The sequence below is a fragment of the Triticum aestivum genome, chromosome 5D (assembly GCF_018294505.1).
Source record: "Triticum aestivum cultivar Chinese Spring chromosome 5D, IWGSC CS RefSeq v2.1, whole genome shotgun sequence".
Classification (NCBI taxonomy): domain Eukaryota; kingdom Viridiplantae; phylum Streptophyta; class Magnoliopsida; order Poales; family Poaceae; genus Triticum; species Triticum aestivum.
The window spans coordinates 514,765,320-514,837,408 of NC_057808.1; the positions used below are offsets into that span (position 1 = coordinate 514,765,320).

The following is a 72,089-nucleotide window of genomic DNA, read 5'->3' on the forward strand; positions in this document are numbered from 1 at the left end:
GTTGATGAACTACAGTCCACCCGCAGTTTGAAATTCATTCAAATCCAGAATGCTGGTTTGCATGCTAGGGCAAATTGCTTTTGTCGCTGATCCTTAAAAATCAGGAAAACGATTGATAGTTTCAGTTGTCGAAAACATATCTGTGCCTATTGATATCAGTAGATGGAGAGTTTATTGCTTGCATGGATCATGTTATTGAAGCCCCTCGTTTGTGCACAGGAGTTGTAATTCTTGACTAACATGATCTCTCATTCCATAACCCACCTTAAGGAATTTTTTGCTGATTCCGCTATATGAGACCCACCTAACTAGGACGCGGAGACGCCTATAATCAGCATATACCAGTGCCCTCCTGACCGTTCCCTATCAGCGGTTTAGTATTTAGGTAAACTTTTGCTCTTGATTGTTTGATTGAGGCATAAACCAAATCACGACAATGACGCACCCGGCCTGTCTTTGCATGAACAACACAATAACAAAAGTGAATCATAGCTCAGTTAGTGGGGATTAGATATGTCAAATGCTAGTGTTAGTATAATAAGTCAAATGGATCATATGATCTGCAGACCTCATACACCCAAGAAAACCTGAAAAAAATGAAGTTCAACCCCTCACTTTTCCTATATGCATTGGCCTGTACAGTTGGATTTGTTTCTGATTTTAGTGTTTTCAGTCTATTTTTCTATTTCTGCTTTAACATAACGGAATAACTAATGGTGGCTGCCAAATGATGACAGAGTAAGTTTCTGATTTATTTTGTTATAGAATTGTAGATTCATTGGTAGCAATTGTTTTCAGTGTCTCATGTTGCTTGTAGTGTTTTGTGCAAAATGTTGAATGATACTGCTTGGAGATGCATATATTGTTTCACCTCTTCACATGCCAATGTATTTTCCATGTTGTGATGGAGGCCTTTTTTGCCTTGTCCACCCGAGAGGCCCTTGAGTTTACCGAAATGTCGATTAACTTCCGTTCCGGCAAATTTGGGTACTCCATATGTCCTATTTTCAGCAAAGGTCATGCTGAAATTTTTCGTGAATTTTAGCATGACTTTGCTAAAAATAGGACATATGGGGTACTTGTGACTAATGCATGGGCCGGGGTATCTTAGTAGTTAATTAAGTAGGATCAAGTGCCCCGGCGTACTTGTGACTAATGCATGGCTTTTAGGGTGGCTCGGTGTCGATAAAAACCGAAATGATGAAAGCTTAGGCTTTTAGGGTGCCTCGGCGTCGAAAAACCCTCAATGATAAAAGCTTAGCTTTTAGGATGCCTCGGTGTCGACAAACCCTAAATGATGAGACCATGATCTTGGTCCTTGACAATAACCAACTTTTGACCAAACTTTGTTCCTATTTAGAGAGAAACATGGCCAACAACGATGAGGCCGGGGGTTCGGGCGTCAAGGCATTCTGGAAGCTGTCCCAGGAGATGGAGGAACAACCTCACTTGTATGAGGACGCCGCCTTCCCCACCGATCCTGAGACCACTGATGGTACCGCCGAGGATGACCCCACTGATGCCACCACTGATGGTGCCGCCGAGGATGCCACCACTGATGATGGCGGCGCACGCACAGATGGCAGCCAACCAAAGAGGCAACGGAAGGACCGGCGCCCGACCGTGCTCCGCACCCTCAAGGAGGAAGTTACTGAAGTGGACTCCGACGGGAATCCAACGGCGCCCGAACGAATAGTCAAGGGGTACTCGCTTCAGCTCGGGTGCATTCTCCGGAGCACCGTCTCGATCAACACCGAGAACCTGAGGCATCCTGACCGAGGGAATTTGCGCAACCTCCTCTTCACGAAGCTGCACGAACGATACAAGTTCCCCGCTGAATTTGAAAACACAAGCCTCAAAGGGAATAAAGTGAACAATGCTGCCCTCACGAAGATGAACAAGGCCCTGTCTACTTGGAAAAGCAATGTGAAGAGAATGATCGAGAAAGGTGAGAGTTATGAGAAGATCAAGGAGAAAAATCCTTCGATCACCGAAGATGACTACAACGACTTCAAGATCAATTGCTCGAGCACCGCAAACTCCGAATCAAGTAAGTGGGGGAAAGAAATGCGGGAGCTGAACTTAGGGGAACACACACTCGGTCCCGGCGGTTACAGAGTGGCGGAGCCTATATGGGACAAGGAGGAGGCGGACCGTGCCGAGCAAGGCCTACCGCCCCTCTTCGATAAATACGGTGACAAGCAGACCAGGAACTTTGTCAGGGCCCAGTACAAGAAGGACCCGAAAACAAAGGAGCTTACCACGGATCCGAAGACCAGGGCGCTTGAGCTTGTTCTGGTAAGGAATACACCCCCGTGTAATTAGATCCATATGGTTGCATTCTAATTAATGAAGCCAAATTTCTAAATGGTTCACATTCCTTCCGCAGGCGACTGAAAGCAGTAGCGCGGGGTCGACTAAGAGCAACCCTTGGGACACCACTCTAAATAGGGCGTTGAATGTAATGAAGAACAAGGATAAGCTCAGTAAGCCGACGTCAGCTAGTCGTGTGGCCGGCAAAGGCTTGTCGACAAAATGGTCGTCATACTATAACACTGGTGGGCGAAAGGAGAAAAAGACCAGCTCGGAAAGCCAGGCGCGCGAGGTTCAAGAACTCAGGGCACAGGTGGCGCGGATTCCGGAGATTGTCCAAGGGCAAGTGCAACAACAACTCGGAGGGACGATCACCGCCATTGTGCCTACCTTGATCCAGGGGATTAATGCGTGGATTGCGGGCGGCCAACAGGGGCCGCCCCCGATTCCTAGCTTCACGGCCAGCAACTCGCAGAACGCGATGGCGGGGCCATTGGTGTCTCCGGCGGAGGCGGCATTGGTGTCTCCGACGCCGGCGCGGGAGCTTAATACACCCGGGTGTACGCCGGCCGGCACCTCTGCAGCAAGCGGCCCCTCCGTCAACTGCACGCCCGCCGTTGGCGGTGCCTCGACATTAGCCGAGATCGACGCCATCATCACGGTAACTAATTAAGCCTCTCTCGGCCGAGGACTTCATCTCCTTGCCTTTGACTAGGCATCCCTAACGCCCTACATGTTTTCGCAGGGCGCCGCCGACGTTCCGTGCACTCTCCTGCACTTCGTGAACAACGAGTTGGTCGATGTCGCCAAGGGCAAAATCGTTCAACCGGGCAACCCCTTGTTCCACGGTACCCAGATGCCACCCAACTTGTTTAGGGTTCAACTGGTTCGGGTGCTGCCAGGCTGCGACGAGTTGTTACCTCCGATTCGACCCATCGGGGCCGACGATGATGACGTGATGACCCTCAGCGCGTGCCTGAGCTGGCCCCTACTTTGGCCGAAGAGCCAGATTCGTTTTGGGGCGGGGGACACCACCCCAAAGACAACACCGCCAGTCGTGCCGGCGCCAAGTCGGCCCCATGGCAAGACCGCCGCAACGGTGCCGGACATCCCTATGCCACTGGATCCAAACATGCATATGGCACAGGACAGAACGACGACGACGACGATACATTAGCCAACGTCGATCAGTACTTTGCCGATCATGGGTACGGTGGCGACTTCATGGGGCCTCCTTCTCAAGAACCCAACCCAACAAAAGACGTGCGCGATCTAGCTGGTACCGCGGAGAAGCCAAGTTGCAACAGGCGTCGTCTGTAGTTCAGCTCTCAGGAGACGCCTCCAGCTGCCGACTTCACCGAGCCTCAGATAGGCGAGGTGCGAAATATGATCAGCCCCAACACACTCAAGAAGGCGGTCTGTGAGCAGAACTCGGTCCCATTACAGGAGAAGAAGAAGGCACGCAAAAGAAAGACTAACAAGGGTGCGGGCCAGCCGGCACCGAGTACGATCCGTGCTCAAGACGGGCCAAGGATATCTCGAGGAGGGTGCATGTGGCGGGTAGGCCGATGCTACCGAGAAATATGCTCGATGCTGCAACCGGTGCTATGCGGAGTCTGCATGACAGTGTTCTTTCTTTGGAGAAGCGGCGTCTCGGAGAGAAGGATGTGGCATACCCGGTTTTCGCGGCCAAGGTGCCAGAGGGCAAGGGCTTTGTGGATAATTCCATCGGGGGTACGATCGTCCTGCGGTTTGATGACATCCACGCTATGTTGAACCTTCATCCGCTGCACTACACCTTCGTTCGGCTATTTTCGTGGAGTATGGAGATGCGGATCATTCGCGACAAGACCCCGGACATCGTGATAGTCGACCCCTTCTACATGCATGCCAAGATCTTGGGCAGCGCTGGGGACCGGCAAGTCGCGAGTTCTTACCTCGAAGGCGTCATTCTGGCAAACCAAGATAAGGATAACTTCCTCGTGCCTTACTTTCCCGAGTAAGTCCTCCCCTCAACCGCCTCGTAACATATGAATTCTTAGATTTCGATCGTTTTTCTTTTAACATTCCGTGTTTTCTGCAGTGACACACATTGCACGCTCATCCTCCTAAGCCCGAAATATTCCATGGCCACGTATTTCGACCCGGACCGTCAGTCGAACGTAGACTACACAAATGTCAAGAAGGTTCTTGATGATGTTCTCCCCGACTACGTCAAATCTGGAGGCACCTTCACCAGGCCTATTCATAAGTACGGCAAGCATGTGTTCTCCCACAATACGACGTTCTGCTGCGTCAAGCAGCCGCCTGGCGGTCAGAAGGGTGCCTACTACGCCATCCATCACATGCGGGCGATCGTACGGGACCATCATCAACTTCTGCTACCGAGTAGACTCAAAGATTGGGCCGCGAGCGTGTCGGCAATCTAGGACGCGGACATCAGACAAGAATTCTTTCGCATCCAGTCGGAGTTTGCGGAAATCATCCATCAAGATGTCCTTCGTACCTCGGGGCAGTTCTACCTCAGAAATCAACCGTCCAACAGTGACATCGACACAATCCTACAAATGCAGGCTGACAACGCCCGTTGTTTCATGACTCCCACGATAGACGGCGGCTTCATCCACGCTCCGGTCCCTTGAGTCGAGTCGAAAGCAGTGATGCTGTGTCTAGTTCTGAAACATCGATTGGCTCATGTTGTAATTAAACTTTAATGAACTTGTAGTATGTCTCTTCGGTTTTGAGAGTCGTTCAACTTAGATGTAATCGATGCTATTAATGTCTTGCTTTTCTCTTCCGATCGTTCTGTTGCATACTTATATATTGCTTATGTATTGTCTGTGAATTGGTACTAACGTTTCGTTTGGCTACTGCATAGCGATGCCATGGTATGTGGTGTACAAGGGTAAGGTTCCCGGAGTCTACGACGACTGGGAGGAGTGTCGGAGACAGGTTCACCGATTCAGCGGTAACAGTTACAAAGGGTACGCCACTAGGGCGGAGGCCGAATCTAGATACGCCCGCTATCTAGCGGGAGAGGGGAGGGAGCGTTGGAGGAACCGGATGAAGACGAGTTTCATCGTGATGATGCTCATCGTGATGACCGCAGCTCTCTTCTATGTGATGGTAGTTTAGATGATCGATATCGACTTGTAATGTGAAGACAAACTCGCGGTCTCGAGACTTGTAATATAATGTTCTATCTTTGTTCGAGACTTGTAATATGATGAATTGTATTCGGAGACTAAAATGATGAATTGTATTCAGAGACTAATCTTCTATTGTATTTGATGAATCTGTTGTTGATGTGTGCTGTCTATATTTTGTCCAATTATACATTTTGTAACCTGTGCAAAAAACAGAAAATAAAAAAAATAAAAAAAACCTAATATTCATACTAATGGCGCATCACATCATAGTGCGCCATTAGTATGCCAAAGGATACTAATGGCGCATCACTAAACAGTGCGCCATTAGTATGCCGAAGTTACTAATGGCGCATCCTGTTGTTGTGCGACATTAGTATGCCAAAGCACCTGGGTATAGATGGCCCCCTGGGAGGCATACTAATGGCGCACTGTTGTATATACTAATGGCACATCTGGGGTGCGCCATTAGTATACCAGATACTAATGGCGCACCAGTGGTGCGCCATTAGTAAAATATACTAATGGCGTGGCACTAATGGCGCACCACTAATGCGCCATTAATGGCCAAATTAGGTGCGCCATTAGTAGGCCTTTTCCTAGTAGTGAGGGGATTGATTGAATCCTCGACATCGTGGTTCATCCGATGAGATCATTGTGGAACATGTGGGAGCCAACATGGGTATCCAGATCCCGCTGTTGGTTATTGACCGGAGAGTCGTCTCGGTCATGTCTGCATGTCTCCCGAACCCGTAGGGTCTACACACTTAAGGTTCGGTGACGCTAGGGTTGTAGAGATACTAGTATGCGGTAACCCAAAAGTTGTTCGGAGTCCCGGATGAGATCCCGGATGTCACGAGGAGTTCCGGAATGGTTCGGAGGTGAAGAATTATATATAGGAAGTCCAGTTTCGGCCACCGGGAAAGTTTTGGGGGTCACCGGTATTGTACCGGGACCACCGGAAGGGTCCCGGGTGTCCACCGGGTGGGGCCACCTATCCCGGAAGGCCCCATGGGCTGAAGTGGGGAAGGGAACCAGCCCCTGGTGGGCTGGTGCGCCCCCCTTGGGCCTCCCCTGCGCCTAGGGTTGGAAACCCTAGGGGTGGGGGGGCGCCCCACTTGACTTGGGGGGCAAGTCCCCCCCCCCCTTGGCCGCCGTCCCCCTTGGAGATGGGATCTCCTAGGGCCGGCGCCCCCCTGGACCCCTATATAAAGAGGGGGGAGGGAGGGCAGCCACACCCAAGCCCCTGGCGCCTCCCTCTCCCTCCCGTGACACCTCTCCCTCTCGCTGAGCTTGGCGAAGCCCTGCCGAGATCCCCGCTGCTTCCACCACCACGCCGTCGTGCTGCTGGATCTCCATCAACCTCTCCCTCCCCCTTGCTGGATCAAGAAGGAGGAGACGTCTTCCCCAACCGTACGTGTGTTGAACGCGGATGTGCCGTCCGTTCGGCGCTCGGTCATCGGTGATTTGGATCACGGCGAGTACGACTCCATCAACCCCGTTCACTTGAACGCTTCCGCTCGCGATCTACAAGGGTATGTAGATGCACTCTTTTCCCTCTCATTGCTAGAAGACTCCATAGATAGTTCTTGGTGATGCGTAGAATTTTTTTAATTTCTGCAACGATCCCCAACAATTTACTAGTCACCCAAATACGAGACTCATTAAAATATTATGTTATATATTATGGACCTTGGTCCACTATATCTTGTACCTCAGCCCAGTTAAAATTATAACTCTCAAAGGCCCATTTGATTTGGATAGAAAATGTGTGAGTTTAGTATCGTATGCTAGTTGATAAAGTTTAGTATTGTGCAGAATGTTGGAAGAAAACTATTTTTTTTGCATGGTAATGCACTATCTAGCTCTGCGTGTCCGTGTCAATACTCGACCTCGTTCGGGACATGTTATTTATTACTAGAGAGTTCTCCCACCACGTGTTAGTTGAGCCTCTTTAATCTCCAACGCTTCCCCTCTATGTAGAGGAGATACACAAAAGAGACGATACATAGGACAAACTCCTCAGTGCACACACATATGCCAAGTTCCTAGTGTTGAGCTACTTCTCCGATGACCCCGTCCGGATTACTGCCTACAGAGCCATCTGGAAGAGCATGCCTCCGTAACTGTGTCCCTTGAGAACCTGCACTGGGTGAGGGGCTATAAGGTTTTTGGGGAGCATCTTGGTGCGGCTGTTCACTCAAGTTCGACTACATCCTCGATATCCTCTTGTATGCTTCCTCTACTGTAGAAAACTACTTCTTCACCACCCTCCGCAAAGAATCTCTTGCACTGGAGTTTCTGATGCCCTTGTAATTCTTGAAGTTTTCTCTATTGACATGCGCTTTTGGTCCATATGCTTACATGCTATGTTTTCCTAATCCATATTATTCGATTTGCCATGAGACTAATCTTGTGATGATGCTTATCTAGATTAAGTTTAAATGAAACTACCTAATTTCCAAGAAATTAAAAAACCTTATCTCTTAGGAAATTTTCGTTGGCTAGCTATGCTGCTACTATGAGACCGAGCTTGTTTATGGGTGCTAACTTCAAGAGGTAGCAGACAAATACCATCTTGTGGCTCACCGCTGTGAATGTGCACTAGATTTCAGCTGACATGCCAGGTGGAACGCTTACACCTAAATAGGACAGAGCATACTCTGAGGCCACCATAATATTTGTGGGTGCCACCATAAGTGTGATGGGTGATAGGTTAGTTGACGCATATTTACATATGCAGAATGCCAGAGAATTGTTTGTGCACTTGAAACCATATTTCCCACCACTATTATCGGTGCTGACCTATATGTTGTACAACATTTCAATGACTGGAGAATGGTTGAGAACCATTTTGTCGTCGATAAAAGCTCATGACCTATAGTGGATGGCAAAGAAATTCGAGGTCCTTAAATGTCTGTTACCCGACAAGTTTTTGCTGGGAGCATTCTTGATAATCTTCCTCATTTGGGGAGGAACTTTGCCACTTCTCTAAAACAACAAAACAAGTGATCCATGTAGAGATTCTCGTTGGATCGTTGGATGTTAAAGAGAATGCGTCGAAAAAGGATACACAAGCTAAAGGAGCATTAGGACATTCTGTTGCAAATGTAGTGCAGAAAAATGCCCACACGTTCAAGGGAAAGAACAAAGTCTCCAACACTGCCAACTTCAAAAGAAGAAAGCATGAAAGGAGTAAAACAAGGATAAGGAGAACCTGGGTTTGTGGTGCGGAAGATCATTGGCCTACCCAATGGTTGAACTGCAATGGACGGGAAAAATATCATGGACAGAGTTCTAAATCTATGAACATGATCATTACAAATACTCAAAGGGGAACATCCGGGTATCGTAATTTACCTATAATTCTTTTAGTATGTCTGTCTACCGATTAGTGCGTTGCCTATGGTGATAATATTCATGTGTGTGCTAACATATCCTTGTTTAACTGTTATCAAGCACACCAGGATTCTGCCATCCTATTGTGGAATTGGTTACTTTTTTCTATTCTTTCCATTGGTACGGTTAATCTGAAGTTTACTTGGGGAAACATCATGCAGCTGAAAAAAGTGCAGTATGTCCCTAGTATACAGTAGAATCTTGTTAGTTATTGTGTAAGTATGAAACTTTTTTTGGAAAGGACTATGTGTGTGGGGGCTTGTTTCGCTTCCCTTTGGATGACTTCTATACTAAATTTGTGAACAATATATGGACTAGCTACTACTGATGATACTAATGTTTGGCACCAATGAATTTGTCATATACTTTTTTGTTGTATGATGGAGCTAGCTAATGTTAGCTCAGTTCTGAAATTCAGCCTAGTCACTCAGCGCATATCTTGTATCCACAAATCTAGAGGTCATGTATAGTGCATAAGCAGGAATACCACACATAAAAGTTTGACAGGCTGAGTAATGTGGGACTAAAGTTGGCCACTTTAGAAAATTTCTAGTATTTCCATTGGGACACAAAATATTTTTGAATTTTAAACAACAAGTTTGATATCCCAGCCTAGTCATGGAAGTGATGTGTTCCAAACTCCATCAAAAGTCCAGGAAACATCTAGAAGGTGTAGAATGATGAAGGCGTGAGAGGATAGTTGGACTACATGGTTATGATGTCTCTAAACTAGTACTTAATGACAGAATGTGTTAGCATCGACTTTGTACTTTAAGCAAATGAGAAATTAGATATAGACATCATTAAAGTATGATGATAGTGATGCATAAGGAATTGCACACCAATGAAAAATAATGATTATGATTACCTTTCACTTTTGTCTATGTTGTTAGTTCCCAATCTTTAAGATGTGATAATTTTTATTTAAATTATATGCATACAAAATATTTTTCTTATCACTGCAAGCAATAGTAATATATATAGCGTGTATTCAGAATTATTTAAAGGATGTTTCTTTTTATCGAATAACTAATTCTTTTTTCACATGTGTGCACACTTACATTTTGAAACTAATGAAGTATGTTATAGTGCTATTTAGATAACTAGATTTCGACAATTGTATTATTCCGAAAGATTTTTGCGCTATTTGAGCAATCAAATCTTTCAATAAGATGATGATTTTCATTGTTCATATCTTAATGATTCATCTAACTTCACATGTATCATGGAAAACACTCCTAACGTCAACCTAGTAGACGCAAGAGGTGAAACACACGAAAAAAACATTGAAGAGGAAAAGGTCTGACTAACCAAGAAGCAAAATAAAAATCATGGATTATTCTACGCCAAATCTCTTATTGCGGAAAAAGAGTACAATTATGGTCACTTCAGAGTACAAAAGGTCAAAGTGACCTTACTAAAATTAGATTGGATTGTTTGCAATAGGTTTCTAGGCATTCTTTCTTTGTCTCAAAGCATGTTGATGTCTTGAAGGGTGTGTGTCGGTGTCAAAACTGGTCGATCTCATCTCAGGTAGGGGGTCTCGAACTGTGCGTCTAAGGATCCAAGGTGAGAGGAGGCTGGGGACACGATGTTTACCCAGGTTCGGGCCCTCTTAATGGAGGTAATACCCTACTTCCTGCTTGATTGACTTTGATGAGTATAGGGGTTACAAGAGTTGATCTACCTCGGGATCGTAATGGCTAAACCCTAGATGTCTAGCATGTATAATTGTCATTGCCTCTACGGACTAAACCCTCCGGTTTATATAGACACCGGAGGGGCCTAGGGTTGTACAGAGTCGGTTTACAGAGAAAGGAATCTTCATATCCGAACACCAAGCTTGCCATCCACGCAAAGGAGAGTCCCATCCAGACATGTGGGAAAGCCTTCTATCTTGTATCTTCACGGCCCACCAATCCGGCCCACGTCACATAGCCCGGACGCCCGGGGACCCCCTAATCCAGGACTCCCTCAGTAGCCCCTGAACCAGGCTTCAATGACGATGTGTCCGGCACGCAGATTGTCTTCGGCATTGCAAGGCGGGTTCCTCCTCCGAACACTTCAAAGTAGTTGATCAAAAGAACTATATCCGGCTCTGTATAATAGTCACAACCCTGAACCACAAGGGCAAAATACATAAACAAGACAAGTCACGTCTACTGACAGCTTTTCCGGCGAGACGTTATGTTCTGGCCTTATTATTATTTCGAACCGTTTTTCAGCCTCCTGCTGCGCGTTTCGAGGCGCGGTCTTCATTGACACGTCTTGTCAAAGCAAAAACCGTGTCCCCTCATTGCGGGATTCTCATCAATACGGTTTTGGCTAATCCAAGCGTGCCGTTTGCACGACCCCTTGGGAATTGGCGAGTTGTAAGGCTTGTGAGGGGACGCTCGATATTGACTACCTTTATAAGAAGATAAGGATCCATCTTTTTACCCCACGCCTTCTTCCTCCTCAGCCCATCCGTTCTCAAGCTCCAGCGCCCAAGTCCCAAACTTTCCCCTCGCCACCAACCACTCCAGCCATGTCCGGATTTGGCTCGCAAGGCAAGTGGATGGCCTCCTCCGTGACGGAGAAGGACATCAAGGAGCTTCGGGAGGCGAGGTATTTGGCAGCGAAGATCAGACACAGACTCTCTGCCAAAGAGCAGGTTATCCCCACCCCAGAGCCCGGCGAGAGGGTTGTATTCCTCCCTCACTTTCTCCACGGACTAGCGTTTCCCCTACACCCCTTTGTCGGTGGTCTCATGTTAAATTACGGGCTGGATTTCCATGATCTTGCCCCGAATTCCTTCCTCCACATCTCGGCGTTTATCGTCGTGTGTGAGGCACTCCTACGCATCCCTCCACACTTCGGCCTGTGGCTCAAAATTTTCAATCTGAAGCCGAAGGTGGTCGATGGGCAGCACGCGGATCGCGGCGGTGCCATGGTAAGCAAGCTTCCCAAAGTTATCTGGCACAAAGGGTCCTTTGTGGAGACCGTCAAGATATGGCAGCAGGAGTGGTCTTATATCACTGAACCCCGCGGCACCAAGTGCGCGGCTGCCCCTGCATTTAGATCTGGACCCCCGCTGCGGCTTGCGTCATGGACCAACAAGGGTTTGGATTGGGGATCATCCGACGAAGTGCTGATGCTGAAGAAGCATATCAAAAATATCATAGAGAAGAACACCAGCCTCACGGATGTGATACAGGTGATACTCATCCGCCGGTCCCTTCCCTGCCAACGCCGGCCTCTCCACATGTGGGAGTTCAATCCGGAAGGGCCACGGACCCTAAAGCGATTCTTCGGCACGACGCATGAAGCAATCAGCTACTTTTCAAGACCCAAAAGTCGTGGCCAGAGAAGTCCGAAGACATTGGCCTCAACTGCAATCATCCGGCCTCCCCAGTAAGTGCTACTTTTCCGAACATAACATAGTTCATTAATCAAAAGAGGGAGTGCACTGAGAATTCCATCCTGCCAAACAGGGCTGGACGAAGAAGGCGGAACGGATTAGATGTCCAGCTCCACTGCCGGAAGACCCAGCAGATCCTCTTTTAATGAGGATGGTGGTCCCGGCACCCTATCAAGCGCCGGAGAAGAAGGTCCGGAAGAAGAACAAGGAAGCCAAAGATGGCCTCCATCGCAAAGGTACTTCGGACGCGGTGTCCAAAGAGACCGAAACCCACTCCTCCGAGGAGGATGAAGACAAAGAGGAGGAGGAGGCCGACATCAACCCCTCCCCAAAGAGAAAGAAAAATAAGAGCGCGACTTTCGAAGATCCAGAGGCAGAGGCGCCCAAAAGGGGAAGAATATCCCTCCCAGACGGCTCAGATTCAGACTCCGAAGCCACTCCCAAGTGGCGCCATAGGCCAAAGCCCCTTGCCGAATCGTAAGTATCCGAAGATGCCGTACATATGTCCGGTTTTGATGATTATGGTATTTAACAGTTTGAATGGTGTACGCCGGCCCGCGATCTTCCCCAACAATCATAGGAGGGGAAATCTTTGGATCCGAGGATGATGGAGAGCGAGTCACCCTCGCGAGCCTCCCCGCCTATCGCCAGGGACGACACCGAGGTTTTGTCCCGAAGGGCCTCACCGGGGCATAAGGTGGTACAGGAATCCACCAAAACGGCGCCAGAAGGTAACACTTCGGCCGCCGAAAACACGAGGGTGACAACCCCCTTGAGGGCTGACGGCGGGGGTGTAGACAAGTTCGTGCAACAGCCGGACACTACTCTAGAGACCCAAATGGCTCCAGAGTCGAATAAGCAACCCTCCTCGAGGGAGGGGGGAGTGCCAACTCCCATGGCAACCTATGTTGATCCGGAGGCGCCGAATACACTTATGGAGGCACTACAGCGTGCTTCCATCATGGAGGAGCACTGCACTCTAATGGGTGCGGTGGTTGAAAAGGTTCAGTCCGCCAAGAACGGACTGAATGAGGCCTTTACTAGCCTGCTAACAGGCTTCGAGGTATGCAATGTAATATTCCTGACCACTTTTCACATGAAAAAATGCCCGTGTATAAATAGTAGCCCCTAAGACTCTGATCGTCCCTTTTGTTAAAATGGGGGTGGACAGAAGATCAATAATTTCGTAGGAGCTAATATACTTTCATATGTTGAAATGTAGGCTTCACTATTAGCGGCGACCGCCCAGGCCACCGAAGTATCCGAACTTAAGCGTAGCCTGGGACTGGCCTATGATGATCTCGTCCACATCAACAAGGGATTTGATGAGGCGTAGGGTATGTTATTAAAACATTTCGTTCATGCCCGTACATCTGGAGTTAAAGCTCATGCGCTGCTATGTGTACGATTGCAGGCAGTGCGGCTGCGGTTGAGGCCCTTAGAGGTGAACTTACCCAGGCCCAGGAGCAGGCAAGGGTGAACAAGGCGGCCGCTGATAAAGCGGCCGAGGACTTGAAGTCCGAACAGGCGGTCTGCTGCCAATATGTGGAGCGGGTGACTGAATTGGAGAAGGCGCTCAAGGACGCCGCCAACAAGTGCGAGTCCCTAGAGGAGAGGAGCAAAGCCCAGCATACTGATCTTGCTCAGGCCCTTAAAGAGGACGAGGAAGCGCGGGCCGAATCCCGAGTGGCTCGCGAGGAGATCCAGCAAGCCGAGCAGAGAGCGGCTGGTATGCCTTTGCTTTTACGAAGTATATTCGGTAATTAGAAGTATGTTTTAATCACACGGCTGTGGAATGTTCCAGATGTCTTTGCAGATCTTCCGAAGAGTACTGCCGATGTCGCACAGTTCTTCCGGGCTTAGGATGGACACGCGACGAGGGGCTATTCTGGTCATAGTTTGAGGCGCAGGAGCGCCCAGCGATGCTAAATGACCATATGGCGCGGTGGGCCGAGCTGCATAGGATGTCCGGATCGGCCATGAGGGATGTCATAGTCTAGCTGTGGCCAACCGAACCCGTTCCAAGCAGCTATTTTGGCCTAGTGCAGCGACTTGTTGACGCACTGCACCGTATTGACGCGGTCAAGTGGTCGTCATGTATAGAAGGTGCGCAGCTGGCCTTTGCCCGTGTCAAGATGCACTGGGCCAAGATGAAGGCCGCCAGCGTGGCCGTTGAAGGTCCGCCCGGAGATAAGATCCACCGTACGCCGGAGCGCTATTTTGAAGACGTCCTGGAAGGTGCCCGCTTGATAGAGGGCCAGTGCTCAAAGGACATCTTGTTCGAATAAATGTATCCAAGCTACCCAGACATTGTATTATAAACCAAGGCTTTTGTAATATATTTGTGCCTGTTATCTTAAATTGCTTTTCCTCCTGTGCGGCCATTTTTATCTTTGATAGTTTGCCAGTTGTCGGCTTCAGCCCCCACGTAGATACTACGGGGGTGTTCGGAATAGCATATAGCCACACTTGACCCAACGTCTTGGTCCGTAAAGGAGGTGTTAGTGCGGTGAACCAGGCAATCGGACTATGCGGCTTTGTCACTCTCACTTAGCCATGGGAGCTTGACCATGGGACTGTAATATAACCCCTGGTGCGCATGCAGCTATCTGAACTAGGATGCCTTAAGCGTGTGACTGGGAAAAGCCAGTCCTTCGTGTAATACGGAAGAAATCGCTAGAGATTTAATAGGTCCCCGAATTGCTGACCAGCTCTCGTCGCATCACGACAGTCAGTTTTCGGCTTTCTCTACTGAGGTGCTTACCCGGGCCAGCCGGAAACACAATCGCAGTAGTTCTCCCTTTAATACCTTTGCCAAAAACGGAAGGTAAGGTAGCAAGCACAGGAGCCGGTCAACCCAACTATTGACCAAAGACGTGATTCGGAGCCGATGCATATAATGCAGTATTCTAGCTGAATGCGCGTGCGTTGCCACGGATCAACAAAATCAGAAAACGACGACGACCTACTACGACGACATACTACCATCACATGAAATATGTAAATGTGTGTGTGCATCCGGTTTCTTTTCTCCTATCCAAACGTCTCATTCGCAATCTAACAAAAAAAATCTGCTTCCCACGCAAATGGGGCCTTGATTAGTGATGCAACGGGAGCGGACATCAACCTTGAGGAAGTACTTGTCAAGCTCACCGGATGCCGGCTCACCGCAAAAGTAATTCTGCACACATGAAGACTTAAAAGGCAAAAATCAATGTCTTAAAAAATTAAAAGAAGCTACACATATAAAAGTGTAAAAAGGAGTAAGTGGGGGCAAAATTGTGGAATAGCTCTGATGAATGCATAAAAGGCAGTACACTACCAGAATAAATTAGTCTATGTGGCACTTTCATTATCATAGAAGTTTACATGCTCTTAATGTACCCTTCGAGAGTATAATCCCAAGAAAAATAAAATTATTATTAGCATAAGCAACATACAAGATGTCTAGAAAGCAAATAACAATGGTCATTTTGACAGGAATCAAAATATGACACATTATTTAGAAAAAAGAGTTATAAATTCAATGTGCAGGCAACATGATACTAATTTATACACACACTTGTCATGCCCGCAACGGGAACCATTTGAAAAAGAAAGTAATCATTATTGGTATACATATACTCCCTCCGTTCCAAATTACTCGTCGCAGAAATGGATGTATCTAGAACTAAAATACATCTAGATACATCCATACCTGGAACAAGTAATTTGGAACGGAGGGAGTACTTGTCTTGGACACAAACCGAAACCTACATGCAGCTGAAATCACGCAGCAAACCTGCACATACAAAATACATCTATATTTTCTCAAGGTTGATAATTTACAGTTTAGTAGCCATCTGCAACCATGCATCAAATCTCAGAATCATATCATGATTGAAATTTTTTCAATTTGGTAATCTGCAGATCAATATAACAAGCAACAATTTGAGGGTTGGGAGACATTCCTAATATGATTCACTTTTTACAATGTAGTTTCATCATCATCGAAAATTTCCCAATTTGGTAGTCTGCATATCAACATAACAAGCAACAATTTTCCACTTTCTATAACGCAGTTCATCTAGAAGATGACAAAGGGGACGCGGGTTTGACACCTAATGATCATCTGCACATTTTAAATGATACCTTCTAGACCTTGTGATGAAAAAAGATGTTGAACTATGGGCAAAGATTCAAAATCAGTCAAGAGATTATTTAATTAGCACCATGATTCTACAACAAAGTGATCAAATTTGAGTACCTCTGCCTTGAGTCGAGCACCTCCATTGTCATCTGATTATTCAATGACGGACTGAATCAGACACAAGACACACAGTCATATGCCTAAATTCAGAATAACACAACAATCACACCAACACCCATCAGGAATACACACTCACTGCCCTGGCATGCAGCGGTTCATGCCCCTTTTGAAATGCCTCTCCTGATGTGACTATCCTGTTTTATCCATGTGCCCGACAATCAAATCAAGTCAGATAGTTACCCGAAAAAAAAATCAAGTCAGATAGTGACTCCAACTTCTTATTAAGTGTGTGTTCCGTTCAACCTTTTTAGCGGTGAAATTACTTGTGCGCATACCATTCCGATGGGCATGCCGCAGTCGATGTTGGAGGAGCCATCCAGGGGATCAAAGCAGACACAGTACCTGATGGGAAATGAAGAGCCACACGTACACTTCATCAGAAACAGCAGAAGTAAAATTGCTCGACCATATCAAGTTTGTGAGCAGAGCATATGGAGTGGAGGATTTTTACACAGTTCCCACGGAGCTTTCGGTCCAAGTATGAAGCCTCCTCGGACACAAGAACACACTGCATATATGACGTCGTTCGCAGAGCAGTGTCACAAAACAGAATAGAAGCAACGAGCTTGTTCAAAAATTAAAAGAACCGAGATGAGAGAAGAGTCATACGGTGCGGCCACTGGTGACAAGGGCATTGACCAACACCTCGTTGGGAGAGCAGAGCACGTCCAACTTCTTTCTGCTCCTCCACCTGAAGAACCCACGGCAAAGAAAACAGGCAATCATCATCGTAGCACCATTCTCACGGAAGAACAACTTTGATGAAGAGAGGAAACAAGCGCTTGCCTGGACGTTGCTCTGAACTGAGAGGCCGATGAGCTTGGCTTCGCCGACCTTGTTGAGTGGCGACGAACTTGCAGCCGAGGACGATGTGGGAGAGGAGGATGGTGAAGTCGTCGCGCGACTCCGGGTGCCTGCTCTGCTCGTTCAGCAGGTATGGCGTGATGGTCATCAGGTCCGTCCGGAAAGCGTCCGCCGCATGATCCATCTCGTTACTTCGGCCGTGGTCCACGGACGGTCCTCTCTCTCGCTGTTTACTTAGCCCGGATAGAGAGTTTTGTTGCCTGCGCCCCTGTTCCCATCCCGCCGCCTCCGCCTCCCACGGCGGCTCAAGAGGGAGATCTCGCCTCCGACGCCACTGCTCCCCCAAGGACCCGCGTGCGTTCCCGCCTCGTGTACGTCTCCACCGCGTTCACACCGCGCTGGAACCGGAGAGCCACCTATCTGACACCTATTCCATTCGCCTCTCCTTTGTCTCCGGCCACGCGCTGCATGACTACTCCGGTGCTGCAGATTCAACCCACCCAGCTGTTCGAGGAGAGTGATTGGAGGAGTCGAGGCAACAGGACGATTGCGATGGCAACAGACGAGGAGAATGGATCGGGAACGAGGGGAAAGCACGAGATCGGACAGAAGCCCAGAACCGCCGTTGCGCTCCTGCCTGTGTGGGTTCCGCGGAGGCGAGCACAAGGGGTGGCGACGAGATCGGGGGCGACGGGTTGGAACGTGCGACGTGTATGACGACAATTTTCGTTCTTGTTTCGAGCTAGGATTGATTAACCGGTCGGTTCCCTCGTTTACTTACCGCTGGTTAACTCGAAAAAAAAAACAATTAGATGGGGCGACGTGGGTGAGAGGATATAGTGTTATTATTCATCACCCAAGGTGCACAATAAGTTATTCTCCACCCGAGGTAATCTTACGATCATTTCATAAATAAATTACATTTGAAATACAAATAGTTACATTCATATTGATTTACTGCATAAAGTTTGACATAACAAAAAAAATATAGGTCAAAAATTGTATTTTATATACATTTTACACTATGTTTTTACATTTGTAATTTTACGTAACATAATATATTTTTTACAACGATTATAGGTTTTTTATGTTCTCTTTTTATGTCTAAAATAAGACAAAATTTATGAAACGTAAAATTACGGTGCATAGATGTTAAAATAGAGGTGGGTGAAGAATAACTATTCTTCACCCAGGGTGACGAATAGCGTGACGCGCTATTCGTCACCTAGGGTGAAGAATTCTTATTCTTCACCCCAGCCCTTTCAGCGTCCAAACCATCCTTGCCGTAAGAAAATTGGACCTGGGTGGTATGGTTTGCCTTCGTGAGCCAACGACCAGCACACTAGACGAGGTAAGATTATGGTTTGCCTTCATGATCCAACCACCAGCAAACTAGACGAGGTAAGATTATGGTCTTCGTGATCCAACCACCAGCAAACTAGCCAAGGTAACGTAATATTACGACACACCGACATGACACCAGATTACGTACAGATTTCTTTTTTTTCTTTTTGCCTCCTTGAGCCAATGACCATGAAACTGAAGTAACAAGTATACCGAGAGGTGACATTTCCCACCTAAAATTCCTGATACATATGCCATGTGGGACCTGGCCCCACATGTCATCCACACTACAACACCATATGATACTGCAGAGGATCTGAACCCGTTGTTGTAGAGATGAATGTAAGCAAAATGTCGTTTATTTATTTATAAAACCTGTATTTCACACGTCAGGACAAGAAAACAATGAAATATGCATCACTATAGCTTATTGTAAAATCACACGAAATAAGAATAATCAGCAAGACCAAAATCAGACGGCATAAGAACTTCTCACATGGCCTCGTGTGCCCATAAAAGTTTGCAATATAAAACTGTTTTCTACAGATTCGTGCAACGTAATGACTATCAACTAGTATATCTCCCATGCATTGGTACTATATAACTAAAACTGGCACATGTTGAGTGTCTCAAGATACTTGGTCTCCAAGTCGCTTACAAACAGCTTCTTCCTTCCTTGATTATAGCAGATTCCCTATTTGCCATTTCCTTGATAAAATCACAAAACGTGGATCAAGTGAGATAAGGTCAGCTAAAAAAATACACGCGTATTTGCATATGGTGCAACCGATGAACCAGAATTGCTCATCATGTACATTCTACCAAAAAAACTTTCTTCCATACCTTACAAAAAAATGCAAGGCAAATTCAAGCAGTGACTTTCATAAGGCAATTACACAATAGCCCTAAAGTCGATACACACTAGGGGAATTCTGCAAAGAGGAGAAAACATTATGTTTCCATGGAGTTCATCATGATTGATGACAATAACTAGAGCTTAGTTATATGGTGCGGCCTCACGTGGATCACTCCAAAAACAAAAACTGAACTAGAGAATGAACCGCGCTTCAATTGATATAAACCACACCAAGAAACAACGCTAGTTGGAAACAAATACCTTCCTTTTGACATTGGATATTTGTTCCTCCATGAGAATGACGAAACAGTAGAAGAACATGCCAACAAAATTAACACCTAGCATGCACCCAAACTACAAGCTGGAGAAAAATTGCAAGAACCCAAACTACAAGCTTAAGAAAATTTGCAAGAGGCTAGATACCAAGGTCGCAGCTATGCTTGCGTTGTGGTAGATGCCGCAGGACGCCTATGCAATTTCTGTTGACCAGCTCAATACCAACATAGAACTGCTACCTAACTAGAGGTCAATGAGGCAACACAGGACATGTAAAATTTAATATTGCTATGCAATTTTATTCCACTAGTTCCAAACAATCGAACACATTATAAAATATGCAACCCAAAAATCCTGGTTCTGAAATTGATAAATGGGTTCTTCCCCATTACAGTTTCCAGAAACCAGTGGCTCTAACATGATGATTTTGGCAGAAACTTTAGGAAAAACTTACAACAACTACTATTGTTCTATAGTGAAAGATCGCACTAAATATACATGGACATATTGTGCGAAGGTAGAGTAAACGGTAATGCCATCATCAAGATCACGTTTTACAAGACATCTTTTTTGGATCAATAAACCTGTACACAGTTCTATGAGGTAACTAAAGCCCATGTATCGTCATATGATGTGTTGATCCCAGAATGATTAGTTTTGTAAGCATACCTAATGTTGCCATTAGAGTGTCCAAAACTGAAATGCATAGTGCTAATGGAAATAGTACAGTACAGATTAAACTCAAACTCAGAAGAGAATGAGTGCGTTTCCTTGAGAGGAAAAACCTAGACATGCCCATGCAAATGTGATGGTGTTGAGCTATTTTTCTTTAAAACAAACATCAATTGGTGAGATTTGCCATGTTCCTTCAATGGATCTTCCAAGAATGCAAGTGTGGCAACTTTATTATGTTTGTTATTGATCCTACTAATCAGTGGAGTTACTTTTCAGAAAGAAGATTAAAAGAAAGAGGAGCTACAAATCTGTAACAAAAACACTTAAGTGTCAACTGAACCAAAACTTGCAAAATCATCTTGCGCTTCTCGGTTGTTGTATCCATGAACAAGGTCAGTAGGAGCTAAAACAAGATGAACCAAAATAGAAACAGGATTGGGACCCTCAACAGTTAAACTAATACACTGAGAGGTCCTAATCCTGTTTGTAAGAATTCTGAGAGACAAAGATAAGAGATATAGGGCCAACAAAAAATAGGAGCATGTCCAACTAATACATTTTCCAAACTTGCATGCAACATACTCCCTCCGTTCCTAAATGTAAGTCTTTTTAGACATTTCAAATAGACTATAAGATACGGATGTATGTAGACATATTTTAGAGTGCATATTCGCTCATTTTGCTGCGTATATAGTCACTTGTTGGAGTATCTTAAAAGACTTACATTTGGGAACGGAGGGAGTAGATTGCATCGCTTGTTTACATCAACGTAAAATTGGAGCATGTACAGTTTTATTCTTGTGCTGAGTGTGCATCAACAGATCAAAACTAGAAATAAATAGGTGCTTAACCATTCATCATTCTCCTTAAGCACATTGTAAAAATGTGAGAAGCAAACCTGAGAAAGGTTAGTGTACTGAACTCGTATGCAGTGCTTTCACAGAGGTGACAAAAGAGCTACAAAATGTACGATGAATTGTAAAACGAAAACAAAATTCTGCACTTGTCATTTTCGCTAGTTGCTACTATGTCTCACTAGTCTTCAGGACTGCACCTACAGAAAGTTCTGAAGCGTCACTAGTGTTCAGTTCTGAAGCAGATTCAGAATGATGGGATACCATCCTAAATACAGTAGCAGCATCCCAAATCCATTCCAAGTGAAAATGGCCGGAACTGGTTCTATTTTTTTTAGCAGTGGAGCTCTAAAGAAGAGATAAGGAATAACAGTTCATCTAAAACAGAGAAGATAGACAAGAAATAGGGCTATCACGTTTGGCTGGATCTAAGAAGATACTCTGGTGTTGTTCCTCCTCCGCAGCTTCTCCTCCTGCGTGATCCCCACCTCCTTGATTTGATCCCACTAACGAGCTAAGGTTTTCTCCATCACCCCCTTCAGTATGCAAGCTCATCTCTTCTCTTTCATCTCCTTAATTTCTTGGTCTTTTTACCCTTTCTTTACCCTGCTCCTCAAAAATCTAGAACTCTAACCCTAAAAATTAAGAAATTCATGGAGAAAAGGGAATGGAAGAGGAAGAGGGTGGTGTTACCAACGAGAAGACCGCTGACGATGGAGAGGGACGCCGGAAAAGGTCGTTGCCGCCGCCGAGCTCGCACCAAATCGATGCACAGCCCAGTTCGCCTCCTGGTCGCTACCGCATGAAGAGGGAAAGGGGGGATAATCCACGCAGGAGAGAGAGGGGTAGCCCTTGCTTCAAGATTGTCCCTCCGGCGCCATCGACATGGCTGCCGCCGCCTCCGCAAACCACAATCGCCAGCGAGGAGGGGCTGAGGAGAGAGGAACGTGAACCACTCGCACCTGATTAGAAAAGACATGGGTACGGGTGGAGACGTAGTGTGGGCTAGCTCCAAAGGACCATTCAACCGTCGCATCAACGTAAGCAAGGTAAATTTACGGTGGTAGACGTGGAATAATATTTTTATCGGTTGAGGATTCGTTGGATGACTGGGGTGAAGAATTACTTATTCTTCACCCTGGGTCCTTAATAGACTTGAATAGAGCCCCTAGCGATTTAAGTCGTACCAAGGTGTATATGCCAATTTCGACATGAAATTGGAAAACTGATTAAAAATAAGCCAAGACTAATAGGGTTGGGCAAAACTGCTTTCATTATAGGTCTGATTGGTACGTCAAAACTTATTTTTACAGAAGATGCGATAAGCATCATGGCTATTTTACATGCCGAAGACAAGGGAAAGTTGTATATAGGTCCTAAAATTAAAAAGATGATCTTGAAGATTCTTTGGACACTCTGCCACACGTCTTCGCCGCTTGCCACCTTGATGTATGATCCTTTGAGAGGATCAATAATCGAGTATGCATAAGGGGCCTAGAAGGGGGCCCTTGCTACCACCGGAAATAGATGTCGGTTGTAAAGAACCTGAAAAGTAAAAAACAAGAAGAAAAAGGTGGAACAGTATGGATGACTGGATAGGGTCGAGTCATACCGTGGACCTTATGTTTAGCCAGCATCCGTCCTTGCCCATGGTATTTTTAACGCGTAGTTGTGTCCGCGAGGTACGTATGCCGCTATCAGGCTGGGGCATTGACGGAGGCCGAATTGCTAATCTAGCTCTGGATGATTCGGACTGTCGTTATGCAGGGTAAACCGGACTCGTTTAACGGTGTCCGGAGGCTTAACAGCCAGTGTAGTATTCGGCCTAGCGAGGCTGCCCTGCACTTCGGCTGCGAGGGCCGCGGTATGCTCCTCTGTATGAAGGGAGCGCTCCATGTTTCCATTGACTATTATAATGCCATGTGGTCCAGGCATCTTGAGCTTTAGGTAAGCATAATGTGGGACCGCATTGAAGCGGGCGAAGGCGGCTCGTCCGAGTATTGCGTGATAGCCACTGCGGAACGGGACGATGTTGAAGATCAGGTCTTCGTTCCGGAAGTTATCCGGTGAGCCGAAGACGACTTCTAGCGTTATGGATCCTGTGCAACAGGCCTCTACGCCGGGTATTACCCATTTAAAGGTGGTTTTAGTGGGCTTGATTCTTGAAGGATCGATGCCCATTTTACGGACGGTGTCCTGATAGAGCAGATTAAGACTGCTGCTGCCGTCCATAAGGCCTCGCGCGAGGTGGAATCCATCGATAATTGGATCGAGGACCAATGCAGCCGAACCTCCATGACGGATACTGGTCGGATGGTCTCTGCAATCAAAGTTGATTGGACAAGCTGACCACGGATTAAATTTTGGGGCGACTGGCTCTATGGCGTAGACGTCCCTTAACGCGCGCTTGCGCTCCCGCTTAGGGATATGAGTAACGTACATCATGTTCACCGTTTTGACCTTGGGGGGGGGGGGGATTTCTTCTGACCCCCTGTGTTCGGTGGGCGAGGCTCTTCATCGTCGTTCTCGCTGGGCGGCCCTTTCCCCTTGTGTTCGGCGTTGAGCTTGCCGGCCTGTTTAAAGACCCAACAGTTTCTGTTTGTATGATTGGCAGGCTTATCGGGGGTGCCATGAATCTGGCAAGGCCGATCGAGTATTCTATCCAAACTAGATGGACCATCCCTGTTTCCCTTGAATGGCTTCTTCCGTTGACTGGGTTTAGAGCCACTGAATCCGGCGTTGACCGCCGTATCTTCGGTACCGTCACTATTGCCTCGACGCTTGTGCTTGTTGCGCCGTGGCCTGCCATTACCATCCCTGGCTTCTGAGGTGCCAGGGTCGCTAGTGTTATTGCTTCTCCGAGCTTGCCAGCTATCTTCTCCCGCGCAAAAGCGGGTCATAAGTGCGGTAAGGGCTGCCATGGACTTCGTATTTTCTTGGCCGAGGTGTCGGGCGAGCCACTCGTCTCAGACGCTGTGTTTAAAGGCCGCGAGGGCTTCAGCGTCCGGACAATCCACAATTTGGTTCTTTTTAATCAAGAACCTGGTCCAGAGTTTCCGGGCTAATTTTCCGGGTTACTGGACTATGTGACTGAGGTCATCGACGTGTGGAGGCCGAACATAGGTGCCTTGGAAGTTGTCTCTAAAGGCATCCTCCAAGTCTTCCCAGCTACCAATGGAGTTTTCTGGGAGGCTGTTTAGCCAGTGCCGAGCTGGTCCCTTTAGCTTTAATGGGAGGTATTTGATGGCGTGAAGATCATCGCCGCGGGCCATGTGTATATGGAGAAGAAAGTCTTCAATCCATACTGCGGGATCTGTTGTTCATATGATTAAATATTTACGGGTTTAAACCCTTCTGGGAACTCGTGATCCATTACTTTGTTGGTGAATCATAGGGGGTGTGTGGTGCCTCTGTATCGAGCGACGTCACGACGGAGTTCGGCTGACGTCCGTATGTGAATTTCGGACCGGACGGGGTTGTGTTTGTCGCGCCAGGCTTGATGGCCGTCTTCTCGTGTTGGGGCATGCCCCCTTGATCCATAGATTGATCTGGCTTGGCCTGCTCTATTGTCCAGGTCCTTCCGTAGGTCATAGGTATAACTTGGGGCCGTTTTCCCCCTGCCTCTATGGCGGGGTGGTGCGGCCTGGTGTTCGGCTTGAGTTGCCGCTCTATCTCGGCCATGTGGTGGTCGGTCAGGTTCGTCGGCAGGGTTATGCTTTGGCGGTATTGGCTCAAGGGTAGCTTGCGCTTCGGGTAGCTCTTTGTTGGGCACTCGAGGTCGTATTCTTCGGCTGCCAGGACTTTTGACCATCTGTCATTGAGTGTATCCTGTTCGGCTTGAAGTTGTTCCTGCTTCCATTTTAGGCTTCTCGCAATAACGATTAGCTAGCACTTAAAGCGCTCCTACTCAAGTGGTTCCTCTGGCACGATGAAGTCTTCGTCGCCGAAGCTCACTTCATCTTCGGAGGGTGGTAGATAGTTACTGTCCTCCGAGTCCTCGTTTCCCACCGGATCGTCAGGGTTGACTTGCCCCTCCTCCCAATCATCTTGTTCGGATGTTGGCTCAACGGGTGCTTCGTTGTCTTCGGCAATTTCCGGAGTGTTGTTATCTCCGGTGCCTGTAGTACTTTCTTTTTCACAGCGCGATTTTGAACGACGTCGCTGACATCGATGCTTTGGCGGCGCCTCGACGGGTTCGTCCTCGACCAGATCCTTCCTGCCATCACCGTCATCTTCTTTGGATGTGTCAACCATATATACGTCATATGTAGAGGTGGCCGTCCAACGTCCGGTAAACGGAGGGTCTTGGCCTTGTTTGTCTCCGGCATCGTCGTCCATGCCGTTGATGTCTTCGGAGGTGTAGTCCAACATGTCGGTTAGATCTTTGACAGTGGCTATGAAGTGGCTGGTGGGCGGGACGTAAAATTGCCCGCTCTTAGCCCCTAGTCCGGGCTGGGCATAGTTTGGAAGCGATTCCTCTGTAATGGCGAGGGACCGCATTAAGTCCAGAGCCTCGTTTAGGAGAGAGGTTTGGACAGAGAGGCGACGGTCCACAAAGCTGACTGGGGCGAGAGCCTCCTGGCCGCGCGCGCTCGACGCATACCTCGAGAGTTCCGATTTAGAGTCCGAGGGAGAGTCTGGCACTTTAGCGGCAATGGGAGCTCGGTTCGTCTTAGGGTTTGCCGATGACGTCGTCCCCTCCAGATCTCCGGTAGCTGTAGGAGATATGCCCTAGAGGCAATAATAAATGATATTATTTATCTCCGAGTTCATAATTATGTTTATGTTCCATGCTGTAACTGCAATGATTCTCGAGTCTGCAATATCCACGAGGCTCGGAGGAAGACTCAAATGCACGTGTGGAATAATAAACGGTAAGAAGTATTCCTAGTCTGGCCTCTAAGACTAGCTCAAGTGTTGCATGATGATTCTGTTTACCTGGTCATGGGCATGTCTATGCCAGCAACTTTGAGGGCACAATGTTAAGAGAACATTTGTGTTGAATCGACCCGGATTGATGTTATGCTATGAGATTCATTCGTCACAAGTTTATTGGTACATAACACAGAGATGGTTAACGTTTGCATGATTCCTTAGACCATGAGAGTATCGAGTTTCTTCATGCTTGCTTCATGAACTTTGGGGTTTGTTAAACGTCATCCGTAAATGGGTGGCTATTACGGCGGCTTACGGGTTCATGGAAAAGTGTGTCAAGTAACTTGATAGCTCAAGATTGGGATTTGCTCCTCCGACGATGGAGAGATATCTCTGGGCCCTCTCGGTGTTACGGTATCCATCATCGTCTGGCCAGACACTTTGTGATTTGATCACGGGGATGCCGGAACACGATAACGAGAAAAGAGAACAATACCGGTAACGAGGTAACTAGCATAGTGGACAAGTTGTTGATCCACGGGAATGCCAACATGTCTCCCCTCGGGTATTTGTAACATATCGCGAAGCAACAGGAATAGCACACGGCAACTGGAGGTTCACTCGAATATTTATTCGTGTGGGTATAGGGGTCAATATGGGTGTCCACGGCTCCGATGTTGATCATTGATCGGAAGGGGTTCCGGGTCATGTCTATACTTCACCGAACCTATAGGGTCACACGCTTAAGGGTCATCTATCTGCTGAATACTAGACAGGGAGTCTGAGAGAAAATCACCGAAAAAGTTTCGGACACCGAAAAGTTTCGGACAGCGGAATCGTACCGCAGAGAGAGGTCATCGGATAAGTTTCGATGATACCGAAAAGTTGTTTCGGGATACACCATTAAGTCAAATTGGTTTCGGCACATGCCTGATAATTCTTGGAGGATGCCAAAATCATTCTGGAAGCTTTTTGGAATTTTCTGAGATAAAAACCGGAAAAGTTCCGGAGCTGCCGGAGCCACTTCAGATGCGTTTCGCAGATGAAAATCACTAAAACCGGAATTGTTTCGGAACGCGTTGAAAATCATTTTAGTGGGTACTGGAAATGTTCTTAGCCCACATAAATATTTTCAGTTCGATCACACGTTGAAAAATGTCGTCGTGAATAGTGAAAATCAGCTTTATGGTTACTTTATGGAAAGCCACCTTTTGGGGCTTTGCTCCAAAAGATCTTGGGGATGACATGGATGGATAGGAGCCATTTTTTGGGCCCCTCATGGGGGTGTGGCCGGCCACATGGGGTATCCCCCCTTGGGGACCCTCTTGTTCCTTTGTTTCACTCCTAGGTCCTTGTGGAAGGACTTCATTCATGTGCATTTTGGGTCTTTTTATGAAACTACCCTACCCCCTTGGGATTTCCTATAAATAGAGGTGGAGGGGCAGCCCTCCACACTCATCCCTTGCTCTCATACACATGCCATGCATTATCTGGCTTCTTCTCTCCCTCCCACGAAAAGAGTTTCGTAGAGCCGTAAGGCTGTCTGGGTTCCGGCAGGAACTAGTTCTGGACGGCGAAGCCCTGCCGGATAGATGACACCGTATGTGTGCAACTCTGTAGAGAGATCGTAGTTTCGGTCTTAGTTTGTGAGTGCCTCCCGAAGGGCTGTCCGTGTGACCGTCCGAGTTTCGAAGGTCCTCCCGAAGGGCTGTCCGAGTGACCGTTCGAGTTTCGAAGGTCCTCCCGAAGGGCTGTCCGCGACACCGTCCGGGGGGCTGTTCGATCGCCTCCCGGAGGGCTGTCTGAGAAGTAGATGAGGGTATACATCCTCGCGGCTGGGAGGTTGTAAATCCTAGCTGCGGGGATCTGCACCGCCGATCGTCATCGACTCTACTTCCCGCTGCGCTACGAGTCGGTAACGAAAAAGATCAAACCATGTATGCAGTCTCCATAGTGGTCCTGGGCTGGTGCGTAGGTCGGAAATTTTTTGTTTTCTGCTGCGTTCCCCTTCAGTGGTATCAGAGCCGTGCTATGCGTAGATGCAGGTTTCGATCTAGAATACATGGAGATGTATGGGTATTGCATAATATAATTAGGTGGTAGATGAGATCTATTGCTGAAAATTATTTATGCGGGTGACAGATGAAATCTGTTACCCGACGTTCTTGTTGCTTCCCTAGAATTTGCGTTTGCTCAATCTCGAGACAGCATGGTGGAATTTGACAAAGTTCTGGCAATCCGTGATCCTGATTGATCATGGAAGTGCTATCAGTTCTTTGGGTTCTGCCGTAGTCAAAAGAAAGATGAAATTCGCAGATGAAAGGGCATTGCAGATATTATCTGCACGGGGGTCATGCGTATGACGAAGTTTAGTATGGGGCTCGAGATTTAATTATCTCGTGTTTCATACACCCCGAGATGTTAATGTAGCAACTTGAATAATCATACTTGATGATAAAATGTTGGTAGCTGCGGTTTAAGTCAAAACCTTACAAGCCACGTAAAATAAAATTTTGCATAAACCTATTAGAGGCGTCTAACTTGGTTTTGCAGGATGTGCATGTGATGTGGTATAGCAGTGCTCATACTAATTCGATTATGTATGAGATGACTATATGATGTAATTTGATTAACATGACCTGCGTGTCATGATTCGGCATGATGGCTGGAGCCATATGATTGCACTTTAATGACCTGCGTGTCAACCTTGTTGTAATGCATTATTTTGTTAGCTATAGAGATAGCAATATTATCTGGTGCATCAACAAGGTGGTGGCAATCTTCGCGAAGGTGAACACCGACGCGAATGCTGAAGACGAAGAAATGAAATACTTCTCCGTCAGAAAGGGCTATACCATATCATGCTATTATGAATTGCCTGAGATGTTTATCCCTTATGATGCACCCTTCTTGATTGCGCGGTAGTCGCTTTTATTAGGGTGATCTCTCACTTAAAATATCAAGTAGCTAGTGTTCTCCCAAGTGTAGCACCGTCACGGCACCTATCTTTTCGGGGTGCGCCATGGATGCATGGGTACGAACGATTAGAGAAGTGTGAGGCGGGTGAGGTCAGACCTCGCAGCAAGATCACTTGGTTGTCTTGACGTTCATGGCAGGATCGTCCTGAGCTCGGAACACATGCATCGAAAGATGAGCAAGAGTCACATAGAGATGTGATCGGCAAGTTGGCCTACCGATTAAAATTCACGTTATGAGATGATGATTCTATGGCGATGAATTGAAGTCTGGATCTTGTATCACTCAAAATTAATTGTGAGAGATATTGATTTGAGTGGGAGCGCACTGTTGAATTAACATGTTTAATTCTCAGTGCAATTAATTATGAACACTGACTAAGTGTTTCTTGCATAATAGTTGTAGAATAATGGCTCGCATTTCCACCTTCCCTATTAAAATTGAATAGCTGTTAAATATCTGGTTAAAACTTTACGATTGGTAACGTAATATGAGGATTGTCCTAAAAAGTGCCGAGAAGGACTTTGTCCTATCGCATGCTTTCCGTATCCTCCCGCTAATGCTATGGATCATGTGACTCTCGTCCTTCGATCCAAAAGCTAGATTTCTGTTATGGTCAAGTGGAATATGTTTGCTTCCATGAAACCCAAACTTCGAAAGTTGGGATAGTTATATGATATTCATGGAACTGAAAATTATTTTCAGATACAAACAAAGCAATGTTTGTTTGCAAGCATTAGTAAAAGTGTTTACTATGCATTTGACTGTTGGGAAAGGGATCCAGAAGAACGCCTGTCATATAATGAAAGGTGAATAAAACAACAACTTAAAGAGAAAGGAAGTGTCCAAAGGGTGTTAGTATGACTTACACACCTAGGAAGTCCGGGGCTAATGCCACTCTTAAGTTGGGTGCTTCTTCTGAGAGTAGGAGAAATACTAAAAGTTAAACTGCTAGAAGTATAAAGGCAAAAGGAAAGAAGACTGGAATATCCAGCTCATGTATGAATGTCATACAAGTTTTTGATGTATAGAAGGCTGGTCAAAGATATAGTTCTTGCGAATTATGGTTAAACACGTTAATCACTAATTCTTGGGTATTGTGAGTTCATCACAAAAATGCCCGCTCGATTGCATTCTGTTGCAACTCGATGTAAGAACTACTATGGCCTGAAAGACTAGCTAGAAATGAGGTTAAGGTATACACAGGGAACATAGTAAATGTTACTATACCTTCCATCGGTGTATTGCCGTCTGTATTTATTTTCATAATTCATTTAGAGTTTTACAAACTCTATCCCATTGCATAAGGCATCTTGCAAGAAGGTTGTTCATAAGAGAACTTTTTATGTTCGATGTTATGAATAACACAAGGGCCATACTTTCATTATGAATGAGATGTATGTTATGAATATTGATAATAATACAATACCTCTGGGTTTACTTTCATAATTCATTTTAGAGTTTCATACACTCTAGCCCATTGCACAATGTTTGTTGCAAAAGAGTTGTTCATAAAAACAACAATTGTTGTTAAGTATTATGAATAACATAAGGGCCATACTTCCATCATCGATGGGACGTATGTTATGAATATTGAGGGTAATATGATACATCCATAACACTGACGCTAAATGTCGCAAGACTAAAAGAATACCACACAAGTGTGGCACTACATTTGGTCACATTGGAGAAACCCGCATGGAAAATTCCATTATGATGGATTTTGAAGTCTTTTTGATTTTGAATCATCTGACACTTGCAACTTTCCTCCGAAAAGTGAAGTGACTAAAATACCGTTCACAGGCCATAAGGAACGAACAACAAACTTATTAGTGATCATACATTTGATGTGTGTAGTCCGATAAGTGTTGTTAGTGGTGGATTTATTTATCTTCAGAAATGACTCAAGTAGATATATGGATATTTACTTGATGAGACGTAAGTCTGGATCTTTTGAAATCATTTGAAAGGTTCTCAAAAATGAAGTAGAAGTTATTGTAACAAGAAAATTATGTTTCTGCAATTTGATTGCACAAAGGAATATTTGAGTTACATGTTTAGCGAATGTCTGATGAGTTGTGAAAGGGGTTTCATAAACTTGCACCTCCCGGAACACCACTGCAAGTGGAAAGTCCGTGGAGATGTAATCAAACCATTTATGACATGGTAAGGTCAAAGATGACATAAATAAATTTGCCATTATCCCTTTTAAAGTGATGCTTTAGAGACTGCGGCTTTTACACTGAAAAGAGCTACATCGGGTCTGTTGAAATGAAGCCATGGTATGGTACGCCCAACCATGTTATATCTTTTCTTAACATTTGGAATATGGGGCTTGTGTAAAAGGTTACAAACCTATTCCAAATCAGACAAGTGCTACTTTGTAGGTTATACCAAAATGTTGGGTATTCCTCCCTCACTATACCGAGGCAAATAGTTTTGCCGCGAAACGGTGTGCTTTTAAAGAGAATGGTTCTTTCTAAAAGGTGAGTGGGAGAATAGTGCAACTCGACGAGATAAACAGTATCTTCATCAGATCAAAGGAAAGAGACCTTGGAAGAAATTTCAGAGTTTCCTACTGTGACTGATACAGAAGTCTCTACAATAAAATGTATGAACTTCGGTCGAACTTGCAGCTGAACCACGTAGGCAAGGCTCGTGCAAACCTCTCAGGTGCGCAAACGAGATATTGTTGTTAGACAACATTATACCTACGATACACAAGGAAGCATTGATGGGCCCTGACTCCGGAATTGGCTAAATACCAATACAACCCGAGTTAGTTTCCATATAAGTGATTCAAGATTAAAACCTTGATACACCTTTCGGAAGACTTAGAGTCTAACGAATATTTATGGAACTTAAAACTGATACGGATAAAATGTTTTATCCATAAAGCTCGACTTGTTGAAATAATACGATGAGGTTGTTTTCATCGTAGCGATGCTTAAAGTCGGTTCGGGTTGAACTAGCAATTATTACATATTTCAATCATGAGATATGAAACATGGATGATAAAAGCATTTCCATCTGATGGAAATGAAAGCTAGGACAGGTATATGATACAGTCCAAAGTAATTTGTCGATCCAGAGGATGCTAGTAGGTATGCAAACTTCAGAGTTCCAGCAATGGACAGAAGAGAGCAAAATGGAGTTGGAATCTTCGTGTTTTGATGAAATGGTCAAAGGGGATTTGACTTCATCAATGGGTAACGAAGATGCTTGTAATTCAAGAAAGTAAGTGGGAGCGTAATAATATTTCTAAAAACCTTATGTGCTTGGCACATTGGTAATTGGAAATAAATTTCTTGACACAAATTAGGACTTCATTTGAAAATAGTTTTTCGATGAAGTGCTTAGGCTAAATAGCCTCAATATTAGGCATGATGATCTATGGAGATAGATTTACCTAATGGGGCTAAGCAATGAATACATATTTACAAGATGCTAAAACCTTTTAGCATTTAAAACGCCAAGGAGTGATTCTTGCCAAAGTCACATGGAAAGAGTTTTTGCAAGACTCGGTGTCCCAAAACACTGATGAGTAAAATACATGATGCAGATTCCACACACTTTTGTGTTTGGATTAATCATGTATTCCATGGTATGTAAAACAACCAGATATGTCCGATACTCCCAAGGTGTTGCGAGTATGGATACCAAAGTGATCAAATTAGTGATCATGGGACAACTGTGAAAGATGTCACAGAGTACTAGAGTAAGTACTGATGACATGGTTTTCTCGCAAGCAGAGATCATGAAGAGTTCGTTGTAAAATGTTACATCGATAGAGTCTTCATCTTTTCTCCTTGCGATTTTTGATTTAAATTAAGGGTTTTGTGTAACACACAATGTGGTGGCACAGTTAGTTGGAATTTGTTCAAACTAGTTATTGTGGCGAATTCTATAACAAGGGCTAAGTATGTTGACGCTTTAGAAGCGACAAAGAAGATGTTGAATCATATAGTTCATTCATGAACTTAGTATAGTTCCAAGATGGCTTTTGACAATGGGACACTACTGCAGGTAGTTGCTCCATAACTCAGTCTGAGGAATCCAGGTTTGACCTGTGATTCACATACATACAAAGCCAAGTCCACACAAAATATGAATTTTGTGAAAACGTGAAAACGCGAGGACATGCAAAGATACACACGGAACTGAAGTCGTCAGATCCGTTGGACATCAGGCTATACCACAAGCGAAGCATATTTACACCGGTGTGCCACAGGTGTGAAGTGCATTAGCATAAGCTAGATTATTGACCCTAGTGCAAGTGGGAGTCTGTAGGAGATATGCCCTAGAGGCAATAATAAATGATATTATTTATCTCCGAGTTCATAATTATGTTTATGTTCCATGCTGTAACTGCAATGATTCTCGAGTCTGCAATATCCACGAGGCTCGGAGGAAGACTCAAATGCACGTGTGGAATAATAAACGGTAAGAAGTATTCCTAGTCTGGCCTCTAAGACTAGCTCAAGTGTTGCATGATGATTCTGTTTACCTGGTCATGGGCATGTCTATGACAGCAACTTTGAGGGCACAATGTTAAGAGAACATTTGTGTTGAATCGACCCGGATTGATGTTATGCTATGAGATTCATTCGTCACAAGTTTATTGGTACATAACACAGAGATGGTTAACGTTTGCATGATTCCTTAGACCATGAGAGTATCGAGTTTCTTCATGCTTGCTTCATGAACTTTGGGGTTTGTTAAACGTCATCCGTAAATGGGTGGCTATTACGGCGGCTTACGGGTTCATGGAAAAGTGTGTCAAGTAACTTGATAGCTCAAGATTGGGATTTGCTCCTCCGACGATGGAGAGATATCTCTGGGCCCTCTCGGTGTTACGGTATCCATCATCGTCTGGCCAGACACTTTGTGATTTGATCACGGGGATGCCGGAACACGATAACGAGAAAAGAGAACAATACCGGTAACGAGGTAACTAGCATAGTGGACAAGTTGTTGATCCACGGGAATGCCAACATGTCTCCCCTCGGGTATTTGTAACATATCGCGAAGCAACAGGAATAGCACAAGGCAACTGGAGGTTCACTCGAATATTTATTCGTGTGGGTATAGGGGTCAATATGGGTGTCCACGGCTCCGATGTTGATCATTGATCGGAAGGGGTTCCGGGTCATGTCTATACTTCACCGAACCTATAGGGTCACACGCTTAAGGGTCATCTATCTGCTGAATACTAGACAGGGAGTCTGAGAGAAAATCACCGAAAAAGTTTCGGACACCGAAAAGTTTCGGACAGCGGAATCGTACCGCAGAGAGAGGTCATCGGATAAGTTTCGATGATACCGAAAAGTTGTTTCGGGATACACCATTAAGTCAAATTGGTTTCGGCACATGTCTCATAATTCTTGGAGGATGCCAGAATCATTCTGGAAGCTTTTTGGAATTTTCTGAGATAAAAACCAGAAATGTTCCGGAGCTGCCGGAGCCACTTCAGATGCGTTTCGCAGATGAAAATCACTAAAACCGGAATTGTTTCGGAACGCGTTGAAAATCATTTTAGTGGGTACTGGAAATGTTCTTAGCCCACATAAATATTTTCAGTTCGATCACACGCTGAAAAATGTCGTCGTGAATAGTGAAAATCAGCTTTATGGTTACTTTATGGAAAGCCACCTTTTGGGGCTTTGCTCCAAAAGATCTTGGGGATGACATGGATGGATAGGAGCCATTTTTTGGGCCCCTCATGGGGGTGTGGCCGGCCACATGGGGTATCCCCCCTTGGGGACCCTCTTGTTCCTTGGTTTCACTCCTAGGTCCTTGTGGAAGGACTTCATTCATGTGCATTTTGGGTCTTTTTGTGAAACTACCCTACCCCCTTGGGATTTCCTATAAATAGAGGTGGAGGGGCAGCCCTCCACACTCATCCCTTGCTCTCATACACATGCCATGCATTATCTGGCTTCTTCTCTCCCTCCCACGAAAAGAGTTTCGTAGAGCCGTAAGGCTGTCTGGGTTCCGGCAGGAACTAGTTCTGGACGGCGAAGCCCTGCCGGATAGATGACACCGTATGTGTGCAACTCTGTAGAGAGATCGTAGTTTCGGCCTTAGTTTGTGAGTGCCTCCCGAAGGGCTGTCCGTGTGACCGTCCGAGTTTCGAAGGTCCTCCCGAAGGGCTGTCCGAGTGACCGTTCGAGTTTCGAAGGTCCTCCCGAAGGGCTGTCCGCGACACCGTCCGGGGGGCTGTTCGATCGCCTCCCGGAGGGCTGTCTGAGAAGTAGATGAGGGTATACATCCTCGCGGTTGGGAGGTTGTAAATCCTAGCTGCGGGGATCTGCACCGCCGATCGTCATCGACTCTACTTCCCGCTGCGCTACGAGTCGGTAACGAAAAAGATCAAACCATGTATGCAGTCTCCATAGTGGTCCTGGGCTGGTGCGTAGGTCGGAAATTTTTTGTTTTCTGCTGCGTTCCCCTTCAGTAGCAAGTTCCATAATTGCCAAGAGTCTGGCGGGCTCTAGACTCCCGTCGCCGGACCTGGTAGTCTCCTCTAGATCTAAGGCCAGAGCGGCGGTAGGGGCCGTGAACCCTTCGAAGATCAAGTCTCCTCGGGTATCAGCGACATAATTTAGGTTCCCGAAACTGATCTGATGACCAGGGGCGTAGCTATCGATCTGCTCAAGGTGGCCAATCGAGTTGGCACGAGTGCGAAGCCGCCGAATACGAAAATTTGGCCGAGGGGGGGGGGGGGGAGTTTCCCCCGAAACAACATCATTGTTGATGATCGAACGAGCCATCGAACCTTCCGTCGACTGCACAGAGGAACTCTCAATGAAAGCACCAATGTCGGTGTCAAAACCGGCCGATCTCGGGTAGGGGCTCCCAAACTGTGCGTCTGAGGATCGAAGGTAACAGGAGGCAGGGGACACAATGTTTACCCAGGTTCGGGCCCTCTTGATGGAGGTAATACCCTACTTCCTGCTTGATTGACTTTGATGAGTATAGGGGTTACTAGAGTTGATCTACCTCGGGATCGTAATGGCTAAACCCTAGATGTCTAGCATGTATAATTGTCATTGCCTCTACGGACTAAACCCTCCGTTTTATATAGACACCGGAGGGGCCTAGGGTTGTACAAAGTCGGTTTACAGAGAAAGGAATCTTCATATCCGAACGCCAAGCTTGCCATCCACGCAAAGGAGAGTCCCATCCGGACACGGGGGGAAGCCTTCTATCTTGTATCTTCACGGCCCACCAGTCCGGCCCACGTCATATAGCCCGGACGCCCGGGGACCCCCTAATCCAGGACTCCCTCAGTGTGCAACATACGAACAAGGGTTTGAGGCTTGGTTGTGCTGTCAGGAATCTGCAGCATGGCATAGTAATCAAAATACTATGCATGTCGTTGATGCTTCGTGTTGCATGGAGTAACACAAACTTCTTTTAAGTTTTAATTGTTTGTTTAGTGACCTCACCCTTATTATTTAGTGCTATGCAGCTGACATTATTAGTTCAAAATTTGAAGAACTATGCGTGCAAACTTAACAAATTATAGAAACCTTAAACTAATTAATAGGAGGAAGCATAACATATATATTATTCTACCATCCGTGCTATTTAGTAAATTATCTTGTTATTAAATATGTAGGAGGCGAAGTATTTGGCTAAGGTGGTGGACAATCAAAAAATTGCACCAAACAACAATATGACAATTTATTTTTCATGGATCATATATCATGTTTGATTACTCCTTTCTTCTTTTTGCTAGCATGTCTATCTATACTAAGCATGGAATACATTTTTTATAAATAAAACACTTGAAAAGCAAATATTGTTTGCAAATTTATTTTACATGGTCACACACCAGTGGGTGTTTGGCTAGCTACTACTCAAGAGAACTATCCTTAGGCAGTACTTGTTGGCCCCCGAATCTAGAGATTTGCAACAAGTGGTAAAATTCCCCTCACTTAAGAAACCATGCTATTGGTTTTATTTGAAAAAAAATATAATTTTGCTCTAAAAAATAGGAAATTTGTCATAAGACCATTACAAAGTTTCAGAAAAATTTACTAAACTTGAACAATACATTTATCTTCAATCGATGAATATTCGAGGACAACACACCATTCGAGGCAAACTATAAAGAGTTTACTCCATGAAACATTTTCTTTATCAAGTTCATTTAATATTTAAACTACAACTTCATTTTAAATTAGTATTCATGTTCCATCATGATTTGTCCTAATAACAATAATATGTTTAATATTCCAAACAATTTCATATAATTTGAACTTTGTAGTCCACGAAATATTTTCATCGTTATTAGGAATTAAATATTAGACTGCAACTTCCTTTTATAGGAGTATGCTCAAATAAACCTTCAAATTCCATCTTGTTATGTAATAATTTGTATTTTTCTATTTTTTGAAATGACATGTTAAAGTGCAGTGTGTGTTACCTTCCAAATTTTTTTCTTATGTGCTCCAAAACAAATTCTACATGAGACATGCGGAGAAGGATAAGACATGAAAGGAGTAAAACAAGGATAAGGAAAAGGATCCTTCCTAGGTTGGTGGTGAGGAGGATCATTGGCCTACCCAATGTTTGAACTGCAATGGATGGAAACAATATCCTGGATAGAGTTCTAAATCTATTAACATGATCATTGCCAATACTAAAAGGGGAACATTCGGGTATGGTAATTTACCTATTATTCTTTTAGCATGTCGATCTACCAGTTAGTGGGTTGCCTATGGTGATAATATCCATGTGTGTGCTAACAATTCCTTGTTTAAATATTATTAGGAACACCCGGATTCGACCATCCTATTGTAGAATTGGTCACTTGCTTCTGTTCTTGCCATTGGTACAGTCAATCTGAAGTTTACTTGGGGAAACATCATGCAGCTGAAAAACGTGTAGTATGTCCCTAGTATAGAGCAGAATCTTGTTACTGGATCTTGTCTTCTCAAAGATGGGTTTAAGTTAGTGCTTGAGTCCAATAAAGTGGTATTGTGTAAGCATGGAACTTCCGTTGGAAATGACTATGTGTGTGGGGGCTTGTTTCGCATCCCTTTGGAGGACTTCTATAATAAATTTGTGAACAATGTATGGATGAGTGCTGATGATACTAATGTTTGGCACCCATGAATTTTTCATATAATTTTTTGTTGTATGATGGAGCTAGCTAGTATGAGCCCAGTTTTGTTGTATGAAAGAGGTGGGTCGTTAAGTTTTGTCCAAACGGGCGGGGGGTGGGGGCCACCTCTCTCTTTGCCGTCTGCCAGCGGACGGCAAAGATTCTTTGCCGTCTGCTGGCAGACGGCAAAGAGCTCGCGGATGGCAAAGAGCTTCTTTGCCGTCAGCCATTTCTTTGCCGTCTGCTTTTGGGTAGCTGATGGCAAACAGCTTCTTTGCCGTCAGCTAGCAGACGGCAAAGAGCTGCAGATGGAAAATTAGCTGATTCCAGTAATGAGTCACTCATCACATATCTTGTATCCACAAATCTAGAGGTCATGTAATGTGCATAAGCAGGAACGCCACACGTAAAAGTTTGACAGCTGAGTAATGTGGGACTAAAGTTTGCTACACTTTAGAAATTTTCTAGTATTTCCATTGAGACATAAAATATTCTTGAATTTTAAAAAACAAGTTCGATATCCTAGCCTAGTCATGGAAGTGATGTGTTCTAAACTCCATTGAAAGTCTAGGAAATGTATTGAAGGTGTAGAATGATGAAGGTGTGAGAGGATAGTTGGACTACATGGTTAAGATGTCTCTAAACTAGTATTTAATGATAGAAAATGTTAGCATCGACTTTGGACTTTACGCAAATGAGAAATTAGATATAGACATCATTAAAGTATGATGATAGTGATGCATAAGGAATTGCACAACGATGACTAATAATTATTATGATTATATTTCACTTTTGGCTTTGTTGTTAGTTCCCAATCTTTAAAATGTGATAATTCTTATTTAATTTATATGCATACAAAATATTTTTCATATCATTGCGAACAATGGTAATATAGCATGTGTCATGTGAATGGATTTGTTTTTAGAATTCTTCAAATGATGTTTCTTTTTTATCGAATAACTAATTCTTTCTTCAGATGTGTGCACACTTACATTTTGAAACTAATGAAGTATGTCTGAGTGGTATTTAGAGAATTGAATTTTGACAACTTAATTATACCAAAATGGTTTTGCTTGATTTAATCAATCAAATCATTGAATAAGATGATGATTTTCATTGTTCATATCTCAATGATTCATCTCACGGAACACATTTATCATGGAAAACACTCTAACACCAACGTAGTAACTACGAGAGGTGAAACACACAAAGAAACATTAAGGAGGAAAAGGCCTGACTAACCAAAAAGAAAAAAATCATGGATTATTCTACCCCAAATCTCTAATTGCGGAATAAGACTACAATTATGGTCACTTCAGAGTAGAAAAGGTCCAACTGACCTCACTAAAATTAGTTTGGACTGTTTCCAGTAGGTTTCTAGAAAATCTTTCTTAGTCCTAAAGCATGTTGATATCATGAAGGGCGTGCAACATACCAACAAGGGTTTTGAGCTTGGTTGTGCTGTCGGGAATCTGCAGCACTGCATAGTAATCGAAATACTATGCATGTCGTTGATGCTTCGTGCTGCATGGAGTAACACAAACGTTTTTAAGTTTCATCCTTTGTTCAATGACATCACCCTTATTATTTAGTGCTATGCAGCTCACATTATTAGTTCTAAACTTGAGAAGTATGCTGCAAACTTAACAAATCATAGAAACCTTAAACTAATAGGTGGAAGCATAACATATATATTATTCTAGCATCCATGCTATTTAATAACCTATCTTTTTATTAAATAAGCAGCAGGCGAAGTATTTGGCTAAGGTGGTAGACAATCAAAAAAATTGCACCAAACAACAATATGACAATTTATTTTTCATGGATCATATATCAAGTTTGATTATTCCTTCTTTTTGCTAGACTGTCTATCTATATTAAGCATGTATAGTTTTTTTGTAGATAAAACACCTGAAAACTAATATTGTTTGCAAATTTATTTCACATAGTCACACACCAGTGAGTGTTTGGCTAGCTACTACTCAAAAGAACTACCATTAGGCAGTAGTTGTTGGCCTCCGAATCTAGAGATTTGCAACAAGTGGTTAAATTCCCCTCACTTATCAAACCAACATATTCATTTGGAGAGATAAAACCATAGTGTAAGTCAAGTCGCACTACAATACAAATAAGAACCCAGTTGCGCCCCGAACGGTTCTAGTCATGTTGCCAGTTTTACTATCTTGCTAGTTGCAATGAGTTACGAGAGAATAATGTGTAGTAAAGATTTTGTGTTTTCATACTAGTTAATATATGAAATAAAATAGTATGTAAAATAGACTTGGAGAGTTCTATTATGGGGGAAATTTAACACGGTTCATAGGATCACTAGTAACATCTCTCATCATGGTGACATATAAATAAAAGCATAGGTATGTATAATGAGTTAACAATCATTCATGGGAAATAATAGCATAGGTCTGGATGATGTCATATATGTCGTACATCCACTAACATACTAGACCAACACACACCAAATCTAATAGCTAAAACTCAGGCCAAAGTACCTGAAACTCTTGTAAATTCATTGAAAGTAGTGAATGATAAAACATAGATGTGCATAGAGCACTAGTGACATACATTTCAAAACATAACCACTTCGGAGTTATGCAACATTTTACCATTAGGATGCAGACTTCTCTAAGCTTTTTTCTCTTGATGTAATTGAAAATACATCACAAATAGGGATCTACTCCATCTAATTCACACCACTCAGTCTATCAAGCTTTCATATAAACGGTCCAATGAATGGGCCAATGAATTGGATAGCAATAACCATCTATAAATTATCAATTCAACTATGATAGTTTGAGCATAAAGTAATTATTCACCACATAACAATGATTCACCGAAAGAATTAGGGATAATTGGTTTTATGCCCATAGCTGGGCCACACTCGGTATGTTTACCCCTAATTTCCAAAAACACTAATTCATGCTGTAAGCACTTTGCTCGTCTTGTTCTTTTGCCCTTCGACCATTTGACTGTCACTTTGAAAACTTCATAACAAATTCATACTGACTCGGAAAAATGCAAATAAGATATCAAAATTTCTAGAAAAACATCACCTATATGTGCATGTCATTTGCATACATGACAGAAGTTTTGGAAAGTCCCCATCTTAGTTTGAGCTCATACGATCTCAGCATGAACAATAAAATCTGAAAAAATGGGCAACAATTTAAGAAAATTGATGACAAACATTGACAATTATTTTGCGAGCTACCAAGTTTCATCAGGGACTGCCCTTCGTGGAAGTCGTTTGGAGCATCGATTTTTTTAGGCCAAAACTTCCACGAGTGTCATCCCTTATGAAACTTGGCAAGAATTCAAAAACATCTATCAATGTTTTCCACCAAATGTTTTTAGAATTTTTATAATTTGGTTTCAATTTTTCCAGATTTTAATGTTCATGCTGAGATCATATGAGCTCAAACTGAGATGTGGACTTTCCAATACATTTTTCATGAATGCAAATGACATGCACATGTAGGTGATGTTTTGTGAACATTTTGGTATCTTATTCACATTTTTCTAAGTTAGTATGAATTCGTTATGAATTTTTTAAAGTGACGGTCAAACGGTCAAAGGGCAAAAGCATAAGACGAGCAAAGTGGTTTGGGAAGGAACGAGTGTTTTCGAAAACTAGGGGTAAACTTGCCGACTGTGACCCAACTAGGGGCATAAAACCAATTATCCCGAAGAATTATGTCATGTTGATCACACAATCATGTAGGGTAGTTCACGTGATCGTTGTGTCGAAATACAAGAGATAGAGAGTGATGCTATATAGCAACTAATACGAACTCCTAGTCCAAGAAGCAGTGTAGGATGAATTGTTGGTTAATATGGTAGTGAATTGCCTATTCGATAGAGTACCTGTACAATGTTCTAGAGGAGTTTCGTCCCAGTACACGAAGTGGGAGTGACAAAAAGTACTACAAGATAATTAGGGTGTCCTCTCAAACATAAAGTAATTATTTATCACTGGGTCAATACAAATCAGGTGGCACCCCTTTTGGTAGGAGTCCTTCTCCGGTAAAATACCGACGCTTGATTTGTCTCAGATTTTCTGTAGTTCGACCAGGTTCTTTCACCCACAGATATAAAAACATGCAAACTGCCTTTACTCTCATAATTAGTAGGTTAGTCCAACAAAATATAAATGTCGCATAATATAATAAGAAATTAGCATGATAACTTCGAAAGTTATAGATACATTTATGATGTATCACATGGTTCCTGACTATCATTGCCGTGCCTGCGTGCAAGGAGGAGTTTGGGTACTCTCCTTGGGGTGCTGCTTCCTACCACCATGCAAGGGCTCAGGTTTGGGTCTGCCATAAGTGAGGGGACTCAGAGAGTTCTGAGATGTTTTATAGCTTGACGAGTGTCGTGGCAACAGGGCTAAGTCCTTGATTAATATGAGTTACTCAAGGAAAATACCGTTTTGACATGTCCTAGCGTGCACTTGGCAACTTGAGTGGGCATATCAATCATGGCAAGGCCGTCCACGCGCTAGAGGGCTACAGTGGGGCAGCGTAATTGGTCTAGCGCTGACTAATCAGCCTTCCTAGGATTCAACTTTGAATTCTCTTTCGAATATAAGTGAAACGGTATACTTTGTGTAGCAGGTAGATCATATATTATTAGTTATATAGATGGTCGAAGTTTGACCCAAAATACGAGCAGGCGCAATAAATCTGGACGGAAGGAGCACATTGAAAAATTTGGTGGCCTTTTTTTCCTTTTCTAACAATACACTTATACAATAGATAGATAGATAGATGTAGTGAGTTCAAGTAATGTTTCAAAACATAATTCATCTATTTTACAATGTTTTTAACGAAAAATGATCACTAATTAATAAATGATGTAAAGTTGAATAATTAATCACATAAATTACAAAAAGAATTAGTGGATACACTTCGATTGAGAATGCACCAAATTTAATATTGTTTCAACCCGGGTGTAATAATGAATAGTATAGATACATCTGAAAATTTTATCCATCCAATTGTGTATTCATAAAATGTTTAGCCAGATTTGCATTCATACTATGTCTTTTATATTGAAATATTTTTTTTGAGAAAGGATAATATATTAGATTCCAGTACACCCGGCCTCTGGAACAACTCAATGCCACAAGCAACTCGAGGCATCGAGGATGCACACAACCAGAAAATGAAAAGAAAGAACAAAAGAAACAACCAAGATCTAAGCCGCGCAGTAACCAACAACGGCATCAAGCATTACCATGACAACACACGGGCTGCGAGAAAGGTTCTCCAAAGCAACACCTTCAGGAATATAAGGACATACAAGTGTCACCGTCGCTAGATTCAGTCAAAGACTAAATCCCGAGTTTTCACCCTGAGAGAATAACCGAGAAAGATCATGCAATGCCTTGAACAAGGTAAGAATGTCGAAACACCGTCATTGCCAAGTATGACCAACAAATGCCACACCATGGGTTTTCACCCTGAAACTCTAGTCTTGGTATTGAAGTAGCACCACCGAAAAGTATCGACAATGTGTTGTTCAACTGCTTGCCCACCCTCTTCATTCCTTTAATTAATCCTCGACAAAGCCGGACACAGACAAACGCCCACATGCGTCGTGCCCGACACCACTCAGCAACGAATATGCATAATCCTCGTGCACGAGGACCATGGAACATCACATCTCAGAACGTCTTCAGCCCAAATGTTTGGCTTTCCATCCACTGTCCAGAGCTCACACTCACAGTTATGATGTGAAAAATTGTGCTTGTATGAGCTTGTTGACGGGCGACGCGACTACCAGGCACCACCGAAACCCACGTTTAGGGCACCTTCGGCAGACCCGTGCCGTCCTCGCCACCAGCTGATACCAACTTGGGAAAAGGATCCCTTCAGTTGTCCAGCTGCAACCGTGGCCACCCACGTCCCTAATCTGCAGACTGGATGTTACCAGCGCAAGCCAGCTCAATGAAGGCAGGTTCCACCCATTTCCAACGTGTGCATTTCCTCCCAAGATCGACTTGCCTTTTCCATTTGCATGCATGAAAAACAAATTCAATCTTCGAACCATTTTAAGTAAGTAATAAACAAGACAAACCATCTACTAAAAGAAATAATTATGACTGAACAGCCAACATCGTTTATGTTCTCTTATTTCCTCTGAGAAGTACGCGAATACAGCAAGTTCAGTGTAAGAAATAACAGATTAAACAAACAATAGATTGCTACTAAATTTTAAACATGATATTCATCTTATGAGCACATAGTTGTGGTTCCCTTGATCGATCTATCCAAACAGCTAAGATAACAGCATGAAAGCATGGATCTTCTTTTTTATGGAGGCAAAACGAGCTCTCGCGAGGCTTCCAAAGACAGATCGGTGGCTCAAGCCAAGGTGAGGTCCAAGGTGCTCCCTGAGCCATCAGCCTCCTCCTCGGTGCAGTCCACCGGCTGCGCGCTGCTGCTGGACGACTCCCACTGCCCCAGAAAGTCTATCTCGGCCGGCGGGGTCCCCTCCACTGCGGTACTCCTTCCAAAACTCAAAGTTGGCTGCAAGCCTGCAACCATGCTACGGGTGCCGCCATACCCAGCTCGAACTGGCATAAGTGCTGGCGCCACAGTTGGGGGCACCGCCATGGCAAGCGGCGGAGCAGGGGGTGGCTGCACTGCAGGCGGGACTGCTGCGAGAGGTCTTGGTGCTGCAGCTGGGAGCGGCACCAGAGGCAGCATCCTTCGAGGGGTGATGTGCCACTGTATGTGGACAGCAAGGACGCTGTCCGATACACACTGCACGTTGCAAAGCGGGCACGGAGGTGGCAGTGGCGGCAGCCCTCCATTTGGTCTACAGCCGTTTGGGTTCCAAGCCATCGGGTGGATTTGAGTGAAGAGGGGGTTGTGGGCTGAGGGGTTGGAAGAGCCGGCTTGCTTGGGGAAAATGGGCTGGGATGGTTACACTTATATATGATGCGGCAGAATCACCCAACGGTCAAAATCCACCCGTCATCTCCATGCGGAAACTTATCATTCGTGCTTTTTTTTAGTAAGAAACGCGTGCCACAACGGATGTACTTATCACTTGTGCTATTTTAGTAAGAAACAACGGATGTACACACTAGCTTCCCGTTTTACATCACGAACACCGTCAAAGGAATAATTATTTGAGCCAGAGACGCCACTTTTAAATTTTAATAATTTCTACAATATTTCAAGCGCCCATAATTTTTGTTTTCACTTCAGTTCGGGCCAGTTCAAATGATTCTCCGTAATTTATTCATAAATCAAACCCAAGAATTTTTTAAAAATTATTGATTTATTGCACAAATACATGTATGGCTCATCGAGGTATTATGTTAGCTAAATACCTCCGTAATTTTTAAAATATTGCACAAATACATGTATTGCACCGGCCCACTAAATCTTGTACACCAGCCCAGTTAAAATTTTGAATGTCAAAGGCCTATTTGAGTTGGGTGGCAAGTGTGTGAGTCAAGTATAATTTGCTAGTTGACAAAGTTTAGTACATGTCACATCGTCGCAATGGGTGAATCGAGTTTCGGCAATATTCCGAACAACCCAGGATCCCGTAGATCGATCAAGGATGAAGTAAGAAGCGAGGATGCGTAGAACAATATTCTGAACACCACTGACAGAAATAATTAGTACGGTAGCGGAGAGCAATTCCTAAGGGATAAATGAGGTATAGTCATTAAAAGTCCAATACTATGTCTCCATTAATTACTTCTAAAAAGGATGTTGGAGTACCCGCCACCTAGGAGCCTCCAAGGGCCAGAGTTCCATCCGCTCCATCAGTTTCATAGTGGCGTGCCGTGGGCGCTTCCCTAGGGCTCTTCACGCTGTAGGATCATCCCGGACAGCGGGCACCTGAGCGACTTGCTTCAATGGTCCATGATAGGTGGACCGCGGGGGCGCATGGGTTCACCATCATCTGGTGGCCTTCGTCATGCCCGCTCGCCCATGAGTGATGGGCATGGCTGACCTGCCAGTGAACATCTTCGCCCCTGACGGGCTCGTTCGATCGTGCCAGGCGGGGCGTGCATCGCGGCCGCAACGACGGCTCGCTCGTGGGGCCAGGACATCAGGACCGTTCACCCTATGCCAAGTTGTTTCGGTCTGTTTTGTTGGAACCAACTAGGTGCGCAGGGGCGGCGTGCGCGGGCTTGGTCGTGCGCGCCAACCAGGTCCTCTGTTGCATGCGAATTGTAGGTGTGTGTGTGGGGCCAGCCTATCAAGTTCTTACACCTCATGTCCAAATGATTCAGGTTGTTTCGTTTGCGCCACTCGGGTATGCATAGTTGACCCTGCTTGGTTCGAGCCCAATGACATATGTTGTCTGGCTAACGGACTCAAAGTCGGAAACACAACGCGCATGGATGGACCCGGCTGGCGCGACCGAACATACCCTGGTAGGGTTGTGTTACCAGTCAGCAATGCAAGGTGGTCGTATGCTTCATGTGTCCCGTTGCGCACGTGTCCGCGTGCCCATCCTATGTGGTGATTATGTCGGCTCGTTTGTCCCTGTGCTGCCGTAATCTTTAGCCCATCTCCTTCATTTGCTTTCCTTTCACCCTTTTTTCGGGGTGCCCATCCCTTGCTTGCCTCCACTAGAAGTTCTCTTTGGCTTCCTCACTTTAGTCCCGTGATGCCTCCCATCGCTCGCGTCACTCCACCAGCGGCTCTCTTCGAGTTCCTCCCTTGCCATTCAAGGTTCGGCGTGGCCTTTGCCTTGCCACTATCTCAAGCTCGATGATTGTGGCTCAGCCCTTACGAGTTTCTTCTTCTCATTGCTTGGCTCTTAAGTTGCTGCTTCATGTGAGTTGCTTGTTTGCTTTTTTGTTGCTTTGTTCATGTTGTTTTTTCCTTACGTTGTAGGAACAATGCTTATGTTTGACAGTTGCATGGGGCGTGCGGAGGGTAGAGCAGCAGGCGCCCTGCGTGGCAACTGGAGAGCGTTACTCTTCATATATATATTAACAAGGTCCAAAAATTCTCCCTTTTTGCATGTCTAGGTGGGTTCTCTCTTGCCTCGTCTACCTCCTTCACTTTGGACTAACTGCGTCCGACCCTGGCGTACTATCATATATGGTCAAGTTCCCATAGCTTTTTTCAAAAAATTACAAAGAAAATGCACAACATGATTTGTTGCCCCGTTCCGCCTGCCTGCTCCGACTGTGATGCCAACTATTATCTTGCCACGAGCTATGGTAATGCTCCCAGTTGTGTAACCAACACCTATTTCTAGCCGTAATGCCGCTCCTAGATCCTTCAGCGCCAGACTTGTCACGGTTCCAATTGGGGATGGCGGTGCCAGTAAAATGATGGCCTGCACCTAACCATGTGTTTTGGGTGGACTACCTCAGGCGAGGGCATCGCCCGTCTCCGTCCATCCAAACTGAAGTGTGTCTGAGCGTTTGGCAGCACAACGCATCTGGTGGACGACACCGAAGAGGAGGCCGATGATACAATGAGCACCTTGGACATGACATTAACTTGAGCTACCAATATGTACTTGGAGGACTCCAACAGCTAATCGCTAATAAGACTAGCTTTTCCCTCGATAGACAAATATCATGCATGCATTTCTTACTGTTATCTTATATGCTTGGATTGATCACAGGGAAAACAAAACTCTTTGACGTGAGTTGAATATCATGTTTAAAATTTAGTAGCAATCTCTAGTTTGTTTAATCTGGTATTTCTTACACTGATAATAGGGGCGGATCCACCGTTGTAGCGTTGGCTTCAAGTGAACCCAACGAATTTTTGCTGCCTCGTACGTGTGTATAGGTAATGGCGTGTATGAACCCACTCAAAAATCTAGGTTGCACCCATCCGAATTGGATTGCCTGAGCTAAAAGCCTATTAGCCCACAAATCTTCACATGACTAGCCCAGCTAAAGCCCATAAGTAAATTTCTATGGTCTCCATGTGTGTGTCGGATTCCATGTCTCGTATGAGATTGTACACATCAGATAGCATCTCTCGCTCGGCCTCACCATGGTCTTCCATCTTGTCGCCTCTCCCCATCTCCAGCAGCAAGCCCGCAAGGAAGCAACAACAGGTCGGCGTGCAGTTCAAATTCAAGATAATGGGAGATCACATCACCACATGTTATTTTTTGCATCTTCTATTTATCCTAGCGTGGTAATCGCCTTTGCGTTATTTTTATAATTAACTTTTCCAGAACTGATCACCAGATTTAGATTGTGATGTAGGCGCTTCAAGGCCACCTATTAGATATTGGTAAAGTGCATCAAATGTTGTTTATGCAAGTAGTGTTATGAAGCCCACTATCCCGAGAAATAATATTAAGATGGTCCATCTATTATTTGTTTTGTTGCCTTTTCACATATCACAACGGGGAAAGTTGGGAGTTGCTGGAATGGTTGAAAGGGGACATGCTGAAATGTGAGTGATTATACATGCTTTTATGATTGATGGTATTATACACTGGTCAAACTAACTTGACATTTTTGACGGTGTTTTCGAGGAGAAGCCACACGTGAAGCTATGAAGTTATTTTGGTGCTACTCTACTCACAATATGTAAACTACAGGAATTTATAATTTCATCGAACTGATATGCCTTTCAATTTTTTATTTTACAAATGTTGTAGTATTTTGTGTGCAATGTATAAAATATGAGTGCTACTGTATTTCTATTTGCTACGTTGTCTTTGGGTCCTATAGTCTTGTTACATGATAGTGTGAAATTGGACATTATACTTAATTAAGCCATACTAATTTTTCACAATAAATTAATGAAAAAACCCATTAACTCGATTTTCTGCCTCCGCCGCTGACTGATCATGATGTGTGCGCATAGACCTCGGAGGGAAAAGTAACATATGAGATAATTTGTGGTGTTCACAGTTTATTTTGTATTAAAGACAGTGGTGTTCACATACATAATATCTTCTTTTAGTACATGGTTTGTGTTATCTCTCAACGTTTCAATTCAGATTCACTTATTTTTAATCTCATTTTCATGGGCAGCGTTCCATGCGAAAAACCACTTCTGTGCATGTACTCAAGTGATCACTATTTTGAATAGTGTCAAAATGGTATTTAAAGTTTCAGAAAATCCTATAAAATTTATATATGTTCATATGCTACACATGTGTCAAATTTATGTGAGGCCATAAGTAACTATATGAGCTACACAAAAATGATAAAATAAGATTTTGGGAAAATGAATAGTGTATGTACTGGTCACTATTTAGAAATCACGATTTTGCCTTTTTTTTGCAAAAATAACGATTATGATGTATTGTCAAAAGCTAAGAGTGGCAAAAGTAAAATGTCAAAATTTTAAATAACAAAATTTGGCAAAAGCTAACATGGCGAAAACAAAATTCTGCCAGGAAAATCTAGCAAGAGTGATCAACCACCTTGTAGAGTCTGAGTTAGTCATACGAACCAACATGTGATTGGATGATTATGAGGACAGTAGTATATATCTCCGGCCCACCAGGGTTCAAGTCTTGGTGCTTGTATTTTTCTAAATTTATTTCAGGTTTCTCTGATGCGTGTTCAGTTGGAGAAAACGTTCTCATCGACTACAAGACACTTATGGTGACTTTGTCAATCTCCAAATGATATCCCAGTTCAGTCTCTAGGAGATTCTTATAGACATAGGGTGTACATGTATGCGTTCAAAGTGTATGCACGTGTTTACGAATGTCTCTGCCTGGTGTTAAAAAAACAAGTCACGAGAACAGACAGCAAGGGAGGTGGTGATGTTGCACGTAGACGTCATGGAGTTCCGTCCGGCTCGCTTTGAATGCACAAAGTAAGTCACCAGCGTCACATGATCATTAATGGCGTCCCTCGAATGCTACTAGTAGTAAGAGTATCTATCCCCACAGCAATCCCAGGCTCCCAGCTGCCTCCATCCGTCCCCTTTTCTTCCTCCTCCTCCGACGCCACTCCTGCAGGGTTCGAGCCAGCGAGCGTGCACGCAAGACGACTGATGTCGGCGGGAGCCGTAGCGGAGCCGGACGGCTACGAGGCCGTCTTCAACGTGAAGGTCTTCTCCTATAGGTAGCTACGGGTAGAGGTCGTCTGCCATGACAACGACGCGCCTGGGTCCGGCACCAGCCGCAAGCGCCACCTAGGGGAAGACAAACGTGCGTGCAATAGCCAGCCTCGGTCGGTACCGTTGACTATTTTAGTTTTCTATTTTTCGTTCCTTTTCTCTAGGGTGTTAGTTTGGTACAACCTCCATCCCAAATTGTTAAGATCCGTACCTAGACAAATCTAAAACAACTAATTTGGCATGGAGGGTTCTGATTCTTCATTAGCTAGTAAATTCGTCTGTACTAGTTTTAAGGTAATTAATTTAGGTTTATGTTCTTCATATTTGTGGGTAATTCATTTTCCACAAATCCATATGCATATCTGATGAATGGATATCAGATTTATCCAGATGAAGCAATCAACAGATTTGTATATGTTCTTCAATCCACTGGACTGCACATACTTCAATGCAGCAGAACTTTATGTAGCTGGTGAGAAAAACTAGAACAATTTAGCATAATTTGTATTACCTCCGTCCTGAAAAGGTTTCCTTAGTTTTGTCTAGATACAAATAAAGATGTATCTAGTCATGTTAAAGAAATTGGCCGACTAACTAGTTAACTGGCTGATTAATTCCTTCTTGTAGGGTCACCAAGTAACCGATAAATTGATTAATCGGCAGATTAATGGATTAACTGTCTGATTAGCCTATTAATCCTCTACTTGCCAGCCAACCGAGTAGCTATCAATTAATGATTTCCTGAACATTGATCTAGCACTAACGTCCTTTTCAGGATGAAAGTAGTATGTGACTAGAAGTACACATTCACTTTGCCTTGCCGTTTTCTTTGTAGGTTTACTTGTTTTTTTGGGTTGTTTTTCGCGTGTGGCTTATTTTGTATTGCTTTTCGTAATTTGTTGGGGGTGGCCATGGTGTGAGATCCATTTAGGACATATAAATTGTTGAAGAGCCCATGATCTGATGCATCGGAAGAATCAGTTCACTGTTTTTTCTTCTTCAGAAAGTTCTATTTAGCATAGTTTTTCCAGAAAGGTTGTAGAGAAAGCAACTGAGGCAGCACAAGAGCAGGGTGCCTGGGCTAGAACTCATGGGAAAAATAAATACTGGCTTGGCGGATACTTTTACCTGCAAATAACTTGTCTACTAATTCTGCTCACACTGAGAACATGATGTTCCAGATATTTTTACCAGCAAAAAGCTTATCTAGTAATTCTGTTATGTGCCTTCTTGTCCTAGTGTTGCATGTTGCATTATATTTATCCAAACATGGTATTTTGCAGGTGATGATTTAGAAGATATTGACTCATCTTGTACTGTGTCGAGTACACCGATTTTACGAGTTGAGACGATTTATGTCAGCTCGGCGATTCTTGCTACAAAAAGTAGTTTCGTTTCCAAGGTAATTCTGACGATCTACTGAAATGCATTTGTTCTATAATCTGTTGCTCATCTTTCTGATGAGATTCATGCTTGTTAGCTTTTCTCAAATCGCATGAAAGAATCTGGCCAGGGGGAGGCAACAGTCAGAACTGCTGATTCTGGTAACAGTGTACTGTACTATTCTTTGCCATTGTTGTGATTTTATTATTGATGTATTCACCTTTTGAATAAAACATGTTAAAATTATAGAGGCGCCTGTTTAGAGTTACTTTGATGATTAATTGGCCATTGTCATTTCATCTACAGAATTTGCCAACCAAATGGATATTTTCTCATGCATTACAGGTTTCACAATTGATCGTTACACTTCGGTAATCATCTTTGCGTAAAACAATAGTTATGCATTTTCTTTTCTACTTCTTTATTTAATTGTTATTACTGCTTGAGATTTATTGAACTGTTACATCAATCCTTATGCCTCCTTGCTTTCATTTTCGACAGAGGAGATAGCCTTAATGGAGCTGTTACGCTTTATGCATAGTGGAAAGTTGACAGCAACAACTGAGCCCACTCCTCTGGTTGATTTATTGATGGCTGCTGACAAATTTGAGGTCGTTTCCTGCATGAAGCTTTGCGTTCAGCTTCTCATGGTCCTGCCTATGACTCCAGGATCTGCAGTGATGTGCCTAGATCTCCCATGTTCCATTTCAATGGCAGCAGACCTGATAGAGGCAGCTAAGAAATTCCTTGGTGAAAGGTACCCGGAATTCCTGTCAACAGAGTATGTGATCCCATATTCTTTGGATTGAGACACCTCTCCGTTTTCCCTTTACTAGGAAGCATGTGGACATTGTTGTCACAAAATGACATGGTTTTGCTACACTGCATGTTCCAAGATGAACTTATGAGGATCCCTGCTGCTGGGATTGAGGACATGTTATCAGGGAATGACTTCGGGGTTGCTTCTGAAGTAATTGTCTGTGACTTCGTGCTCAGATGGGCCTGTTCACCATGCCCAAATTCGGAAGAAAGGAGGAATATCTCGAGTTCTCGTTTACTTCCAGTAATGCGTCTTCTTATGACCAATGCTGTCGATTATTCTTGCCGTACAGTTGACTGGGCTGTAAAGCGTGACCAGTGCCGCTCTCTACAAATGCTGAGAGCAATACTCAGTCAGCCATTCAGTTGGGAAGAGTATGTATTCTCCCTCTCGGTACACTGGGTTGGTCATCTTGGTCTCTATATAGAGAGGGAACAAAACAAAAGGCCAACAAGGGCAGTGGTTGTTCACATGGAACCCATCCTATAAAACTGAGATTAAATATAATTGAATCCGAATTTTAGTATCGAACCATATTAAATGAAGTTATTGTATATGTGAACACCACAATCTTTAAAACAAAATAAAATGTGAACACCACAAACTATCTCATATGTTATTTTTCCCTCTGAGATCGATCTATGCGAGCACATCAAGATCAGAGTAAGAAATACAAGATTAAGCAAACTAGAGATTGCTACTTAACCATGATATTCCACTTATCGTCTCATGGTTTTGTTTTCCCTGAGATCTATCCAAACATATATGATAATAGTATGAAATGCATGAATCGTATTTGTTTATGGAGGGAAAAGCTAGTCTTAAAGGTGACTAGCTTTTGCGAGGCCTCTAAGTACATATTTTTAGCTCAAACCATTTTAAATAAGTAATAGATGAGACAAACCATGTATATTAAAAGAAGCAATTATATGTCTGTGAACCTCAATCATCGTTCATGTTGTCTTATTCCTCTGAGATATATCCAGAAACAGCAACATCAGACTAAGAAATACCAGAGTAAACAAACTAGAAATTGGTACCAAATCTTAAACATGAAATTCATTTTATCGGCACATCGTTTATTTTCCCTGATCGATCTATCTAACAGCCAAACAGCTAAGATAACAGTATGAATGCATGGATCTTGATTTTTATTGAGGCAAGACGAGCCCTTGGGAGGCTTCCAAGACAGATCGGTGGCTGAAGCCAAGGCGAGGTCCAAGGTGCTCCCCGAGCCATCAGCCTCCTCCTCGGCGCTGTCCGCCGGCTGCACACTGCTGCTGGACGAATCCCACTGCCCCAGAAAGTCTATCTCGGCTGGGGGGTCCCCTTCACTGCGGTACTCCTTCCAAAACTCAGAGTTGGCTGCAACCATGCTACCGGTGCCGCCATTCCCACCTCGAACTGGCACAAGTGCTGGCGCCACATTCGGGGCTCGGGGGCACCACCATGACAAGCGGTGCAGCAGGGGCTGGCTGCACTGCAGCCGGGACTTTGCGAGAGGTCTGGGTGCCGCAGCTGGGAGCGGCACCATGGGCAGATGCGCAATAAGGTTTGCCGTCCCAGCAAGGGTCTGCGGCCCTACAGGTAGCATCCTCCGAGGGGTGATGTGCCACTGTATGTGGACAGCAAGGACGTTGTGCGATACACACTGCACGTTGCAAAACGGGCACGGAGGTGGCAGTGGCCGTTTGGGTTCCAAGCCATCTCGGGTGGATTTTGGGTGAAGAGGGGTTTGATGGCAAGGTGTTGGAAGAGCTGGCTTGCTTGGGGAAATGGCCTGGGATGGTTACATTTATATAGGATGCGGCTGAATCACCCAACGGTCAAAATGGAGTAACAACGCGTCATCTCCATGCGGAAACTTATGATTCGTGCTTTTTTTCAATAAGAAACGTGTGCCACAATGGATGTACTTACAACTTTTGTGCTATTTTAGTAAGAGACAACGGACGTACACACTAGCTTCCCGGTTTATATCGCAAACACCGTCAAAGCAATAATTATATGAGTCAGGGACACCACTTTTAAATTTTTGTAATTTCTAAAATATTTCAGGCGCCCATAATTTTTGTTTTCACTTCTGTTCGGCCAAGTGACCAAGTGATTCTGCGTACTTTACTCGTAAATCAATCCCAAGAAATTTTTACAACTTATTGATTTATCGCACAAATACATGCATGGCTCATCGAGGTATTGTCTTAGATTTTGGACATCAATAACTGCCACACGTCTCTTTAGTAAAACAGATTGCCATGTCACCGCATGCATGCATGTGCGAATCTCACTACTGCAGGAATGTCTAGTAGTGGCCGGCGCAAAAAGAACAGTTATGGCGGGCCAGACTCCTAGGCTCGCCCGCCACTGCTAGTACCCCATCAGTGGCGGGCATGTCCACCCGCCCGCCACACCTAGATGCTATAGTTATGACGGTCAAATTCCGCCTCCCGCCGAACGTACATCCACCATGACTAAAAGTACAACCAGCAGCAAGAATTTACATATTCGATCATATGCATTACGATGTATCATAATTTGTAGCACATTTTATCATAGTCAATAAACAAGCTAACAATAGGTTGCCCAAGTACATATAGCAAAGTCTACAGGAACTATGGAGACCACATTATGGAAACCATATTACCGCGTTCGTAGACGCAGAGAAAGTACGTTCAAGCATCGATCATGGGGACCACATTATGGCAGTGCACAAATAGTTAGCAAATAAAAGTTCAGCTCCATCAATGCAACTTGCAATTAAGCTCAGCTCTGTGAAGAGATGTCCTCGTCTCCAATCATCTTCTCAACCTCGGCTAGGACGGACTTGGCAGTTTCAAAAACTTTCTCGGCACACTCAACGGCTCCTAACACCCTATAGCAGCTTTGCAGCTTCTAGCGGCTGCACACGCAAGATCGGGAGATAATTCATCGCTCTTGGCATATTGTAGAGCCTTCTGGGTGTCTACTAGGGTCCTCTCGGCATAGGGTTGTAGGAGTCGTAAATAGGCCTGTCGGCTCCTCCATCTAAATCGCAAAAGTTGACAGTTAGATAAACTACATTTATACGAAAGCAGGTATATAATAAGATAACTTAAACTGTAGGTGAAGGTGGTCCTTCACCTTGTCCTCCTGCTTTACCAAGTTCTTAGAGGAGGAGAAGAGAAAGGACAACCCCTACGACAACAGTTGGTATCCTCCTCCGAAAACAACCCTTATCTCAGTATGTGGATTTAAAGTGAGAATTGCGTCGCCGAACAAAAAATGTAGCTAACAATATCAGTAGACTAATTAAATATTACATGTAGAAAAATATTAAATAGCTACGAACAAAGAATGAAAATAACAATATCAAACCACTACATTAACTATTATTATGAACGCCTGCAAAGAAAGTTCATACCATCTACGGTCTATGATATACGAATATGAATAAGAAAGTTCCTATAATCTACAAACAAATAATGTAACTAACAATACCAACACCACTACATTTAAATTTGGGCATGAACTGTGCTTTAAAATGGACACATTAATTGCTAGAAATTTGAAAAAACGGAAATAAATCGTTTCGCCAAAACATTTGCTCTTATTATGAATCCCTGCAAAGAAAGTTCATATAGTCTACAGTCTACGATATACGAATATGAATAAGAATGTTCCTATAATCTATGAACAAACAATGTAACTAATAATACCAACACAACTATATTAAAATTTGGGCATGAACTCTGCTTTAAAATGGACATATTAAATGCTAGAAATTTGGCGAAACGGAAATAAATCAACGGTTTGCCGAAAACATTAGCTCTTATTATGAATCCCCGAATCAACATTTCGCCAAAACATTAGTTTCTATAATCTACGATCTAAGATCTATGAATATAAATAAGAAACTTCGTATAATCAACGAACAAAGAATGTAACTACAATCTACAGTCTAGAAACCCTAGCCGTAACCCCATAACTCACGTACTCCTAACTCTAACCCTAGTTGCCCTACCAATGTGGGGGCGGCCACAGGCCATTGGTGTTGGTGGCGGCCACGGCTGCGTTTGTATTGGTGTTGGTGGCGGCCAAGGCCGCGTTGGCCCCATCGGCCGAGTTGGTGTTGGTGTTGGTGTTGGTGGAAGCCACACGGCCACTTTGGTGTTGGTGTTGGTGGCCCCGACCGTTGGTGCGGGTGACGGCGGGGACGACGAGACCGTACCGGATCCCATGGCGACGGCGACGGTAGGGCCGACGGGGGCGACGAGGAGGACGGCTGGAACGACGGGGGCAATGAAGAGGATGGTGTGGCCGACGGGGCCGGTGGCTAGGAGGACGGCGGGCCTGACGGGGCCGGCGAAGAGGACGGCGAGGCAGAGGCGATGGGGGTGCGCGTGGGTTGATAAACTGTGTTCTTGCTACGGCGGGCGGCAACGAGCGACCGCCACAGCTACTTTCTGACAGAAGTGAACATGTGGCATGTATAACTAGTGGCGGTTGCATGGAGCTACCCGCCAGTGCTTACTCACATACCTGTGGCAGGCACTTGGACGCGCCCATCACTGCTGAGTTACGCAGACAAGGGATCCCACTAGTAGAAAACAGGGCTTTGGTTCAGCCCTGGCCAGCCCATTAGTCCCGGTTCAGTCACAAACCGGGACCAATGGAGGCATACGTCCCGCTTCGTGAGCCCGGGGGGCCGGCCGGGCCTCGTGGGGCATTCATCCCGGTTCGTATGGACCCATTTGTCCCGGTTCTAGGCACGAACCGGGACCAATGGGCCTCTCTCCTGGCCCACATCCATTGGTCCCGGTTCGTGCCTGGAACCGGGACACAAGGGGGGCCTTTAGTCCCGGTTCCAGCCACGAACCGGGACCAATGAGGTGCCTATAATACCCGTGAGCAGAGCACTCCACTACTCTGTTTTTCTGGCCGGCGAGGGGAGGGCATTTTGGTGCTCTAGCTCACCTCCTATGTACATGAGGTGTTGGATGAAATGCCCAAGCCACACTAGTTAAGCTTTCTCCTCTCCAAACTCGACCTCCAAGCTCCATTTTCTTCAAGATTTGTCTAGGTTTAGCGGTCCGTCACGTCTCGTCCCCGTCTGCACCGCCGTTGATCGCCCGCGCCGATCTCGTTGTCGGCACCACCGTGGTGAGCCTCTTGTTCTTATCTTCTTTCTCAAAGGAAAAAAAATTCTTACTTGTATGATTAGATAGATACTTGTCTAATTTTCTTACTTTTATTATTGCTTGTTATTATATAGTGCGAAGGTTTTGGTATCCACCCCCGTCGGCCCTTGTCCTGTCTATGTTTCGGATGTGGTATATATTATCTTTTGTAACTATTAGGTTCATTTCTTGTTTATGACAATTATGCCGACCAACGTGACATAGATTTTATTTATCTAGGATGTATGTGAACCGGAAATTCCAACCGACCCTATTGTCGAGAGGTTAAATTTAGTTGAAGAAGAAAACAATTACTTGAAAGAAAAAATAAAAAAATTGAGGAGGAGAAGATGATATTGGAGTTGCATGTTGCGGATGTCGTCGATGATCACAAGATCAAGATGGACGCAATGCCTTTGAAGATTAGAAAGATTAGAAAATATGGCATTCATACCGAGGCTTGGTATCATTATGCCGTTGGATCAATTGTTACCTTGGTTGCGATTATGATCGCATTTGTTGTTGCATTGAAATGTTTTACATAGTTTCAATGTATGGTTTAATTAGATGCTCTGGAGAGCTATATGTTGTTCAATGAGAACTATGTATGTACTTTGGTTTTAATGTGATGATGAACTTCTATTAATTTGGTCACTTATCTATCCATGATGTGCTGTAATGGTTTTTGACACACTTAATTATATATAATGCATGCAGATGAACCGGCAATGGATGTACGGTGACAGACAAACCTCCGAGTATGTTAAGGGCGTGCATAATTTTCTCGAAGTGGCTGAGGCAAACAAGCAGAATGGTTTTATGTGTTGTCCATGCCCTATATGTGGGAATATGAAGTCTTACTCTGACTGGAAAATCCTTCACAGCCACCTGCTTTATAAGGGTTTCATGCCACACTATAATTTTTGGACCAGGCACGGAGAAATAGGGGTTATGATGGAAGACAGCGAAGAAGAAGAGGACGATGACAACTATGTGCCCCCGGAATACGGTGATGCTGCAAGGGGGAAGCTGCTGAAGATCAAGAGGAAGCAGACGATATTGTGCCCGATGATGATCTCCGTCGGGTCATTGTTGATGCAAGGAGACAGTGCGAAAGTCAAAAGGAGAAGCTGAAGTTCGATCGCATGTTAGAGGATCACAAAAAAGGGTTGTACCCCAATTGCGAAGATGCCAACACAAAGCTCGGTACCGTACTGGAACTGCTGCAATGGAAGGCAGAGAATGATGTGCCTGACAAAGGATTTGAGAAGCTACTGAAAATATTGAAGAAGAAGCTTCCAAATGATAACGAATTGCCCGACAGTATGTACGCAACAAAGAAGGTCGTATGCCCTCTAGGATTGGAGGTGCAGAAGATACATGCATGCCCTAATGACTGCATCCTCTACTGCGGTGCGTACGAGGATTTGAACGCATGCCCGGTATGCGGTGCATTGCGGTATAAGATTAGACGAGATGACCCTGGTGATGTTGACGGCGAGCCATCCAGGAAGAGGGTTCCTGCGAAGGTGATGTGGTATGCTCCTATAATACCACGGTTGAAACGACTGTTCAGAAACAAAGAGAATGCCAAGTTGATGCGATGGCACAGTGAGGACCGCAAGAAAGACGGGAAGTTGAGAGCACCCGCTGACGGGTCGCAGTGGAGAAAATCGAGAGGAAGTACCAGGCTGAGTTTACAGGTGACCCAAGGAACGTATGGTTTAGTTTAAGCGCGGATGGCATTAATCCTTTTGGGGAGCAGAGCAGCAATCACAGCACCTGGCCCGTGACTCTATGTATGTACAACCTTCCTCCTTGGATGTGCATGAAGCGGAAGTTCATTATGATGCCAGTGCTCATCCAATTCCTTAAGCAAGCCGGCAACGACATTGATGTGTACTTAAGGACATTAGTTGAAGAACTTTTACAGTTGTGGATTGGAATAGGTGTACGTGTGTGGGATGAGCACAAACAGGAGGAATTTGACCTGCATGAGTTGCTGTTTTTAACCATCAACGATTGGCCTGCTCTCAGTAACCTTTCAGGACAGAGAAACAAGGGATACCATGCATGCACACACTGTTTAGCTGACACCGAAAGTATATACCTGGACAAATGTAGGAAGAATGTGTACCTGGGCCATCGTCGATTTCTTCCGACCAACCATCAATGTCGAAAGAAAGGCAAGCATTTCAAAGGCGAGACAGATCACGGGAAGAAGCCCGCCATGCGTACCGGTGATCACGTACTTGCTATGGTCACTGATTTACACGTAATCTTTGGAAAGGGTCCCAGCGGACTATCTGTTCCGAATGACGCTGAGGGACGCGCACCCATGTGGTAGAAGAAATCTATATTTTGGGACCTACCCTACTGGAAAGACCTAGAGGTCCGCTCTTCAATCGACGTGATGCACGTGATGAAGAACCTTTGCGTGAACCTGCTAGGCTTCTTGGGCGTGTATGGGAAGATGAAAGATACACCGGAGGCACGGGAGGACCTGCAATGTTTGCACGAAAAAGACGGCATGCCTCCAAAGAAGTATGAAGGACCTGCCAGCTACGCTCTTACCAAAGAAGAGAAGGAAATTTTCTTTGAATGCCTGCTCAGTATGAATGTCCCGTCTGGCTTCTCGTCGAATATAAAGGGAATAATAAATATGCCACAAAAAAAGTTCCAGAACCTAAAGTCTCATGACTGGCACGTGATTATGACGCAACTGCTTCCGGTTGCATTGAGGGGGCTTCTACCGGAAAACGTCCGATTAGCCATTGTGAAGCTATGTGCTTTCCTCAATGCAATCTCTCAGAAGGTGATCGATCCAGAAATCATACCAAGGCTAAGGAGTGATGTGGTGCAATGTCTTGTCAGTTTTGAGCTGGTGTTCCCACCATCGTTCTTCAATATCATGACGCACATCCTAGTTCATCTAGTCAACGACATTGTCATTCTGGGCCCCGTATTTCTAGACAATAAGTTCCCCTTTGAGAGGTTCATGGGAGTCCTAAAAAATATGTCTGTAACCGTGCTAGGACAGAACGAAGCATCTCCATGGGCCATCAAATAGAGGATGTCATTGGATTTTGTGTTGACTTCATTCCTGGCCTTAATAAGATTAGTCTCCCTAAAATCGCGGTATGAGGGGAGACTGACTGGAAAAGGCACGCTTCGAGGGGACTCTATAATATGCAGGGACGGACATTCTTGGTCTCAAGTGTTGGAAATATGCCCTAGAGGCAATAATAAATTGGTTATTATTATATTTCCTTGTTCATGATAATCGTTTATTATCCATGCTAGAATTGTATTGATAGGAATCTCAGATACATGTGTGGATACATAGACAACACCATGTCCCTAGTAAGCCTCTAGTTGACTAGCTCATTGATCAATAGATGGTTACTGTTTCCTAACCATGGACATTGGATGTCGTTGATAACGGGATCACATCATTAGGAGAATGATGTGATGGACAAGACCCAATCCTAAGCCTAGCACAAGATCGTGTAGTTCGTTTGCTAAGAGCTTTTCTAATGTCAAGTATCATTTCCTTAGACCATGAGATTGTGCAACTCCCGGATACCGTAGGAATGCTTTGGGTGTACCAAACGTCACAACGTAACTGGGTGGCTATAAAGGTGCACTACAAGTATCTCCGAAAGTGTCTGTTGGGTTGGCACGAATCGAGACTGGGATTTGTCACTCCGTGTAAACGGAGAGGTATCTTTGGGCCCACTCGGTAGGACATCATCATAATGTGCACAATGTGACCAAGGAGTTGATCACGGGATGATGTGTTACGGAACGAGTAAAGAGACTTGCCGGTAACGAGATTGAACAAGGTATCGGGATACCGACGATCGAATCTCGGGCAAGTAACATACCGATTGACAAAGGGAATTGTATACGGGATTGATTGAATCCCCGACATCGTAGTTCATCCGATGAGATCATCGTGGAACATGTGGGAGCCAACATGGGTATCCAGATCCCGCTGTTGGTTATTGGCCGGAGAACGTCTCGGTCATGTCTGCATGGTTCCCGAACCCGTAGGGTCTACACACAAGAGGCCCAAGGCGCAGGGAAGGGGGGAAGGGGGAAACCCTAGGCTCAGATGGGCCTAAGGCCCACCTAGTGGTGCGCCCCCCTCTCTCCCCCCTTGGCCGCCCCTCCAAGTCCCATCTAGGGCTGGCCGCACCCCTTGGGGGGGGAACCCTAGATGGGGGCGCAGCCTCTCCCCCTCCCCTATATATAGTGGGGGGTTTGGGGCTGCCAGAGACATGAGAACACCTCCCTCATAGCGCAGCCCTACCCCTCTCCCTCCTCGTCTCTTGCGGTGCTTGGCGAAGCCCTGCTGGAGTGCCACGCTCCTCCACCACCACCACGCCGTTGTGCTGCTGCTGGACGGAGTCTTCCCCAACCTCTCCCTCTCTCCTTGCTGGATCAAGGCGTGGGAGACGTCACCGGGCTGCACGTGTGTTGAACGCGGAGGCGCCGTGGTTCGGCGCTTAGATCGGAATCAACCGCGATCTGAATCACTACGAGTACGACTCCTTCATCCGCGTTCTTGCAATGCTTCCGTATCGCGATCTACAAGGGTATGTAGATGCACTTCCCTTCCCCTCGTTGCTAGATTACTCCATAGATTGATCTTGGTGATGCGTAGAAAATTTTGAATTTCTGCTACGTTCCCCAACAGTGGCATCATGAGCTAGGTCTATGTGTAGTTTCTATGCACGAGTAGAACACAAAGTAGTTGTGGGCGTCGATTTTGTCAATTTACTTGCCGTTACTAGTCTTATCTTGATTCGGCGGCATCGTGGGATGAAGCGGCCCGGACCGACCTTACACGTACACTTACGTGAGACAGGTTCCACCGACTGACATGCACTAGTTTCATAAGGTGGCTAGCGGGTGTCTGTCTCTCCCACTTTAGTCGGATCGGATTCGATGAAAAGGGTCCTTATGAAGGGTAAATAGAAATTGGCATATCACGTTGTGGCTTTTTGCGTAGGTAAGAAACGTTCTTGCTAGATTCCCATAGCAGCCACGTAAAACATGCAACAACAATTAGAGGACGTCTAACTTGTTTTTGCAGGGTATGCTATGTGATGTGATATGGCCAAAAGGATGTGATGAATGATATATGTGATGTATGAGATTGATCATGTTCTTGTAATAGGAATCACGACTTGCATGTCAATGAGTATGACAACCGGCAGGAGCCATAGGAGTTGTCTTAATTTATTGTATGACCTGCGTGTCAATGAAAACGCCATGTAATTACTTTACTTTATTGCTAACCGTTAGCCATAGTAGTAGAAGTAATAGTTGGCGAGACAACTTCATGAAGACACAATGATGGAGATCATGATGATGGAGATCATGGTGTCATGCCGGTGACGAAGGTGATCATGCCGCGCCTCGATGATCGAGATCAAAGGCGCAGGATGATATTGGCCATATCACATCACTTTATGATTTGCATGTGATGTTTATCATGTTTACATCTTATTTGCTTAGAACGACGGTAGCATAAATAAGATGATCCCTCACTAAAATTTCAAGAGACGTGTTCCCCCTAACTGTGCACCGTTGTGAAGGTTCGTTGTTTCGAAGCACCACGTGATGATCGGGTGTGATAGATTCTAAAGTTCGAATACAACGGGTGTTGACGAGCCTAGCATGTACAGACATGGCCTCGGAACACATGCGAAACACTTAGGTTGACTTGACGAGCCTAGCATGTACAGACATGGCCTCGGAACACAAGAGATCGAAAGGTCGAACATGAGTCGTATAGTAGATGCGATCAACATGGAGATGTTCACCGATGATGACTAGTCCGTCTCACGTGATGATCGGACACGGCCTAGTTTGACTCGGATCATGTATCACTTAGATGACTAGAGGGATGTCTATCTAAGTGGGAGTTCATTAAATAATCAGATGAACTTCATTATCATGAACATAGTCAAAAGGTCTTTGCAAATTATGTCATAGCTTACACTTTAGCTCTACTGTTTAAGATATGTTCCTAGAGAAAATTTAGTTGAAAGTTGGTAGTAGCAATTATGCGGACTGGGTCCGTAAACTAAGGATTGTCCTCATTGCTGCACAAAAGGCTTACGTCCTTAATGCACCGCTCGGTGTGCTGAACCTCAGCGTCGTCTGTAGATGTTGCGAAACATCTGGACATACACGTTTTGATGACTATGTGATAGTTCAGTGCGTAATGCTAACGGTTTAGAATTGTGGCACCAAAGACGTTTTTTTTAAACGTCGCAGAACATGTGAGATGTTCCGAAGACTGAAATTGGGATTTCAGACTAATGCCCACGTCAAGAGGTATGAGACCTCTGACAAGTTTCTTAAGCCTGCAAACTAAGGGAGAAAAACTCAATCGTTGAGCATGTGCTCAGATTGTCTGAGTACTACAATCACTTGAATCGAGTGGGAGTTAATCTTCCAGATGAGATAGTAATGGTTCTCCATAGTCACTGCCACCAAGCTATTAGAGCTTCGTGATGAACTATAACATATCAAGGATAGATATGATGATCCTTGAGCTATTCGCGATGTTTGACACCGCGAAAGTAGAAATCAAGTAGGAGCATCAATTGTTGATGGTTAGTAAAACCACTAGTTTCTAGAAGGGCAAGGGCAAAAGGGATACTTCATGAAACAGCAAATCATTTGCTGCTCTAGTGAAGAATCCCAAGGTTGAACCCAAATCCGAGACTAAGTGCTTCTGTAATGAGGGGAACGGTCACTAAAGTAGAACTACCCTAGATACTTGGTAGATGAGAAGGCAGGCAAGGTCGACAGAAGTATATTGGATATACATTATATGAATGTGTACTTTACTAGTACTCCTAGCAGCACCAGGGTATTAGATACCGGTTCGGTTGCTAAGTGTTAGTAACTCGAAATAAAAGCTGCAGAATAAACGGAGACTAGCTAAAGGTGAGATGACGATATGTGTTGGAAGTGTTTCCAAGGTTGATGTGATCAAGCATCGCATGCTCCCTCTACCATCGAGATTGGTGTTAAACCTAAATAATTGTTATTTGGTGTTTGCGTTGAGCACAAACATGATTGGATTATGTTTATCGCAATACGGTTATTCATTTAAGGAGAATAATGGTTATTTTGTTTATTTGAATAATACCTTCAATGGTCTTGCACCTAAAATGAATCTCGATCGCAGTGATACACATGTTCGTGCCAAAAAGATATAAAATAGTAATGATAGTACCACATACTTGTGGCACTGCCATTTGAGTCATATTGGTATAGAACGCATGAAAAAGCTCCATGTAGATGGATCTTTGGACTCACTCGTTTTTGAAAGGATTGAGACATGCGAACCATGTCTATTGGTATATATGCACGAAGAAACTCCATGCAGATGGATTGTTTGGACTCACTTGATTTTGAATCACTTGAGACCTGCAAATCATACCACATGGGCAAGATGACTGAAAGGCCTCGTTTTCAGTAAGATGGAACAAGAGAGCAACTTGTTGGAAGTAATACATTTGATGTGTGCAGTCCAATAAGTGCTGAGGCACGCAGTGGATATCGTTATGTTCTTACTTCACAGATGATTTGAGTAGATGCTGAGTGTATTTACTTGATGAAACACAAGTCTGAATTATTGAAAGGTTCAAGTAATTTCAGAGTGAAGTTGAAGATCGTCGTGACAAGAGGATAAAATGTCTGTGATATGATCATAGAGATGAGTATCTGAGTTACGAGTTTGGCACACAATTAAGACATTGTGGAAAGTGTTTCACAATTAATACCGCCTGGAACACCACAGTGTGATGGTGTGTCCGAACATCATAACTGCACCCTATTGGATATGGTGCATACCATGATGTCTCTTTACCACTATCGTTTATGGGTTAGGCATTAGAGACAACCGCATTCACTTTAATAGGGCACCACGCAATTCCGTTGAGACGACACCGTTTAGAGAAACCTAAGTTGTCGTTTCTTAAAATTTTGGGGCTGCGATGCTTATGTGAAAAAGTTTCAGACTGATAAGCTCGAACCCAAAGCAGATAAATGCATCTTCATAAGAATACCCAAAACAGTTGGGTATACCTCCTATTTCAGATCTGGAAGCAAAAGTAATTGCTTCTAGAAACAATTCCTTTCTCGAGGAAAAGTTTCTCTCGAAAGAATTGAGTGGGAGGATGGTAGAGACTTGATGAGGTTATTGAACCGTCACTTCAACTAGTGTGTAGCAGGGCACAAGAAGTTGTTCCTGTGGCACCTACACCAATTGAAGTGGAAGCTTATGATAGTGGTCATGAAACTTCGGATCAAGTCACTACCAAACCTCGTAGGTCGACAAGGATATGTACTACTCCTGAGTGGTACGGTAATCCTGTCTTAGATATCATGTTGTTAGACAATACTGAACCTACGAGCTATGGAGAAGCGATGGTGGGCCCATATTCCGACAAATGGTTAGAAGCCATGAAATCCAAGATAGGATCCATGTATCAGAACAAAGCATGGACTTTGGTCACTAGTAGAAAAGGGGGCTTTTGTCCCGGTTGGTAAGGGCCTTTAGTCCCGGTTTTTGAACCGGGACTGAAGGGTCGTTACTAATGCCTCCCCCCTTTAGTCCCGGTTCTTACACGAACCGGGACTAAAGGCCGTCCACGTGGACGCAGCCTGGAGCTCCACCTTTAGTCCCGGTTGGTGTTACCAACCGGGACTAAAGGAAATTTTATGATTTTTTTTCTTGAAAAATTATTTTGCGGATTTTTTTTATTTTTTTATTTTCAAATTTCTGAATTATTTTAACCTCTAATCTCTAATCACCACCCCTCATCACTGCTCAATTTATCCTCTAATCTCTAATCACCCCTCATCATTCCAAATCATCTAACTTCCCGGACGGTCACCCATCCTCTCACTACTCCAGCCTGAGCACGCTTAACTTCCGGGTTCTATTCTCCCTCGTTTCCAAGTCTGCACTTGTTGTTTTCCTGACAATAGTAAGATGTCAATTCTATTAACCCTCAGGAATTTAGCTTGAGCATGAAGTGACACATTTCACTTTTGAGTTTGAAACTATTGTTTTAAAAAACAATAATTATTTAGTAACACTAATATTTCTGGAATAATTAGTTTGACCATTGTTTGACCACAGTTTGACCACAGTTTCACCAGATTTGACCAAAATTCAAAAAAACTGAAATAATTATTTAGTAACACTAATATTCTAGAATAATTAGTTTGACCATTGTTTGACCACAGTTTGACCACAATTTGAATTTTTTTGCCTCTCCAGATCTTAAAAGCCCCGTATCTTTTTTCTGTTAGGTTTTTGAGGATTTTGAAAATGTTTATCGGGGTTGCCCCGGTTAAATTCGGATGTAACTTTTCGAGTAGATGATTTTTCATATAAAAAACTTTTTCATCCGAGTTCGTATGCAAAAGTTATGCCCATTTTAAGAAATTCCAGAGAGATTTTGCAAATAAAGTCGAAATTCATATTTGTTAATTTTCCCGACAACTAGACCACATATCACATGGGAAACTTATTTTATTTTATTTTTTTGACATTTCCATCATTTTCTTTTGTTTTTCTAAAACTGAAAAGGAGGTCCACGGGGGGAGGGGGGTAGAGTTTGATGGGCCCTTTAGTACCGGTTCGTGACATGAACCGGTACTAATGCCTCCAAGCCCATTAGTACCGGTTGGTGGCACCAACCGGTACTAATGGGCATCGCACCCTTTAGTCCCGGTTCGTGGCACCAACCGGGACTAAAGGGCCCAGGTGAACCGGGACTAATGCCTTAGCCGCACGAACCGGGACCAATGCTCACATTAGTCCCGGTTCGTTACTGAACCGGGACTAATGTGAATATTGCCCTGTGACGAAATCCCTGTTTTGTACTAGTGGGTGAACTTGCCCGATGACCGGCAAGCCATTGAGATAAATGGATCTTTAAGAAGAAGACGGACATGGACGGTAATGTTACCGTCTATGAAGCTCGACTTGTGGCAAATAGTATTTTCACAAGTTCAAGGAGTTGACTACGATGAGATTTTCTCATCCGTAGCGATGCTTAAGTCCGTCGGAATCATGTTAGCATTAGCTGCATTTATGAAATCTGGAAGATGGATGTCAAAACAAGTTTCCTTACTAGTTTTCGTAAGGAAAGGTTGTATGTGATACAATCAGAAAGGTTTTGTCGATCCTAAGGATGCTAAAAGGTATGCTAGCTCCAGCGATCCTTCCATGGACTAGAGCAAGCATCTCGGAGTCAGAATATACGCTTTGATGGAGTGATCAAAGTTTTTGGGTTTATACAAAGTTTGTTAGAAACTTGTATTTACAATAAAGTGAGTGGGAGCGCTACAACATTTCTGATAAGTATATGTGAATGACATATTGTTGATCCGAAATGATGTAAAATTTCTGGAAAGCATAAAGGGTTGTTTGAAAGGAGTTTTTCAAAGGAAGACCTGGATAAAGCTGCTTACATATTGGGCATCAAGATCTATAGAGATAGATCAAGATGCCTGATGATACTTTCAAAGAACGCACACCTTGACATGATTTTGAAAGAGTTCAAAATAGATCAGCAAAGAAGGAGTTCTTGGCTGTGTTACAAGGTGTGAGTATTGAGTAAGACTCAAGACCTGACCACAGCAAAAGAGAGAGAAAGGACGAAGGTCGTCCCCTATGCTTTAGACGTAGGCTCTAAAGTATGCTATGCTGTGTACCGCACATGAAGTGTGCCTTGCCATGAGTTGGTCAAGGGGTACAATAGTGATCCGGGAATGGATCACATGACAGCGGTCGAACTTATCCTTAGTATCTAGTGGACTAAGGAATTTTCTCAATTATGGAGGTGAAAAGGAGTTCGTCATAAAGGGTTACGACGATGCGTACTTTGACACTGATCAGGATGACTCTGAGTAGTAAACCGGATTCGTATAGTAGAGCAGTTATTTGAAATGGCTCCAAGTAGCGCGTGGTAGCATCAACAAGATGACATAGATATTCGTAAAGCACACACGGATCTGAAAGGTTCAGACCCGTTGACTAATAACCTCTCTCACAAGCATAACATGATCAAACCAGAACTCATTGAGTGTTAATCACATAGTGATGTGAACTAGATTGTTGACTCTAGTAAACTCTTTGGATGTTGGTCACATGGTGATGTGACCTGTGAGTGTTAATCACATGGTGATGTGAACAAGATTATTGACTCTAGTGCAAGTGGGAGACTGTTGGAAATATGCCCTAGAGGCAATAATAAATTGGTTATTATTATATTTCCTTATTCATCATAATCGTTTATTATCCATGCTAGAATTGTATTGATAGGAAACTCAGATACATGTGTGGATACATAGACAACACCATGTCCCTAGTAAGCCTCTAGTTGACTAGCTCGTTGATCAATAGATGGTTACGGTTTCCTGACCATGGACATTGGATGTCGTTGATAACGGGATCACATCATTAGGAGAATGATGTGATGGACAAGACCCAATCCTAAGCCTAGCACAAGATCGTGTAGTTCGTTTGCTAAGAGCTTTTCCAATGTCAAGTATCATTTCCTTAGACCATGAGATTGTGCAACTCCCGGATACCGTAGGAATGCTTTGGTGTACCAAACGTCACAACGTAACTGGGTGGCTATAAAGGTGCACTACAGGTATCTCCGAAAGTGTCTGTTGGGTTGGCACGAATCGAGACTGGGATTTGACACTCCGTGTAAACGGAGAGGTATCTCTGGGCCCACTCGGTAGGACATCATCTTAATGTGCACAATGTGACCAAGGAGATGATCACGGGATGATCTGTTACGGAACGAGTAAAGAGACTTGCCGGTAACAAGATTGAACAAGGTATCGGGATACCGACGATCGAATCTCGGGCAAGTAACATACCGATTGACAAAGGGAATTGTATACGGGATTGATTGAATCCCCGACATCGTGGTTCATCCGATGAGATCATCGTGGAACATGTGGGAGCCAACATGGGTATCCAGATCCCGCTGTTGGTTATTGGCCGGAGAACGTCTCGGTCATGTCTGCATGGTTCCCGAACCCGTAGGGTCTACACACAAGAGGCCCAAGGCGCAGGGAAGGGGGGAAGGGGGAAACCCTAGGCTCAGATGGGCCTAAGGCCCACCTAGTGGTGCGCCCCCCTCTCTCCCCCCTTGGCCGCCCCTCCAAGTCCCATCTAGGGCTGGCCGCACCCCTTGGGGGGGAACCCTAGATGGGGGCGCATGTAGGAGATATGCCCTAGAGGCAATAATAAATGTTATTGATTATCTCCCTGTTCATAATTATGTTTATGTTCCATGCTATAACTGTTGTGGTTCCCGAGCCCGCATATCCATAAAGGCTCTGGGGAGAACCCATCTGCACGTGTGGAATAATAAACGGTAAAATGTATTCCTAGTCGTGCCTCTAAGACTAGCTCAAGTATTGCATGATGATTATGTTTTCCCAATCATGGGCATGTCTATGCCAAGCAACTTTGAGGGCACAATGTCAGGAAGGACATTTGTGTTGAATCGACCCGAATTGATGTTACGCTATGAGATACATTCGTCAAAATTTAATGGTTTATAACACAGAGATAGTTAATGTTTGCACAATTCCTTAGACCATGAGAGTATCGAGTTTCTTCATGCTTGCTTCATGAACTTTGGGGTTTGTTAAACGTCATCCGTAACTGGATGGCTATTACGGCGGCTTACGGGTTCATGGGAAAGTATGTTAAGTAACTTGATAGCTCGAGATTGGGATTTGCTCCTCCGACGATGGAGAGATATACTCGGGCCCTCTCGGTGTTACGGTGTCCATCATCGTCTGGCCAGACACTTTGTGATTTGATCACGGGGATGCCGGAACACGAAACGAGAAAAGAGAACAAAACCGGTAACGAGGTAACTTGCATAGTGGACAAAGTGTTGGCCCACGGGGATGCAATAAATCTCACCTCAGGTGTTTGTGATATATCGTGAAGCAACAGGAATAGCTCACTGCAATTGGAGGTTCACTCGAATATTCATTCATGTGGGTATAGGGGTCAATATGGGTGTCCACGGCTCCGATGTTGATCATTGATCGGAAGGGGTTCTGGGTCATGTCTATACTTCACCGAACCTATAGGGTCACACGCTTAAGGGTCATCTATCTGCTGAATACTAGATAGGGAGTCTGAGAGAAAATCACCGAAAAAGTTTCGGACACCGAAAAGTTTCGGACAGCGGAAAAGTTCCGCAGAGAGAGGTCACCGGATGAGTTTCGGTGAAACCGAAAAAGTTGTTTCGGGGTATGCCATTAAGTCAAAATGGTTTCGGCACATGCCTGATAATTCTTGGAGGGTGCCAGAATCATTCTGGAAACTTTTTGGAATTTTCAGAAATAAAAACCGAAAGTGTTTCGGAGCTGCCGGTACCGCTTTGGCTGTTTTTCGCAGATGAAATTCACTAATCTGAAATTGTTTCAGAACGAATCCAAAATCATTTTAGTGGGTACTAGAATTATTCTAAGACCCACAGAAATATTTTCGGATTTAGTGGACGCGAAAAATTGTCTTCATGAATAGTGAAAACGCATTCTTGTTTGCTTTTCGCAGATGAAAATCACTAAACCGAAATTGTTTCGGAACGCGTTGAAAATTATTTTAGTGGGTACTGGAAATGTTCTGAGCCCACATAAATATTTTCAGTTCGAACGGACGCTGAAAAATGTCGTCATGAATAGTGAAAGTGCTTTTTGCTTGGCTTCTTGGAGAAGCCACCTTGAGGGCCTTTTTGGTATTTCCCCCCTTGGCTTCTTGGAGAAGCCACCCTTGGGCTTGGCCTATAAATAGGGGTGAAGGGGGCTGCCTAAAGGATCATCCCTTCTCACATACAAGTGCCATGCATGATCTGGCTTTTCTCTCCCTCCCAGCGAAATAGTTTCGTAGAGCCGAAAGGCAGTCTGGGTTCCGGTGGGAACTAGTTCTGGACGGCGAAGCCCTGCCGGATAGATGACACCGTATGTGTGCAACTCTGTAGAGAGATCGTAGTTTCGGTCTTAGTTCGTGAGTGCCTCCCGAAGGGCTGTCTGTGTGACCGTCCGAGTTTCGAAGGTCCTCCCGAAGGGCTGTCCGAGTGACCGTTCGAGTTTCGAAGGTCCTCCCGAAGGGCTGTCCGCGACACTGTCCGGGGGACTGTTCGACCACCTCCCGGAGGGCTGTCTGAGGAGCAGATGAGGGTATACATCCTCGCGGTTGGGAGGTTGTAAATCCTAGCTGCGGGGATCTGCACCGCTGATCGTCATC

The 72,089-nt window shown here is 44.5% G+C and overlaps 1 long non-coding RNA gene and 1 pseudogene across 2 annotated transcripts; one reads left to right on the plus strand and one right to left on the minus strand.

Moving 5' to 3' along the window:
- Positions 1–19,169: 19,169 nt before the first annotated feature.
- Positions 19,170–22,343, minus strand: LOC123125872 (uncharacterized). Of its 2 annotated transcripts, XR_006461507.1 has the most exons (3): positions 22,070–22,343; positions 19,559–21,982; positions 19,170–19,423 (listed from the first exon to the last, which is right to left on the minus strand). It is a non-coding gene; the product is annotated as an uncharacterized lncRNA (long non-coding RNA). The 2 variants fall into 2 exon arrangements; XR_006461506.1 differs by having other exon boundaries at positions 19,170–21,982.
- Positions 22,344–50,248: 27,905 nt separating this feature from the next.
- LOC123121067 (BTB/POZ domain-containing protein At2g46260-like) lies at positions 50,249–53,090 on the plus strand (annotated as a pseudogene).
- The last annotated feature ends 18,999 nt before the right edge of the window (positions 53,091–72,089 follow it).